The sequence below is a fragment of the Narcine bancroftii genome, unplaced genomic scaffold, assembly GCF_036971445.1.
Source record: "Narcine bancroftii isolate sNarBan1 unplaced genomic scaffold, sNarBan1.hap1 Scaffold_189, whole genome shotgun sequence".
NCBI classification, from domain to species: Eukaryota; Metazoa; Chordata; class Chondrichthyes; order Torpediniformes; family Narcinidae; genus Narcine; species Narcine bancroftii.
In genome coordinates, this window is record NW_027211924.1 from 125,137 (window position 1) to 197,225 (window position 72,089).

The 72,089-nt window shown below is 43.8% G+C and overlaps 1 protein-coding gene and 1 long non-coding RNA gene across 9 annotated transcripts; both read right to left on the minus strand.

The window, feature by feature from the left end:
- Positions 1 to 14,228: 14,228 nt before the first annotated feature.
- On the minus strand, positions 14,229 to 26,527 carry LOC138750600 (zinc finger protein 229-like). Of its 5 annotated transcripts, none has more exons than XM_069912715.1 (3): positions 26,414 to 26,527; positions 24,881 to 24,952; positions 14,229 to 16,776 (listed from the first exon to the last, which is right to left on the minus strand). In XM_069912715.1, the coding sequence occupies exon 3, from the start codon at positions 16,264 to 16,266 to the stop codon at positions 15,256 to 15,258; it is 1,011 nt and encodes a 336-aa protein (XP_069768816.1). In that variant the 5' UTR covers positions 16,267 to 16,776; positions 24,881 to 24,952; positions 26,414 to 26,527; the 3' UTR covers positions 14,229 to 15,255. The 5 variants fall into 5 exon arrangements, with proteins under 5 accessions (XP_069768816.1, XP_069768815.1, XP_069768814.1 ...); XM_069912714.1 differs by having other exon boundaries at positions 26,408 to 26,527; XM_069912713.1 differs by having other exon boundaries at positions 26,309 to 26,527.
- A 496-nt stretch (positions 26,528 to 27,023) lies between these two features.
- On the minus strand, positions 27,024 to 58,613 carry LOC138750601 (uncharacterized). Of its 4 annotated transcripts, none has more exons than XR_011349404.1 (6): positions 57,738 to 58,613; positions 43,906 to 47,320; positions 36,359 to 36,404; positions 35,440 to 35,544; positions 33,814 to 33,947; positions 27,024 to 28,901 (listed from the first exon to the last, which is right to left on the minus strand). It is a non-coding gene; the product is annotated as an uncharacterized lncRNA (long non-coding RNA). The 4 variants fall into 4 exon arrangements; XR_011349403.1 differs by having other exon boundaries at positions 33,814 to 33,970; XR_011349401.1 differs by lacking the exon at positions 35,440 to 35,544 and having other exon boundaries at positions 33,814 to 33,970.
- Positions 58,614 to 72,089: the final 13,476 nt, after the last annotated feature.

Here is a 72,089-nt window from a genome sequence, read left to right on the forward strand (position 1 = left end):
TCACTTTCCCTCAATCTTTCAGCAGCCACTATCTCACATTTCCTCCATCTTTCAATTTCCTCTAAGTCACATTCCCTGCATTTTCAGTTTCTCTAACTCACATTTCCTCCATCTTTCAATTTCGTCTAACTCACGTTACCTCCATTTTTCATCTACCTCTAACTCACTTTCCCTCAATCTTTCAGCAGCCACTATCTCACATTTCCTCCATCTTTCAGTTTCCTCTAACACATTTTGTCCTTTTAAGCTTCCTCTAACTCACATTCCCTCCATCTTTCAGTTTCCTCTAATTCATATTGTCTCCATTTTTCAGTTTATCTTTTTTTTGTGCAAGGAATAGGTGCTTGAATAAGCAATTTTTGTGTAATATAAGCCATGGTCCTGTTGCTGAAGTTTCAGACTCTCTGAGGGGTGGCAAGATCTCTCAGCAAGCTGCTACCGGCGCCCCGACAACCTACTACAAATGTGCGGTCGTTGTCTCGCTTCGGCAATTGGGACCAGTCCAGGCGTTGGTAAGTTTAATTGGGAAGGGCTTGCATATTGTAGTTTGAAATCAGCTTTATATTTAGTAATAAAGATTTGTATAAACTGAAGTGCTCTTAGCGTGTGTCTCTGTTTTCTTTCAGTAGCTCAAACACTGTGGACCAATCTAAAACGAACAAAGTGAGAGGTACAGGTTTACCAGGACAAGTGAATAAAGGTAATAAATCACCTGGAGCAGATAATATTCCCTCGGACCTTGAGGGAGATGAGTGTAGAAATTGTGGGGGCCTTGCAGAAATATTTAAAATATCTGGAGCCACTGATGAGGTGAGGAAGGTTTGGATGGTAGTTCATGTTGTCCCCTTGTTTAAAAAGACTCCAAAAATAAACCAGGTAACTATAGACCGGTGAGCCTGACATCAATAGTAGGTAAACTATTGGAAGGAATTCTGAGAGACAGAATATATAGGTATTTGGACGGTCATGGGCTGATTCAGGATAGTCAGTATGGCTTTGTGAATGGTAGGTTGTGGTACCATGGGAGTCAGCTCAAAAGATTATGACACAAGTTATCCATGGAGACATTGTAAACTGGATTTGTAAACTGGACATTTTAAATTGGCTGTGTGGGAGAAAATAGAGTAGTTGTGGATGTTTGCTTCTCAGACTGGAGGCCTGTGACTAGTGGTGTGCCTTAGGGACCCATGTTGGGACCATTGTCATTTGTTGTTTATATCAATGATTTGAAAGATGATGTGGTAAATTGGATCAGCAAGTTTGCTGATGACACAAAGATTGGAGCGGTTGTGGACAGTGAGGAAGATTTTCAAAGCTTGCAGAGGGATCTAGAACAACTGGGAGAATGGGCCAAAAAATGGAAGATGGAGTTTAATGCAGTTTAAGTGTGAGGTGTTGCATTTTGGAAGGGCAAACCATGGTAGAACATACACAGTAAATGATAGGGCACTGAGGAGTGTGGAGGAGCAGAGAGATCAGGGAATAGAGATACATTGTTCCCTGAGGTGGTGTCACAGGTGGACATGGATGTAAAGAAATCTTTTGGCATCTTAGACTTTATAAATCAAAGTATTGAGTATAGGAGTTGGGATGTTATGCTGAAGTTGTTTCAGGCATTGGTGAGGCCAAATTTGGAATATTGTGTGCAGTTCTGGCTACCTAACTACTGGAAGGATATCTATAAGATTGATAGAATTTACTAATTCCAGCCAGAAGGGGCTTACTTTATCACAAGACCATGTTGAATGTAAAAAAAAATCCCACCCTGCCTCATCTAAAACACTGATATGATTTTAATTTATTTATTTTTTGTCGCACGAGGTACAAATGATGCAATTATACTGTACCAGTCTATATCTTAGATTTATTGTGCTCATCATACAGTCTTGATGTAAATCAGCCCAATTCTTCCCACCTATTACCATATTTAAGTTTGACCGCCATCTTTGTCTAGATTTCTGAATCCCGGTTTAAGGGCCAAAATAATTTCTTTGTATTTCCCTTTCTTATTCAAGTTTCTATATCACTACACTTTGGTAAGTACATTGTTGAACCCTTAAATATGCTCTGATGTGAAAATAGCAAAATAGTGTATTATTCAGAATATATTTATTCTTAAGTTGTTCAAATGACATCAACTGCCCTTACTCATAAGTCTTCAATGTATCTGATCCCTTTATGAGACAAAATTTCATAAATTTGATTATCTAATGTGTTATAGATAGAGAATTTAGGTTAAAATGGCTTAAGTTAAAATGTGATGATTAATCATAAAAAGGGAAGCCAGAACGGACAGGGAGCTTACTAGCAGCCAAGGACAAAAAGTTCAGCTGGATATGTTTTTTAAACATATCTTTTCATGGTCATAGTGAGAGACATGCAGGAGACAAAAGATTGATAAGAAGGGTGAGAAACAGAATTTAGTGTATGTAGAGTTCGCAGCGTACGTAACGAACGTGATAATTAAAAATGCAGTTGTACTTAGAATGCTTTTGCAATACTAACCAATTAAAACAGTATTAATAAGAAGGGGAAGGGCAAACAACAAGGGTATAAAAATCAATGCACTGTATGTATCGGGGCTTAACTGGTGAGAAGCCAGTTGAGTCCAACTCTGCAGACTTGTAAATAAAGCTTGTCGTGTCATCAGTTTTAAAGAGACTCATGTGTGAGAAGTTTTATTTCTGACAAATGGGGGCTCGTCCGGGATCTACACTCCAGCCGTGAGGGGAGGCGAGAAGAGGGACATCGGAGGTGGTGCACCCCGCTGAGTTCAGCGGCTCCTAGTCCCTTGCTCGTCGCTTCGGGCGGCTTGAGCGAGTGGTATCCGGACAAGGTGACACGACAAGACAGAGAGGAGAAGGGTGACGGTTCAATCCCCGAGAAGACACCGGTAAGTGACGACTTACGATTGTGGTGTGGGGATTGGGTAACAGGTGTAACGGGATACACCTGTTTGGATAAAAAAAAACCTAACGTAATAGATCAGGTATAGAGCTTTTGTCGTGGCGTGAGGACCCTGTCGTGGGACTCTAGGATAGACCCCAGGGAAACCTCGGCGGTAACCGAAGGAGGGACAGCACCTCCGACGAAGTGCCGAGAAGAGAGGGGTCGACCCCAGGGAAACCTCAGCGGTAACCGAAGGAGGGACAGTACCTCCGACGAGGCGTCTGAGAAGAAGGGAGTAGGGTCCAGAACGAGAGGGTCCTCAGCAACGATAAACGGATCTAGGTGGAAAAATGGGAGGATCAAAATCTAAGGGCTCGTCTGATAATTCAGGACAATTCCTGGGAGTTCCCCTTGACAGCCCTTTGGGGAGAATGTTTGAAAATTGGGATAGTAAAAGATATCGAGACAAAAACAAGAAAAAGATGGTTCAATATTGTCTCCTTTGGTCAAAACAACCTATTAAAGGTTCCTCGGTCTGGTGGCCGAAATTTGGATCTGATGAGGATTGGGTTAGACAAGCATTAAACATATATGTAAATTCGAGACCAAAGGTGAATCAAGAAGAGTCAGCGTATGCATTTTGTTGGGTTCCCTGGCCAGGATCCTTAACAAAATGTTTTAAATTGAGGGTAGCGGGAGAAAAGAAGTGGGAACCTCTGGACAACCTTCCCCCTCCTTATATGCCCCCGGTGCCTACTGCGCCCGAGGAAAGCTCATTACCGGAGGGGAAAGGTGATGAATCTGATTGCCCCGAAAGGGGCCGGGAAAAAAAGAATGAATTAAGGGAGTCGGACCCTAAACTTCCACTGGTAAACTGACCCTGGACAAGATCCCAGACTGGTCCAGGACCATCAAAGTTTTCAATAAGCCTAAATCCCCTGAGGGAAGTTCCTATGGGAGGACATATGTGAATGTTCCCCTAACTAGTACAGAGGTGCGGGGATTTAAGAAAGAAATGAAAAAGTTATTGGAAGATCCTATAGGACTGGCCGAACAGCTCGACCAATTCCTGGGACCAAACACATATACGTGGGAAGAGATGCAGGCAATAATGGGAACATTATTCTCACCCCAGGAGAGGCAGATGATTCGACGGGCTGCCCTCCTCATGTGGGAATATGAACAACCTGGGGACCCCAGACCCCATGAACAAAAATATCCCTTAAATGAACCCAGGTGGGACAAACGAACACCCGAGGGATTGGCAAGTATGAGACAATATAGAGAGTGGACAATTAAAGGGATACGGGAGGCTGTGCCAAAGGGTCACAATTTCACCAAGGCATTTGGGAACCACCAGGGGAAAGACGAGTTCCCTACTGATTTCTTGGAGAGGGTGAGAAAGAATGTCCAACAGTATGCGGGCGTGGACCCTAGTACACCAATGGGTGAACAGCTTATTCGAATTGAATTTGTTTCCAAATCATGGCAGGACATTAGAAAGAAACTAGAAAAGGAGGAGGACTGGAGCGAAAAACCCCTAAGCGACCTGTTAAAAAAGGCGCAAAAAGTATATGTGCAGAGAGAAGAAGAAGATCAAAAGAGGGCGACAAAGGTTATGGTACAGACTATCCGACAGATGAATGCCGAATCCAGAGGGGAAAGAAAACAAAACCTTCCTCTAAACAATCCAAGATATCCAAGAGAGGGAAGACCCCGGAGGTTCGTTAAGTGCTATTACTGCAATGAGGAAGGACACTTTAAGAGGGAATGCCCCCGATACAAGAGGGAATTGCGTGCCCTCGAACTTATGGAAGAAGATTAGGGGGGTCAGGGGTTCCAAATGTTGGGGACCAAGTATAAGAGGGAACCCCTGGTAAAACTAAAAATTGGTCCCAAGGGAGAAGAGGTGGTGTTTATGATGGACACAGGAGCGGAACGAAGTAGTGTAATAACTGTGCCAATCGGGACTGAACCTGTAAAAAGTAATTTGAAAATTTCTGGGATAGAAGGTGCTCCCAGAATGGTATCAATAATTCCCCAAGTAACAGTGAAACTGGAAGAAAGAGAAGGGGTACAAGACCTCTTGTTGTTACCATCGGCTGGATTTAACCTCCTAGGAAGGGACTTACAGGCTCTCCTAGGTTTGGGTGCTCTCCCTGTGGACGGAGAAGTGCGAGTCCACCTCTGTGCTCTAAAGGAAGAGGATGAACGGCAGATTGACGAGAGAGTCTGGTATAAGGAGGGAAATCGAGGAGGTCTGGACATCCCACCTTTACATGTCACATTAATACCAGGTCATCAGCCGGTAAGGAAACGTCAGTATCCTATTTCTTTGGAAGGGAGAAAAGGGCTACAGCCGGTAATTGAGACTCTAATACGAGACGGACTATTAGAAGAATGCATGTCACCTTATAACACCCCTATATTCCCAGTGAAAAAGTCAGATGGATCCTATCGCCTAGTTCAGGATCTAAGAAGTTTGAATGCTATTGTTCAGACCCGCCACCCAGTGGTGCCTAATCCCTATACTATTATGAGTCGGATTCCCCCAGACCATGAGTGGTTTAGTGTTATCGACTTGAAGGATGCCTTCTGGACGTGTCCATTAGAAGAGGAAAGTAGAGATATGTTCGCGTTTGAATGGGAAAATCCATGGACAGGTAGACGGAGACAGCTTCGGTGGACTGTATTGCCCCAAGGGTTCACTGAATCTCCGATCCTGTTTGGACAAATGCTAGAACAAATCCTGGCGGACTATCCACAATCTGATGATTCCCAACTAATGCAGTATGTGGACGATTTACTATTATCAGCACCCAAGGAACAAGAAATGAGGGGAGATACAATTAGACTCTTGAATTATCTGGGGAAAAAGGGTCTACGGGTGTCCAGGAACAAGTTACAGTTCGTTGAGAGAACTGTGGTATATCTGGGACACCAAATAAGTAAAGGACAGAAACGGATTACCCCTGAACGGATTGCGGGAATCACTAGAATGCCGTTACCCCGTAATAAGAAGGAAATAAGACAATTCCTGGGGACTCTTAGGTTACTGTAGGTTATGGATAGAGGACTACTCAGCGTTGGTGAAGTTTATGTATAAAAAGCTGACAAATGAAAATGAATATCCATTGAAATGGACCCAGGAGGAGGAGGGATGGTTTGAGGACTTGAAGCATCGCCTGACACGAGCCCCGGTACTCACTCTGCCCTCTTTAAAACAGCCCTTCCAGCTATTTGTCACTCATAACCAAGGAACAGCTGTGGGAGTTTTAACACAGGAGAAAGGCGGTCAGCGATACCCAGTGGCTTTCCTTTCCAAAATGATGGACCCAGTGTCTCGCGGATGGCCGACGTGTATCCAGGGAGTAGCGGCTGCTGCTCTGTTGGTAGAGGAAGCACGTAAACTTACTTTTGGAGGAAAGATGACTGTGTACACCTCCCATTCTGTGAGTGTTTTATTAACACAAACTGCCCATCGATGGCTGACTGATTCTCGCATATTAAAGTATGAAACCATTTTAATGGTCGGAGAAGATCTACAGTTTGCAAAGATTAATAGCTGCAACCCAGCTCAGTTTTTATACGGCAGTGAAACAGAGAGAGAGGTGGATCACGACTGTGTCGAGTTGACGGATCTTCAGACCAAGACCCGAGAAGACCTTTGCGATACTCCTCTGGGAGAAGGATATGAATTCTACATTGACGGCTCCGCCAGATGTGTTGACGGAATGAGAAGAAGTGGGTATGCTATAATAGAAGGAAATACTTGGAAAGTAGTAGAATCCACGAGACTACCCGGAAGCTGGTCAGCACAGTCCTGTGAACTATATGCCTTGCAGAGAGCCCTCAGAATACTGGCAGAGAAAACTGGAACGATTTACACTGATTCCAAATACGCATACGGGGTAGTGCATACCTTTGGTAAGATCTGGAAGGAGCGTGGTCTAATTACATCAAGAGGAAAGGAATTGGCACACGAACAGATGATTACTCTGACTTTAGAAGCCTTGACATTACCCCAGGAAATAGCAGTGGTCTACATACCAGGCCATCAGAGGGGAGATACCCCGACAGCAATTGGAAACAGACTGGCTGATGAAGAAGCCAAAAGGGCAGCCATGCAACAAGAAGTCCGTTTGCTGACCTTAATCCCAATAAGACAAGGCATAAAGAAGGCTCCCATTTTCACTGCTAAGGAAGAAAAGGACATGGCTCAGCTGGGCGCAAGCCAGCTGCCTGATGGAACATGGAAGACACCAGATGGAAGAATGGTTCTAAATAAAGAAATAACTCGCAATATTTTAAAACACCTGCATCATCAGAGCCACTGGGGCACCCAAGCCTTATGTGACACAGTGCTTCGAGAATATGTGTGTAAGGGAATCTACACCTTGGCCCAACAGGAGGTGCAGAACTGTCACCTATGCACAAAAATTAATAAGAAGATAATGAGGACAGGGACCATGGGAGGTCAACCATTAGCCATACGCCCTTTTCAAAGTATCCAGATCGACTTCACAGAGTTACCTCAAGTCCAAAGATGGAAGTATCTGTTGGTGGTAATAGGTCACTTTACCCGATGGGTGGAAGCCTTCCCAACAGTAAATGCTACAGCCTCTACAGTAGCTCGCCTCCTCCTAGAGCAGATAATCCCCAGATATGGTATAATGGATTCTATAGACTCAGACAGGGGTCCACATTTTTGTTCAAAAATCCAGCAATTGATTTGTAATGCATTGCAGGTCTCTTGGAAATTGCATACCCCTTGGCATCCACAAAGCTCAGGGAGGATTGAACGTATGAATGGAATCCTAAAAATGCAATTGACAAAATTAATGGTGGAAACTAAAATGCCTTGGATAAAGTGTCTGCCCCTGGCTTTATTGAGAATTCGTACTCCCCCACGAAAAGATGTAGGGTTGTCCCCTTATGAAATGATGTTTGGGCTTCCCTTCTGGAGTACAGTTGAGGGGTGTCCCACCTTGGGGGAAGGGGATATATTTGTTAGGAACTATTTACAGGCACTGTCACGCTCTCTTACAGATTTACGAAAGAGAGGACTATTGGCACAAACACCGCCTCTAGACTTTTCTTTACACAAAGTGGAACCAGGAGACTGGATTCTCATCAAGACCTGGAAAACTGAAAAACTCCAGCCCCAGTGGGAAGGTCCATACCAAGTTCTCTTAACTACAGAGGCTGCAGCACGAACAAGAGAGAAGGGGTGGACGCATGCATCCAGATTTAAGGGACCTGTAGAGGCGCCTCAGGACCCTGATACGAACTCAGATTGGACTTGTGTTCCTGGAGAAAAACCTCTTACCTTGCGATTTCGCAGAAAGACTTGATTCACAATGTTATTGTTATGTTCTTTGATTTTTCTTAGTTTGCCTATGTCTTTATCAGGAGTGAAATGTAAGAAATGCAGAGACACAGTGGTCCTGTTTCAGGACCGCACTTGGGGAAGTAAGGAGGGTAATTTTATTTCCCATACCTCAGTTCCTGAGAAATGCTGGGCAGAAAATACCACCCAACATCCATATACCCCTTGTGTGGAAAGAGGAGGAAATACTATGGGTCATTATATACAGATTCCTAATACCACTCCTTTCCCTCTTGACAGTTGGTAGGGTGACTCAGGCCCACCATGCCCTGATGGACTCTGGTTTTGCATACACCAGCGTACTGTTCCAATGAGAAGTTGTGGGTCATCGGAGGTATTTTATTCCTCCTGCTTGTTTTGCCCTGTTTTATTCCCTGTCTACGCAGCCTAGTGATTTCCATGGTCCAACAGGCTATGCAACCAGGGGAACTGGGAGACCCCGTTAGAATTTTACTTCAGCACGAAATTATTTTATCATGAGACGTTTCTCTTCCCCGAGTTAAAATCCCCATTCATATATATATATATAATACACACATTTTAAAGAGAGAAAGGGGTGGATTGTTATAGATAGAGAATTTAGGTTAAAATGGCTTAAGTTAAAATGTGATGATTAATCATAAAAAGGGAAGCCAGAACGGACAGGGAGCTTACTAGCAGCCAAGGACAAAAAGTTCAGCTGGATATGTTTTTTAAACATATCTTTTCATGGTCATAGTGAGAGACATGCAGGAGACAAAAGATTGATAAGAAGGGTGAGAAACAGAATTTAGTGTATGTAGAGTTCGCAGCGTACGTAACGAACGTGATAATTAAAAATGCAGTTGTACTTAGAATGCTTTTGCAATACTAACCAATTAAAACAGTATTAATAAGAAGGGGAAGGGCAAACAACAAGGGTATAAAAATCAATGCACTGTATGTATCGGGGCTTAACTGGTGAGAAGCCAGTTGAGTCCAACTCTGCAGACTTGTAAATAAAGCTTGTCGTGTCATCAGTTTTAAAGAGACTCGTGTGAGAAGTTTTATTTCTGACATAATGTACAAGGAATGAGTCTGTCATGAATCAAAGGAGCTTTAGGAGAGAAATTACTCTTTGTTCCAATTTCTGTATTTGTATTCTGCCGAATTTTAATCAAATGTTTCAATCAAGGAGTTTCTCTATGGTTTTATGATAAAGTAAGATCCTTCTGGCTGGAATTAGAGCATTTTTCAGAACAACTTACAGGAATCCAATTTACACAAAATCCAGAATTACTTTCATTAGGTAACTTTATAGGGATAAGTTGAAATTAACTGAATACCTGATAGGATTTGTTATAATTGCATTAGCAGTGGTCAGAAAATGTTTTGCAGCTGCTTGGAAATCTGACTCACACCTGAGGTTTGAATGATAGAGTAGGGATATGTGTTCCCCTTGAGAAAATTGCATAGAATTTAAGGGGAAAAAAAAAAGATTTTTTACAAATTTGGCGCCTCTATCTACAAAAAGTAGCATTAAACTTCATTTTTTAGATTTCTAAATGTTCTTCTTAGCCTTCAAGACCTGTGTGGAACCCTATTAACAATGAAATAGATATGAATTTTAGACCAGATGGGATTTAACATGTTCAGCAGTCCATTCTCAGTGTAACTATTCTCTCTTTTTCCCCCCTATCTTAACACTTAATTCTATACATTTTTAAAAAATCTTTAGGGGACTGTAGGGGGTGGGGGTGTTGGGAGATTATCATGTATTTGATATTAAATACATTATTACATATGTATTTTGAAATATATTTGAATTCATGTATGGTTAAAAACTTTTTAGTGATATTCAAAAAGGAAGATTGAAAGAGTGCAGAGATTTCCTAGGATGTTACCAGGCCTTCAGGAGCTGAGAACGAGGGGAGATTGGATCGAGGTTTACAAGATTATGAGAGATATAGACAGAGTGGATGAGAGTCGGCCTTTTAAATTGTGGAAAATAAATACGAGGTCATAGTTAACCTGAAAGGAGAAAGGTTTAGGGGGAACATTAAGGGAAAATTCTTCACTCAGAGAGTGGTTGGGGGGGAGGGGGGTGTGGAATGAGCTGCCATCTGATGTGGTGAATGCAGGCTCAATTATGTGCTTAAAGAATAAATTGGATAGATGCATGAATAGGAGAGGCCTGAACAGTTATGGAATTGGAGCAGGTCAATGGAACTTGCGGAATAATGGTCAGCTGACTATAGGGGCCAAATGGCCTGTCGTCTGTACTGTAGCATCCTATGGTTGTACGTTACGCTCAAATCATACTTTTTCATCCACAGTATCCCACATTCTTAATCAAGCAAATTAAATTAATTTGTAGTAACATTTTATTATAAAAAATATCTATCCCACTACCAAAACTGAAGCTGATTGGTAAAGATTTTTAAAAATGCTGTTACAGTAATAAATTACCTTATTAGCCAACACTTATGCATTAACTCCATATCAAAGTTTTTGATATTCAAAAAAGGTCCCTGCAGTGTTTGAAAATTTAAATTCAAATGGGATATTGAGCATCAAATCTTCTCTAAATTTAAATAACATGACGCCACGTAACCATTGAGCATGAGTAGGTGGAGCAACATCTTTCCATCTAACAAACACTGCCCGCCTAGCCATTAGAAATAAAAGCTAATACATGCAATTAAGATGCCATTAGAGTTGTGCCACTCTCTGCAAAGATACCAAACAAGGCAGTTAAAGGATTGGGATTAAAATTTATTTTAAAAAGTACAGGAAAAGTTTAAAATACTTCCAGTATTTCCCAAGACTCGGACATGTCCAAATATAAATTTGTGAAGCATCTCCATTATTGCATCTGTCACAATGAGGAGATACATCTGGATAAAAGCAAGATAGTTTGACTTTGGACATGTGGGCCTTGTGGTTACTTTAAATTGTAGGAGGGAGTGGCGAGCACATAAAGATTACATTCCAAGTTTTTTCAGAGATTGAAACTGTAGGTCCTGTTCTCAGGCTTCTTTCATTTTATCTAAAGGAGCCTCTCTTATTCCCAACATGTCTCAATATTAGATATTGAGCCATTATAAAAGGTTGAAAATTAAAAATTACATCTATTAAATCCTTATCAAAGCTCTGACAGGATATAGATATGTTTTGGGGAGATAAATTGGGACAGGTTTGTTAGTTTAGGTCATATAGAAACACTTCAAAACAGATCTTATTTAAAATATTGGAGCTCTGCTCATGCTAGACATGTTGGGGCCAACAGCCTTTGCAATAGCTATGGAGAGCACCCTATGGAGACTTTACTAATGGTTTGTTGTTTACAAAAAGGCAACAGAGGAAAGAACTTGTTGGAGCCGCATTCTGACTGGAGTGAAACTTGTTATTCTAAGAGGGTCATAGGTTTTCCAAGCAGAGAGAGTCAAACAGGCTTTCCTCTCAAAGAGAGAGAGAGAGATCAGTTTTGCAGTGATACAGTCAACAGCAGCAACTGGGACTGGAACAGGACAAGCTAGCAAACTTATGGAAAACGCAATTTGGAAGACGGGTTGGGAGAGCTTAGTTCAGACTGGTCAAAGCCCTTGTGGTTCATGCAAAAGGAGAGGACTGGCTGCCTAATGTTTCACTTGAAATAAGAGAAACAAAAAGGATCTCTGTGGTGACCTAAAAAAAAGAGGTTATCATCTTGAGAGCCCTGAGGGGGCAAGTTTCTTTGGCAAAACACTGACGTGGCTGATGGAAGAGGAATCAGTTGTGTGTACAGCGTACAACAAATCTCTCTCTGAAAATCGACAAGAATCTTCCTGAGTGGTAACCATTTACCTTTCAAGCACCAAAGCCTGGTGAACTTTATAAATGTTAAATACTGTGCACAGTATAAGAATTGCCTGCAACCAGTGAACTTGAAGGAATGAGATGTGAGATTGGACTGTGAACCAAAGAACTTTTCTGGACTTACACACACATTACATACATGTGCACTTAGAATTAGAAAAGGGTTGTTAGGTTTATTAAGTCAATAGTGATAAGTTAAAGTGTGATTCTGTTTTCCTATTTAAAGATAATTAAAAGCAACTTTTGTTTAAGTAACCATTTGTCTTGATGAATATCTATTGCTGCTGGGTTTTGGTGTCCTCTGAGCTCGTAACAGCTCTTAGGAAACATATATAATTGAGATCACAAAAAAGTCTAAAAAAGAGTATTTGGTAAGCTGTATTTAACTGACAGTTGTTCAAAATAAGCAAGACTCCCTTCGATAAGTAGATCTTTAAACCATTTAATGCCTAATCTATACCATTCTTTAAAAGCTACATCAATCATGGAAGGTTTAAAGAAATCATTAGAAAAAAAGGACTGGAAAGAGAAAATCTCAGTAAACCAAAATGTTTTCTCAGCTGTATCCATATGCTCAAAGTAAGTTTAACCCCAGATTGTCAGTTAATTTATTTAAAGATATGGGAAGTGAGGATCTGAAAAGAGAGATAATAGAACATTTTGTAACAGAATTGGATTCCAAAGAGACCCGTATTGGACAGTTTTCATGGTTAATATGACCAAACCCAATAATAGAACCTACATTTTTGCTTCATGCTGATGATCTATTGCTTTTTCTTTCTAATCTTGAGACCTCATTCCCTTCTGTGATTTCTTCACTTTCTCATCTAGAGGCTCTGATCTCTCAGTGGTTAGTGCACTGGTCTTGTCAACCAGGAGTTGGGAGTTTGATCCTTGCTGGGGCCTCATTTCTATGAGGGGCGCTGGACAAAGTGGTGACTCTCTGTCTTCCATATGTAGACAAAGTTAAAGAATTTCATATATGTTGCATTCTTCATTTAGTACAATGTGCCCATAATGGAACGTTTATCTTTTCAGTCAATTTTCAGGTTAGAAGATTAACTTACATCAAAGTGAATTCTTTCCTTTGAATAATTTTCCACCAATAAATACTAACCTTCCTTTTAACATTGTAAGAAATCAATTTACTTATTTCAGTTTAACAATTACTAAGAATGATAAGCACTTATTTGAAGAAATTTTTCTTACTTTAATAAAATGTGAGGGGGCATTATCAAACTGGTTGCCCCTTTCTTTATCATTGCTTGGTCGAATCTATTAAAAATGAATATCTTACCTAAATTTTTATATTTTTTTCAGGCTTTGCCTAAGTCTTTTTTTGATTCCCTTGACTCAATCTTATCTTGTCAATGGAAGAATAAACACCCTCTCCTAAATAAAGTCCACCTTCAAAAACTGAAAAAGAATGGTTTTAGCACGTGAGGTCTAACCAGAGGTTTTTTTTAAGAAGCAGCAACATTACCTTCCAATTCTTGAAATCAATCCCTTGACTAATGAAAACCAACGTACCATAATCTTCTGAACTGTGCAGCAACCTTGAGAGATGTACAAATTTGGAACCATGAGTGCAGCAAGGACAGTTAACTCTTGACACGAAGGTGTCATATCTATATTCTGCCTTCAGTTTGACCTTCCAAAATTCCCTCACATTGATCTGGATTGAACTCCATCTGTCACTTTTCCACCCAACTCTGCATCCTGTCGATAAGCCGTTGTAAGCTACAACGATGTTCTACACCATGGTCGGCCAACCTTTTAATTTTAAATTTAGACATATAGCACGGTAACAGGCCATTATAGCCCATGAATACATACTGAAGGTGTAGGTTAATTGGGTGGCAGATTTGTGGACCAAAATGGCCTGTTTCTGTACTGGATGTCTAATTATAAAATTAAAGGTTGGCCACCCCTGTTCTTCAATATCCACAATACCTCCAACCTTCATGTCAAGAGTTAAATTCCATTCGCAGTTTTGGCCCATCTTCTCAACTGACCTGCATCCTGCTGTAAATTGAGATATCCCCTTCTCTTTTGTGACAGCTTTTAACTCTTCACCTTAATTAGACCTAATGCTCTGGCCTCCACTATCCTATGAAGCAGGAAATTCCAGAGGTTATAATTTTTAAAATACATATATTTTAATTTTAGAAATACAGCACGATAACAGGCCCTTTAGGCCCATGAGTCTTGTCCTACCCAACAGGGCTGGATTAAGCTAGTGCGGGTCCTGTAGCACTATCCTGTAGTGATAAGTTAAGGGGAATTTAATTTTAAAAATATTAAGACACATAAACCTCAAACCAGATATTAATTTGTCCTACACCCCCCCCCCCCCCGAGTGGAGGAAAGATTAAGAGGCAGAAAGGGCACTTACCTGCGTGTGCAGCCATGTGCATGTGCAAGTGTTGACTTGTGCATGCACAGTGAGGAGGAAGTGTGATGGAAGTGCACAAAATGCCGGCTGGCACATGAGGTGAGAGGGAAGGGAGATGGCAGTGCATGTAGTTCTGGCTGGCCCATGCACAGTGAGGGGGAAGGGTGGTGGCAGCATATGCAGCTGCAGCTGGCATGCACAGTGAGAGGGAAGGGAGAAGGCATCGGACGTAGTTCCGGCTGGCACATACTCGATGAGGGGGATGGACAGTGGCAGCGCTCATGGCTCCAGGGGGGCATGTGTGGTGAAGGGGAAGTGCGATGGCAGCGGATGAAGTTCTGGCTATTGAATCCGTGGTGAGGGAGGTGACGACAGTTCAAGTGGATCTGCCTGGCACATGCATGGTAAGGGGCAAGGGAGAAGGAAGCGCACGTGGCTCTGGCTGGGGGATGTATGGACAAAGGAAAGTGTGACGGCAGCACACGTAGTTCTGGCTGGCACATGCCCAATGATGGGGGACCCAATGCATTGGCTACTTTTGCTAGTCGGTTAATCCAGCACTGTCGCCCAAATACACACAATAAACCTACAATCCATATATGTTATTGGAGAGTGGGAGGAAACCGGAGCACCCAGAGGAAACCCAAACATGTCACAAGGAGAACGTACAAACTCCTTACAAATAGCAGTGGATTCAAACCCACGTTGCTAAATTTAATTTAAAAAAAAACTGTAAACACACTTAAATGCTGAACATATAACAGATTTAACCATTGCTCCCACGGTGAACCCGCTGATGGGCCATCATATTGGATGACTGAGTGAATCCTTTCCCACACACTGCACAGATGAAGGGTTTCTCGCCAGTGTGAACACGCCGGTGGATAAATAAGTCTGAAGATCGATTAAACCTCGAGCCACACTCAGGGCAGGTGAAGGGCCTCTCGCCGGTGTGGATCCTCTGGTGGGACTTCAGACTAGAGGAATGGGTGAAGCCCTTGCCACATTCAGTGCAGGTGAAGGGCCTCTCCCTGGTGTGAATCCGCTGGTGGGTCTTCAGGTTAGAGGAATCATTGAATCCCTTGCCACACTCGGGGCAGGTGAAGGGCTTTTCCCCAGTGTGGATCCGCTGATGGGTCTTCAGTTTAGTGGACTGGGTGAAACCCTTGCCACACACGGGACAGGTGAAGGGCCTCTCCCCAGTGTGGATCCGCTGGTGGGACTTCAGGTGAGAGCACTGGGTGAAGCCCTTGCCGCACTTGAGACAGGTGAAGGACCACTCGCCAGTGTGAACCTGCCGGTGGGTCAGCCATTCCGACGATCGACTGAACCCCTTGCCGCACTCAGGGCAGGTGAAGGGTCTCTCCCTGGTGTGGATCTGCTGATGGGACTTTAGGTGAGAGAACTGGATAAAGCCCTTGCTGCACTCAGGGCAAGTGAAAGGCCTCTCCCCAGTGTGGATCCGCCAGTGGGTCTTCAATTTAGAGGAATTGGTGAAACCCTTGCTGCACTCAGGGCAAGTGAAATACTTCTCACCAGTGTGAACCTGTCGGTGGGTGTTCAGGGTAGAGGAGTGAGTGAACCCCTTGCCACATTCAGGGCAGGTGAAAGGCCTCTCCCTGATGTGGATCCGCTGGTGGGTAAGCAATTTTGATGGTCGACTGAACCCCTTGCCGCACTCAGGGCAGGTGCAGGTCCATTCAGCATGAACAAGAGGATGGGTCAGCAAGACCAACGATCGACTTAACCCTTTATCCCACTCGGGGCAGGAAATCATCTGTTCCCCGGTGTGGGACCGCTGATGGGCACCCCTTTACTCACAGCAGATGAGTGACCAGGCTTTGGTTAGGATGTGCTCTCGATGCACCATCAGGAGTAAGAACACATTGTTTGCTGCAGGTTCACACAACTACATCCAGGTAAAGTCCAGCTAATCCTGAAGCACGAATTTCAGTCTGGGACAGAAAATTGTTTTCAAGCATCAACAGGGATTGATCACTTTTAACAGGCAAATATTTGCTCACTCCTTCAGTGATGTGGTAATAAATTCACTCCTGTTTCATTCATCAAAGCCTCTCAGAGGATGTGCTTTGTTTCCCTTGGTGACTCTCTCTGTGCAACTGGCCAAAATTCCTTACATTCAGTGGTCCTTTATACTCTTATTCGGGGGTGTGAGGCTTGTAATCTCTTCTCAGAAATAAAACACGCAAGCATCGCCTCTTCGCTGACGTGACTGGTGCTAATGTTGCCTTTGATTCCCATCCACAACTCTTCTGCTTTTATCACCCTGCAAAACAAGTGTACCCACGTCATTATTCAGAGAAAGGTGGCAAGGTTGAACAGGTCACTTTGGTCTCTGTGGCCAGCTATTGGCTGTATTCCCACCTCAGTCAGAAAGTTTGGATTTCATAGGCTTTAATTGACCCAAGAAGTTCATTGAATCAGAAAGGATTCCAACCTGAAATGTTGGCCTTGGATGCGACCTGACCCACTAATTCTCTGTGGCTTCCCATTGTTCACTCAAAATTCCAGCATCTGTAGTTTTTGTGTTTCTCAAGAGCTTTATTTACTGAGAATTAAATTTAGTTCATTGTCTGTTTTTAATCTCAGTCCCAACAATGTCTGGAAAGCCAATCAGCTCCAAATCCATCCGCATACATTTCTCAATTCGCTAGGCTGACTGACAGGGAGAGTGTGACTGGTGAGTGGAACCAATGGAGTTAAATGAGGAAGTATACAGATGCTGAGGTTGAGTGCTACACACAAACCTGCTGGAGAAACTCAGCAGGTCACGCAACATCAATTGGAAATAAAAGGGAACTTATTCCTTGAAGGGCTCAGGCCCGAAACGACAGAAATAATCTTTACCTCCTATGAACACTGAAAGACCGGCTAAGTTCCTCCAGCAGTTCTGTGTGTTTTTATTACCAACATTTCTGGCCTGGGACTCAGGTATAAGCAAAAACAGGCAGATATCAGAATAAAAAGGTTGGGGTGGGGAAGGTGCCAAACCGAGGCCACCCTCTCCAATCAGACAGGATTCCCACTCCTATCAGAGAGTTACTCTTTCCCCCATCACCTCAGCAGTTTTTCTCTTCTCCCTCCCACCTGTGTCTACTTGTGACCCCGTCCACCATTTCTGCCACCTACTAAATGATACCACCACTAGACACAAACTGTATTCTTCTCTCTGCCTTCCTCAGGGACTGCATCTTCCGTGACTCCCTTGTCCACTCCTCCCTCCCCACCTAGCACTGTGCTTGGTACCTAGCACTGTGACTGCAGGAGATGCTCCACTTGCCCCACACCCCCATTCAGTCCTTCCAAGTGAAGCAACATTTCACTTGTGAATCTGCAGGGGTCATCTACTGCATCCGGAGCTCCCACTATGGTCTCCTCTACATTGGAGATTCTGGATGCAAACTTTGTTGAGCACCTCAGCTTTGTCTGGCACAATGGCACCTCAGCTTTGTCTGGCACAATGGCATGAATCACCCAGTGGCCACCCATTTCAATTCCCACTCCCATTCCCTTGCTGTCAATGGTCTCATGCAATGCCAGACTGAGAACACCCACAAATTGGAGGATCAATACCTCATCTTCCATCTGGGCACTCTCCAACCAAATGGCATTAAAATCAACTTCTCCATCGACTTTTTCATTAACCCCCCCCCCCACTTCGCCCCATTGCCTTCCCCCAGCTGTCTCTCATTCTCCCCTTTTCCGTCTCCTTCCACAAAGCCAAAACCAATGATCACCTCTCCTCTTATCATATCCAGTTAAGACCTTTTGTTGACGGATTCCACTCCCTGCCATTCTTCAGCCTTTATTCTGACACCTTCCTGCTCTTTGCATATTCCTTGAAGAGGGAATAAGATGATGAGGGACATTGATCTTGTGAATCGTCATAGGCTTTTTCCCAGGGTTGAAATGGTTGCCACGAGAGGACACGGGTTAAAGGTGCTGGGGAGTGGGTACAGAAAAGTGGTCCGGGTATGTTCTTTTAAGCAGGGAATGGTGGGTGTGTGCAATGGGCTGCCGGTAATGGTGGTGGAGGCAGATAGGGTCTTTTAAAAGATTTTTTGCTAGGTATATGGAGCTTAGTAAAATAGTGGACTATGTGTATCATTTCTAGATAAGGACTTGTTTGACACAACTTTGTGGGCCGAAGGGCCTGTATTGTGCTGTTGGTTTTCTATGTTTCTAAGGGCCTGAAACGTCGCTAATATATCTGTACTTCCTTTGGATACTGTGAAACTGGCTGAGTTCCTCCGGTATTTCTGTGTTTTACCCTCTTATGACCTGCTAACCTCAGCTCCTACACCTCTCCCCCCAACCATTTTATTCAAGGATCTGCCTGCTTTTCCTCATCCCTTGATGAAGAGCCCAGGCCCAAAATGGTGCTCACCCTTTTACTTCGAATGCATTTGTGCAGTGCAAAGGGAACTAATATCTGTTATGGGAACATGTTACATCATTATGTGGTTCACGGGATTACGTAAGCGATGTGCTAAGTTCGCGGTTCAGTTTTGTGTGTGCACTATTTAGTTTGAGGATAAAGTACGTGAACTGTTCCATGAAGAATTGTCTAAATTTATGTGGACACTTCAGACTGTCAATAAGGATAAACAGTCCAACCTCCAGTCAACGGAAGCTACAGGGTTTCAGCTAAAAAAAAATCAGGATGAATGAATTTCATCAGAATTAATGTCAAAAGTCAATGTGAGGAAAGCAAGTTGGGGAGGGTTTAAATTAGTTTGGCAGGGGTGGGAATCAGAATGTGAGTGCAGAGATTAGGGTTGAAGGGAACCAGGGTGTTAAGGGTCGAGAAAGAGGAAAATAGAAAAAGTAAAAAATAATGCATAGCAAAGATGAAATAAAGCTCAGGCAGGTGAAAGACTGGATAATTTTCCACAAAATCAGTAACAGATAACAGTTTAAGAGTTCTGTACTTAAATGTAGATGACCTTATTGTACAGCTACAGATTAAAAGAGATGACATTGTGGCTGTCACCAAGACATGGTTTAATGATGGATGTGATTGGGAGCTGAATGTCCAAAGGTACACAGTGTATAGGAAAGTTAGGCAGGTAGATAGAGGGGGTGGTGTGGTCCTGATGGTAAGAAATGATATTAAATCACTAGAAAGAATGTACATAGCATCAGAAGTGGTAGAATCCTTATGGGCTGAGTTAACAAATGGCGAGGGTAAACAGTAGCCGGAAAGTGGACTATGAGTTACAGCTAGAAATAGACAAAGTGTGTCAGAAGGAAAATGACAAAATAATTATGAGGAATTTTAACATGAAAGGGGATTGGGAAAGTCAGGAAGGTACTGGATCTCAGGACAGAGAATTTATAGAATGCCGATGGGTTGGCTTTTTGGAACAGCTTGTTGATAAGCCCACCAGGGGATCAGCAGTTTTGAATTGAGTGATGTGTAATGAACTTGAGGTGATTAGGAATTAAAGGTAATGGAACCCTTAGGAAGTAGTGATCATAACATGATGGAGTTCAGTTTCAAATATGAAAAGGAAAAACTGATATCAGGTGTGTCCATATTTCAGTGGAACAAAGGAAATTACAGTGGTATGAGATGGTGCAGGGGGCAAGGGATAAGATATCTGGATCACTGGGATCTCTTCTGGGGAAGGTCGGACCTGTACAAAAGGGACGGACTCCACTTGAACTGGAGGGGGACCAATGTGCTGGCAAGCAGATTTGCTTGAGCTGTGGGGGGAAGGTTTAAACTGGTTTGGCAGGGGGGTGGGGAACAGAGTGTGAGAGCAGAGTCAAGGGAGCATGGCCATCTAGGTAAGAATAAAAACGATAACAAAGGTAGGATGGAGATTAGGGTAGAAGGTAGAAAAGAGAATGTATGTGAGGGTCATTCTCTGAATTGCATATATTTTAATGCAAGAAGCATAGTGAACAAGGTAGACGAGCTTAGAGCATGGACAGATACTTGGGGTTACGATATTGTGGCAATTAGTGAGACCTGGCTACAAGAGGGGCAGGACTGGCAACTTAACATTCCAGGATACATTTGTTTTAGATGTGATAGATCAGGGGGAAAAAAGAGGGAGGAGTTGCTCTGCTTGTTAAGGAGGACATTACTGCCGTGAGGTGGCAAGATGGTCTGGAGGGATCGTCCAGTGAGGCTGTTTGGGTGGAATTGAGGGGTGAAGAAGACATGAAGGTGCTAATAGGGGTGTATTACAGACCACCAAATGGGTCAAGAAAACTAGAGGAACAAATGTGTAGAGAGATAACGTATATGTGTGAGAATCATAAGGTAGTGATCATGGGAGATTTTAACTTCCCTCACATTGATTGGGATACCCATACAGTTAGAGGGCTGGATGGACTAGAGTTTGTTAAATGTGTTCAAGATTGTTTTCTGAATCAATTAGTAGAAGAACCGACTCGGGACAGTGTAATACTGGATCTCCTGTTAAGGAATGAGCTAGGTCAGGTATTAGACATTAATGTTGGAGATCCAATTGGGTCTAGTGATCATAATTAGTTTTAAGGTAGTTTTAGGGAGGAGCAAGGAGGGGCCTAAAGTTGAGGTTCGGGATTGGAGAAGAGCAAATTTCGAAGGAATAAGAAGGGATTTGGGGAGTATTGAGTGGGACAGGGTATTTTCAGATGAGGGTGTAAATGAGAAATGGAGGATATTCAAAAAAGAAATTTTGAGGGTACAGAGTAGTTATGTCCCAGTGAGGATCAAAGGAAAGGCTGGAAGTCATAGGGAGGCTTGGTTTTTGAGGAATATTGGAAATTTAGTTAGGAGAAAAAGGGAGGTGTACAAGTGGTATAAAGAACAGAGAGCTGACAATTTGAAGGAGGACTACAAGGAGTGTAGAAGGAATTAGAAAGGCCAAAAAAAGGCATGAAGAGGCTTTGGCAGACAGAGTAAAAATAAATCCAAAGGGTGTCTATAAGTACATTAAAAGTAAAAGATTAGTGAGGGATAAAATTGGACCCCTTGTAGATAGTGAGGGTAGGCTGAGTGAGAAGTCAGAGGAAATGGGGGAAATTTTGAATGATTTCTTTGCCTCGGTATTCACTAGGGAAAAAAATATTGAACCAGTTGAGGTAAAGAAAAATAGTAGGGAGGTAATGAAGCATATAAGGATAACCGAGGACGTAGTGATGGCTGTGTTGAAAAAGATAATGGTGGATAAATCTCCGGGACCCGACAAAATATTCCCAAGGACACTCAGGGAGGCTAGTGGACAGATAGTGGATATTTAGGATGTCACTGGCCACGGGGGTAGTGCCAAAGGATTGGAGGATGGCGCATGTGGTTCCGTTGTTTAAGGAAGGGTCTAAATGTAAACCTGGGAATTATAGGCCCGTGAGTCTGACGTCTGTGGTGGGCAAGTCGATGGAAAGTGTTCTGAGGGATGGTATTTACAATTATTTGGAGGTACAGGGATTGCTAGGGAGTAATCAGCATGGTTTTGTCAGGGGTAGATCATGCTTGACAAATTTGATTCAGTTTTTCGAGGGGGTTACAAAAAAGGTTGATGAAGGGAAAGCTGTGGATGTTGTCTATTTAGACTTTAGTAAGCTTTTGACAAAATTCCCCACAGGTTAGGAAAAAAGGTGGAGGCATTAGGTATAAATGAGGAGGTAATGAAATGGATTCAGCAATGGTTGGATGGGAGGTGTCAGAAAGTAGTGGTAGAAAATTGTTTGTCTAATTGGAGGCCAGTGACTGGTGGAGTTCCTCAGGGATCGGTCCTCGGTCCACTATTGTTTGTTATATATATTAACGATCTGGAAATAGGGGTGGAGAATTGGATAAGCAAGTTTGGGGATGACACAAAGATTGGTGGTGTTGTGGACAGTGAGTAAGATTACCATAGATTAAAAGGTGATTTAGGAAGGCTGGAGGTGTGGGCTGAGAAATGGCTGATGGATTTTAATACAGATAAGTGTGAGGTGTTACATTTTGGAAAGGCAAATCTAAATAGGTCATATGCATTAAATGGTAGGCTATTGAGATGTGCAGAGCAACAAAGGGATTTAGGAGTTGTGGTAAATAGTACCCTCAAGGCTGATACTCAGGTAGATGGTGTGGTGAAGAAGGCATTTGGAATGTTGGCCTTCATAAATCGGAGTATTGAATTCAAGAGTAGGGAGGTGTAATGGAGGATTAAAACCATGTACCCAGATGCTTTTTGCTTATGTGGAACTGACGACACTGGGTCCACACGCAGGTCACCTTACTTTCAGAACTAGCAGATGTAATTAAACTCAGCCATGGGGACTTATCTGAAGATACACTTTGAAATGGAATTCCACTGTGAGGCTCAGGGAAAGCAGTTGTCAAATGCAACACTCTGAAATTGACGAATTGGTCACAACCTGTCTTGCTCGAGAAGTTTTAATAAGTCTTTGTATCTACGAGATAAACCAGGAAATTATAACATCCTGGTTCCATAATAATTAATCTTCTAAATTGTAGAATGTAATGTTCACTTTTGATTTTGACTGACAAATATTAGAAGGAGTAGGCGCATGATTAATTGTTTTTGGGGTATATAAGCCTGTGGTCCTGCTGCTGAAGTTTAGACTCTCCGAGGGGTGGGAACACCCCTTGTCAAGAAGGAAGAACAGCCAGAGTCCGAGCAACGTCCCGGTCGGGGGAGGTGGAGAAGCTGCTACCAGCGCCCTGACAACCTACTACAAGTGTGCAGTCGTTGCCTCGCTTCGGCAGTTGGGACCAGTCCAAGCGTTGATAAGTATAGTTGGGAAGGGCTTGCATATTGTAGTGTGAAATCAGCTTTTGAATTAGTAATAAACATTTGTATAAACTGAACTGCTCTCGGTGTGTGTGTCTATTTTCTTTCGGTAGCTCAAACACTGTGACCAATCTAAAATGAACAAAATGAGAGGTATAAGTTTACCCAAGACAATTGGCGCTGCGAGCAGGATTGGTCTCAAGATGTTTCGCCGAAAGAAAGAGGTGAGCCCTGAGCAGTTCTTGATTCCTGGATGGACTTCCAAAGACGATGGGTTTGGCATGTTGGCCAATACCCTGTCTTTGTTGGGACCACCCATTAGTTGGGATGAGAAGTTAGACTCATCAAGTGCACCTCTGGGAGAGCGGGTTGCCACTCTCCTTCGAGAAAGTAAATTTCCTGATAAAAAGGGAACGCTGACGAATGGTTTTTGGTTGCTGGCCACAGCATTACGCCACTCCGTTCAGCGTGAAGCAGAATTAATTCAAAGAGAAGTAGAATCTCAGTGCAAAAGAAAGCAATTAGAGGAGGAGCTAGAAGTCCTGCGACAATGCTGTTCCATGATGAGCGAAATTGTTCGCACCAGTCAGGACAGAGCCAAAGAATGGGAAGATAAGCATGTCCAAATGATTTGCCATAATATTAAACTCCGGCAGCAGCTCTGTGCAGATAAGGAAAGGCATGGAGTAGAACCCGATCCATATCGTATTCATGCCATGATAAGGAATGGTGACGATCCTGATGTAATTGAGGATTGGGATGGGAATATCTGGAATGACAATGGTAATAATGCAGATACTCCTCAGCATGTGTCTAACATACTACCCTCTCCATCTGCTGTTCACGCCCGCCCTATAAGGCAGCAGATTTCCCAAACAGACAGAAGGGGAGATGATGTAAGGGTAGAGATGGAAGGGATAGATACCCCGGTTTCCCATGTGGACCCAGGGGAAAATACCCAAACCCCTGCTTATGCTCTATGGCCTACTCCCTCTGTTGGATGGCCTCCACCTCCTCCCCTAGAGCATCTCCTGCGGTCACAGGGGTAGGTACCAAGGGGATGATTGATGGAGAAGGAGTGGACAAGTAAGTCATGGAGAGAGCTGTCCCTGCGAAAAGAGGAGAGGGGCATGTGTCTGTTGGTGGAATCACGTAATAGGTAGCAGAAATGTTCAATGAAGAGGCTGGAGGGGTGGTAGGTGAAAACTTGAGGAATCATGTCCTTATTGTGTGTGGGAACAGAGGGGGTCAGGACAGATGAGTGGGTCATGGAGGATCTGTGGGTGAGTGCTGAGAGGAAGCCATCTCTGATGATCTAGCATGTCAGTCCTCATCCTGGGTGCAGATGTGACACAGAAATTGAGAGAATGGAATGGAATCCTTACAATGGACAGAATGGGAAGAGGTGTCGTCGAGGTAGCTGTGGGAGTTAGAGGGCTTATAGAAGATGTCTGTTGAGTTTATCTCCCGAGATAGAGACAGAGAGATTGAGGAAAGGAGAGTGTTGCTAGAGATGAATCGGAGGTCGGGTAGAAGTTGGCAGAAAAGTGGATGAAGTCAACAAGCTCATCATGGGTGCATGAGGCAGCACCAAAGTAGTCATCGATGTAGTGCGTAAGAGTCGAGGGGCCTTACCTGTGTTAGCTTGTACCATGAATTGTTCAACGTAGCCAACAAAAAAGGCAGGCATAGCTGGGACCCTGTAATCTGGAGAAAGTATGATGAGTCAAAGGAGAAATTATAGAGTGAGGACAGTTCTGCCAGAAGGATGAAGGTGATTGTGGAGCAGGACTGGTTGTTTCTATTGACCAGAAAGGAACAAAGGACTTTGAGGCTTCATTATGGGGAATGGAGGTGTATAGGGATTGAATATCTATGGTAAACTCAAGGCCACTGACTTCAGGGAACTTTAAGCTGTTGAAGTGATGGAGGGCATGCGGTGTCCAGATGTTGGTGAGGAGGAACTGGACTGAGGGGGGACAAAAGAGTCAAGCAAAGACCAATTCGGTGAGGCAGGAATATGCGGACATGATGGGTCTGCAAGACAATTGGGTTTGTGTATCTTGGGTAGGAGGTAGAAATGAGCAGTGTGGGGTTGGGAAACAATAAGGTTGAAGCCAGGGAGGTGACCAGAAGCAATGAGTTCAGAGATGGTGCGTTATACAGTGGGTTGATGAGTTTTGGTGGGGTCCTGTTGGAAGGGTATGTAGGAGTTGGTGTTTGAGAGTTGTCATCGGGCTTCAGCCAGATATTGGTCAGTGCACCAGACACAATAGCACCACCCTCGTGTTCAGGTTTGATGGTGGAGGTTCAGAGTGGTGCGGAGTGAGTGGAGGTCCAGGCGTTCTGAGGGGGTGCTGTCACGGCAGCAGTTGGAAATAAAAACGTCTAGAGCAGCCAGAAGAATGGGAACGAGGTATCCATAAGATGGAGGATGGTTTAAAGAGGGAGAAGGGGTCTGTAAGCATGGAGCAAACAGAAGAGGAAGGAGAAAGGGGCAGGAGCACAGGTAGGAGGTGACAGGGAGATCCGGGTGAAGAGGAAGAGGAAAGGGATGGGAGAGGGCAGCTGTCTAATAAGAGGAAAGGGAAGGGGTGGGGAGCAGGAGGAAAGGAGGCAGAGGGAGGGAGGAAAGGAGGCAGAGGGGAGGGGGATAGAGAGGGAGGATGTAAGGAAGGAGGTGGTGGAGTGGGAGAGAGAGGGTTGGACTGTTCCCTTTGTCTCGAAGGAACCTCTCCTTTTCGCTCAATTAAATTACACTTCACAGACACCTCTTTCTGGACCTTGATACCTCTCCCCTTCTCTTTCTCCCCCTTCTACCACACGCGTCAGAAGACATCCAACCGGGGGCATTAAGATAACTGGGGTGGGGGGGGGGTTTAAAAGGGGGTCCCATCTCTGCCGTGGATCCTCCCCCTTGCCCTGTGTGACAGCCTGTCCGCCTCCTGTTCCCCCTCCCTCCCTCCCGCTCTCCCCTTCCCCCACCCCCGGCCCGCCTGTCGGGGGATGAGGCCCCGGTAGGACCTCGGTGCCGCTCCACCTCCTCCCCAAGGCCACACTCACCCCCCCCCCGGCAGTATCGGCTCCAACAAGGGCCGTGCCCGCGCGCCGAACACTCGAGACATCCACAAGCCGCTCCACTCGCCCAGGCCCAGCCCGTGCCTTCACCGTGGACCATCCGGTTGCTGAGGGAACGGCGCTCAGGGACTCTCGCGGGGCCTGTGACGTCTGGCCGCACACGCCTGAGCCAGGGCGCGCCGTCACGTGATGGAGTGTCCACTCGCTGAAGGTGGAGCGGAGGAACGTAGATCAGAGTAGCGGCTGCGCCTGGGAAGTCACTCGCAGCCGTGTCTCTGCCAACTATCGGCTTCTGGTGATTTCCCACCCCCGCGCCAGGTTGAGACAAGTGTAGGTGACTTGTTCTCAGTCGCCATCTGGTGCCGTGTCGGGCTGGGCCATGGCGAAGCGCCGCGTATCCTCGCATTGGAATCGGGAGCTTTTACAAGCATTTCGCCCGAGGCCGTCGGACACGGGGGGCCCGGTGAATTCGGCTCCAGTCCCGCCCAACGGGGAAGATTATGTTCATTGAGACATTATAAAATATGACCTCCATACTTTTACAAAAAAAAAATATATTTATCTCTCAAATTATACGTTATATTTTCTAAAGGAATAAAGGATTTTTTCAGAATGCCATCTTTGCATTCCTAGAACTAAATCAGATTTCCCAGTTGTGAGAAACAGAAGTACCTTCACAGAATTTGCTCCAGACAAAAACTGAAAACAAAGAACATTTATTATACAACAATGCAAAGTTCGGTGCTTCCTTACCCTGGGAATACACACATACACTGGGGCTCACCCAACTTTTGATTTCAGTATAGAAATACCCTCCCCCTTACATTCTTCTGCCTCCTGGATGAGTTTGGCATTAGGCAATCCTGTCTGCCTACGTGCTGTTTCTGTGAACTTGGAGGACCAGGGGGTATCCTGTTGGTGTCCCATCATGTCATTGTCCTTATTCACAAACCTGCCTTTGTTCCAATTCAAACCTTCCGGACTCTCAGGGCTACAACCTTCTTATATGCAGAACTTGATAATTCTGTCTAAGGCTAGAAGACCCTCATCTTATCCAAACTAACTTTACCTCCTACATTCTATTATCTATTTATCCTTATCTTATTCATACTGCCGAACTTGCTGATTCCGTCTAAAAAGCTAGAAGACCCTTATCTTATTCAACTAACTCTACTTCCTACATTCTAATATCTATTCGTATCCTATTCATACTGGCTTTATTCATTACACATATATCTATACTAGTTTCCTCATCTTCATATTTTTATATCAGTTTTACTCATCTCTCACAATCCTCACTTTTCTTTTAGTTACGCTTCGTGACTTCTCAACTGGAATGTATTACTTGTAAACTTGGTCTTTTTCCCAGCTGGTCAGTAAACAAACTGCAGTCATCAGACAGAATTAGGGAAACATACATCCTTTGGGTTATAATTTTCTGACGAGGGGTCCGTTGAATTAAATACTGCACACAAGTCTTTAGGCAGGAAAGCACCATAATGGCCAGAATAGCGAGTCCAGCTGCTATAAGGGCTGTGGGTATCAGACTCCAGTTACCAATAAAAAGTCTAGTCCATCCCACCAAGGTCGCCAAGTCTGAACCTGGGTATGGGAAGATTTTCGAACTCCTGAAGAAATGTCTAACCGCCTGACCGTTGTGAGCATTGTCATTAACCAGTCTGCCTTTAGCAGCCAACGAGTAATCGAGAGCCAGGCGGTTTTGTAGAACTGTGGCTCATATCTGTCGTCTTTCTTCAGCCCATAAATTCAGGGCCATCACTGTCTGTTCGGTGATGATCTCCAAGGCTGGAGTCTGATTAAACAATTTAAATGCCAAGCAGCTGTGGTGTTCTGGAGCAGCTTACGTTGTTTACAACTGGAACTCCCCTTACAGTGGTGGTTCTTAACATTCCGAATGTCTGTGTGACCCAAAGTATGATTTACAGGAGACCAAGTTGGGGAGGGGTGTTTCTTGTCACTTAACCTGTCAGTTGCAGCTTGTCTGCGAACATTAGCTGAACCTGTGAGTTGCAGCCTGTCTGTGAACATTAGCATATGTATTCACTCTATCTCTGCAACATGCACAATCCTGACTAACATTCTGTCTGTCATTGTCCCACCATCTTCTTTGTGCTATCCCTTTAAAACTCCTCTTTTTAATACCTGTAGAGGCCAAAATGCAAATCAAATCTACTCCTCTAGAGCCATTCTGTTCCCCTGGTCCATGTTGGGATCCTATATTAACCCATACCCCACTATGACTATACTTTATATCTGTGCCCTGTCTATATTGTAAAGGTAAATAATTGTCACCTCTGCTGCCCCTGTTCCAGGAGGACTTAATACATTATGAGCAATATGGTGATTTCCCAAAAATTGGGAACCAACAAGTAAACAAAACAGCAAATGGTAAAAACATTACAGCACTTTTTCCCGGCGTAGTGTAACTTTCAGATCAGAAGGATGAAGGACTGCACGCCATGTGGAGGGTAGATTATCAATGTCATTTAGTCTGTGGTTCAGCAGCTCGTTTAATTCGTTGGATGTGGCTCCATCCCTTTCGTTTGCACGGCAGTGTCTGTAATCAAAAGTACACAATAGGGGCCATCCCAGACAGGTTTTAGTTGGTGATCTTGCCATGCTTTTACATATACCCAATCACCAGGTTTAATAGAATGAATAGGATACTCCAGGGGTGGGCAGTAACGGCTGCATGTCTATTTTCTCCGTGAGCGCAGCCTGTTTGCCAGCTGCATCTGGCTGTCTGTTCCCCTGTGCTTCAGGACTGTCACCACTTTGATGGCTTCGTACATTAATTACAGCTATTTCCTCAGGTAATGTAAGAGCATCTAGAGATTGGACAATTAAGTTTTCATGGATCAACTTTTGTCCTTTTCCAGTTATCATTCCCCACTCTTTCCAGATCTTCCCAAAGGTGTGCACTACACCAAAAGCGTACTTTGAGTCTGTGTAGATCATGCCCACCTTGTTCTCTAGACCCTGGAGAGCTCTACAGAGGGCATACAATTCACAAGATTGTGCTGACCAATGACCGGGAAGGCGACTGGCTTCAATCACCACTCCTTCTTTCCCATCCACTACACTATACCCGCTATAGCGAGTGCCATCAATGCAACGGGAAGATCCATCAATAAACCACCTTTCACCCTCCTGTAAAGGCTGTTGGAATCTAGGGGCTAAAATATCACGGAATAGAGGACTATATAACAATTTTTATATTTACTTCATGGTTAAGGGAAAAGTATAAGGTAATTAAGTGGCAATCACAGCATGGAGCAAAGTTGGCTGAGTACAGTAGGGGCAGAATTGTCTGCTCCCAAGAAACAAGGGAGAGGAAATGGATGAAACGATTTAGGAGGAATGCACAACTGAAGGAGGTGTTGAGTAGCGCAGGAGACACAGGACAGACCAGAACAAAGAATATCCTGTAAGAAACAAAGGGAATGGAAAGCCAGTCTAGGAAGAAGATTAAGGCATGAGGAGGTGTTAAGGAGAACAGAAGACATTGGCCAGACAGGAACAGAACGATGATTGGAAATATCTGGGGCAGAAAAACAATAGGATGGTCTGATCTGGAAGATTTAAGATAAGAGGTCTACACCCGAGATAAACTGTAGAATAAGGAAATTGCTGGTGATATACTTTATGTAAAAATCTAGCAAAGGAAGCCAACTTTTGTTCTGTATGGTAAATTGTAGCTATATAAACTGAGCAGACTGGACAATAGGGGTCAGTCTTGGGGAATAGCTCACTGTGCAGGTGACCTATGAACTAACGACTGACCCAGAGCTCTGTTAAGTTTTATTCTTGTGCTGTATAATAAACTGATTGTTGAACCGAATACCTTCTCCTATCACTTCATTCAACGAGCACGCTGGACTCAGACGACACATAAACTAAATTGAGGGTAAGGTAAAGCCAGAGTCCGACAATTTGGTGACCCCGACGTGATGAAGATGGAGAAGTGATGGAAGAGAAAAAGACGACACAACAGTCGATTGTGGTGTGGTGATAACAACAAGGGGAAACTCAACAAAAGAAGGTAAACAGACGCCTGTTTAAACGAAGTTCTGCTATTGGCAACGATAAAATTGTCACTACTCTGCAAAAGACCTAGTAGAAGCCAAGGAATAAAGCTTCAGGGGTTAGAGACCCCTGTAGGGAACGGGGGTTAGAGTCCCTTGTAAGGAACAGGGGTTAGAGTCCCCTGTAGGTAACGGGGGTTAGAGTCCCCTGTAAGGAACGGGGGTTAGAGTCCCCTGTAGAAAATGGGGTTAGAGGCCCCTAGTAGAGATCTCGAGATATTAGTGTAGACACTTGGCCAAATAGAATAGGGTAAATTGTGTTATAGTTATTTGGTTTAGTAGTGTATAATAAGTATTTGTTTAAGGATCGTGTATCATAGTAGTGTATAATAAGTATTTGTTTAAGGATTGTATATCTTGGGTAATAGTTATTGGTTAAGTATTGTGTACAGTGTGCCGCGGGTGTTTATAATAACGTGTGAAGGGTCGAAGTAGATTGCAGGGTGGCATAATCCTACCAGGGGAGAGACCCATTGAAGTACGAAGTCGGAAGGGTTAAAAATAGGAATGCAAGATGGAAGGAGTAAGTGGGGATGTATGGCAAAAGTTCGGGGAAGACAGATGGGTTCCCCCATCTGTAAACCGACAGTGGGAAAGAACAAGGAATCAATTACTGGGAGGATTACTGAAGGGAGAGGAGGTACAAGCTATGAAACGGTACGAACGGATATGGAAAGAGCTGCAGAGTCAGGGGAAGGTACCGCTAGGGTTTTAAAAGATCCGGCTTGTAATGTACTTGGGAGAAGCCGAGAGGGAAGCAGCAAAGGAGGTACAGGAACATGAGGCAAAGGGACAAGGATCTATCTGGAATAGAAGAAGGCTTAAACAGCAGAAGGAAGCGAAGGAACAGAGAAGGGCAGATTTACATAATATGACATTGGCTTGCATGGATGTTGAAGCGAACCTTCAGCATGCTACTAAAAAGGCATCCCCTATCACAAAGGAGAAAACAGGGGAGGAGATGACGGGGGGGGTTAAGCCGTAAGCCCCGCTATATCCAAAGTTACAAGAGACATTGCCACCACCTTATCCGATTCCCCAGATGCCAACAATGCAGATAAGTGAGGGAATAGTGAATGTCACTGAGTTAGCAGGTCCAGAACTCAATGAGGCGAAGGAGAGACTTAAGAGCGTTGTGCAGGAGAGAGAGGAGGAAACAAAGGAATTGATTAACGAAATACAGAATGATATATTTGCAGTAAGGGAAACTAGTAGGTGCCTGGGAAAAACGGATGAGAGAGAGCAGGGACAAGAAGAGGAGAATAGGAGGGGAAGTGACCCAGTGAGTGTCAGATGGGAGCGGGAGAGAGGGCAGGACGAGGAAAATGAGATAGCTAGTGTGAGTGTGGAGAGTGAGGATGAGGAACAGCCAGTCACGATCAGGGGAAGAATGGTCACACACAGAAGACAGGGTCAGGAAAACCCTCGCTCCCCTTTGGGATACGCGTTGCAAGACAGGGAGGAAGTACGGCTTCCAGAAAGGTATAGACAGATGCCGTTAATTTATAAGGGTCCGCAAATTGGGGAAAGGTATCAACCCTTCTCATTCACCGACATGAATTGTATTTTGGACAAAATGCCACCTCCGACTGAGGGAGGTGGAGCGTGGATGGGAAAGTTCTGCCAATATACGATGGGACATAAGATAGCCATAGGGGATTGGAGAGCATTATTAGGGAAACAGCTTGGGCTGTGGGAGATACAGCAGGTAGAAATGGTCGCAGGAATCACTAGGTGCCCTGATTCCGAGCCATTTGCCAAACATGCTACGGCAATAGGAGGGGCAATGTGGGATAAGTTTCCCGTTCCCCCTGGGGTCATACAGTCCCTGACCTTTTCCGTTAAGGAGGATGAGGAGATCTCGACTTTTTTGAGTCAGAGTAAGGAAAGTTGGACGGATAAAGCAGGAGTACACCCAGCCACAGATCCCTTGCAGACTACACTCTTTAGGGCTGCAGTAACGAGCGGACTGCCAGCTGCAGTTAGGGAGGCGTTAGAGAATAACCCTGATATTCCTGGCTGCTCAAGTGAGCAATGGGAAAAACATTTGACCCATCACATGAAACGTTACAGGGCTAAGCAAAAGGAGGACAAACAAACTACGGAGTCGGCACAAGTGCAACTCCTTAAGCTTCAATTGGAAGAGGCTAGGAAAAAGGCAAACGAGGCAAAAAAGATTTCCTCAAAGGGTGCGAACCAGATGATTCAGCAGCCACCACAGCCACCACAAGGGAATAATACGAATTGGCCCCTGGCCCCAAATTGGGCACTGGGTCCCACCTATGGGGGCAGAATTGGAGGCCCAATGGGGGGATTCCGAAAAAGAGGGAGAGGTCGGGGTGTTCCACGAATGCTGCCAGCCATATGTTTCAGATGTGGTCAACCAGGACACTGGAAGAGAGATTGCCCCCTAGTTTGGGGTCCTCAGGACACTGGGGGAAGGGGATATGGTCCACCACAATATGAGCCTTGGGTCCAGCCCCAGAGATTGTCAGTGCCACCCCCGAGACATCAGGCATCCCATGCGGCTCTCGCTCCAAAGGGACAATTCCCATCGCTGACGGAGGAGGAGCCATATTACCAGCAGTGACGGGGCCCGAGCACCCAAGAGCAGGTTAGGTTGGCAGACCCCTTCCTGCAGATTAAAGTAATGGACATGAAAGTATCCTTTTTAGTGGATACAGGAGCCAGATTTTCAACACTCATTGGCGCTGAGTTTCAAGCTAAAACATCACCCTCTAGCGTCCAGCTGATAGGGTTCTCGGGTACACCAGAAAATCTGCCGTTTTCTACACCGCTAGTCACTTCTGTGGTGGGACAGACTTTTACACATCAATACATTTTGTCACCCAGGTGCCCTACTAATCTTTTGGGCAGAGACCTGCTGGTCAGGTGCGGAGCATCGATCCTTTGCGGACCCAGCGGAATAGAGGTCACCTTTCCAAATGGATATTCTATGAACTGTTCATTAACTACACTTCATTCCGGTTCTCAGATGTTGTTGGCAGCCGCTGGAGGATCCGCGTCTGAGGGACTATGGGCTGACATTTACTGGGGGCTGCTGGAACCAGAGGACCCACAGATGGGAGGGCTGCTAAAGCTTTATAATCAATGGAAGCAGTGGATCCAGACGTTACACCCGTATACCCCTCCCTCGGACCCCTCCATGTGACCCTCTTTTACGATAGGGATGGGGATGAAATTTATCAGCATGCCTTTTATGAAGAGGTAGAGGGCATACAATGGGAGATTAATTCGGACTACATAGTGGTAGGAAAGGAGGGAGTGGCAGCTACGGTAGCACTGACATCTGAACAGCTGGAGTGGTATGTGATGCCAGGTGAGGCAGTTCCCCATGTCACCCTTGCAATTGGCACTACTCACCAGGCAAAAGATTTGGGACCGATGTGTCGTAACTCGATGTCCTTAAGGAATTGGTCCGATACCCAAATACCGACAGTGCAGTTCTCCTCATCTGGTCAGGCGTACAGGATTTTGTTATAGGGGATCGAGTCCTCCTTGAGCATAGACAGGTTGAACGCTTTAATGGTAGAGAGAAGATGGATTACCCCGACTCGGCCCCTATGCTAGATTCTCTCCCTGAGAACCTGTGGTCAGTGGGATCAGCAGATGTGGGTTTTTGTCAGCAGGCTGACCCCATAACCTTCGAATTGTCAGATTATACTCCAATTTGGCAGACACAGTATCCCCACAAACCTGAAGCTGAGGTGGGTCTGGCAAAGGCCATTGAGGGCTTAATGGATTCAGGGGTGTTGGAGCATTCGTGCTCAAGTTGGAATACACCCATCTTACCTGTTCTGAAACAGGAGACGGGCAAATATCGGATGGCCCATGATTTAAGACGCATCAATGGTATTGTGCGAACACCCACATTTCCAGTACCGAACCCATATACTGCCATGACTGCTTTAACCCCTGACCACAAGTGGTTCTCTTGCATAGATTTAGCGAATGCTTTCTTTTGTTTGCCGCTGGCAGAACAATTAAGAGATGTGTTTTCTTTCACGTATAGAGGTAGAAAGTTACGTTATACTAGACTTCCGCAGGGCTTTATCTTATCTCCAGGGATTTTCAATCAGGTTTTGAAGGAACAGCTGGGGAGTTTAGTACTGCCAGCTGGGGTAGTTCTGATCCAGTACGTAGATGACATCCTATTGGCAGCACCTGATCATGCTTCCTGTTTAGAGGCCACACGTCTCCTGCTGATGCAGCTGTTCAAGACAGGATTTAAAGTCTCTCGCTTAAAGTTTCAATGCTGCAGACAGGTGGTCTCCTTTTTAGGTAGAATGGTCTCAGCGAAAGGTACAGGGATTTCCACTGCACATCGAACAGCGATACTACATCATCCAAAACCAAAGACAGTTAAGGAAATGCTTTCATTTTTGGGCTTGACAGGTTATAGTAGGCAGTTTATCCCATCGTATGGCGAGTTGACACATCCACTGCGAACTTTAGTGAATGAGCAGGGGATGAGGAATCTGGGAGCTACACTTGATTGGACTGCACAGGCTGAGATGAGTTTTATTCTACTTAAGCAAGCTCTTACAACAGCTATAGATTTGGCGATTCCAAATTATAAACAACCTTTCTTTTTGGATGTTTCTGAAAAAGCACACACAATTAATGGTGTTCTTTTTCAGAAAAAAGGGGGTGGAAGATGTGTGCTCATGTATGTGAGTATCACACTGGATCCGACGGAAGACAGACACCCACCATGTACGAGACATGCAGCAGGGGTAGCAAAGATTCTACAAAAGGTGGCACACATAGTGATGGGACATGGCCTGACGGTATTAACAACACATACTATTGTAGCATTTGTGAGCTCGACAGCATTTACAATGACTTCGCTAAGGCAGACGAGACTAGAAAAGATCCTGAATGCTCCAAATGTTACGTTTACCCATGAAGGCATTAACATGGCAGACAATATGGGAGAGGGAGAACCACACTGTTGTGTAAAGGATATTAAAATAAGACCTGACTTACAGGCTACACCCTTGAGAGAACCAGATGAGACCTTATTTACAGATGGTTGTTGTTACAGACATCCCTCAGATGGATTGAAAGCCGCCTATGCGGTGGTACGAAAAACTACAGGAGGATTTGAAGAAATCATTACAGGGGCAGTGAGAGGAAAGGAATCAGCACAACTCGCAGAACTACAGGGAATGATAGCAGCATTAGAATGGGCAGAAGGAAAGGAGGTCAATATATATACAGATTCGGCATATGTGTTAGGGACAATACAGATTGAGCTTAGTCAATGGATTAGAAATGGGTTTTTAACAGCAGCAAGGACCCCAATTAAACACGAGAAGGATGTTAGGAAACTGGCTGAGGCCCTCCTGAAACGAAGGGCAGTAGCAGTTATTAAATGTAAGGGCCATGATAAAACAGATACGATGGTAGCTCGGGGAAATCAGGAAGCGGACATGGCCGCAAAAAGGGCAGCAGGATACGGCCCTCAGTTTATTATGACACAGGCAGACAGAACAGCACCGTGTGAGGTAGAAGTAATAATTCAGGAACAAGCGAAGGCATCACCTCAGGAAAGGAAAGGATGATTTGGGAGGAAAGGGGGGCAACCGAGGATCAAGGACTGTGGAGATTGACAGACGGTAGGCCAGTTTTACCATCTGGACTCATGAAACCCCTCCTAGAGGAGGCGCATGGGTTAACACACTGTGGAAAGAAGCAGATGATAAGGTATTTGATACATTGGTGGCACCCCTTCCTGCCGGCGATGGTGGAGAACCATATCAGAGAGTGTGAGGTATGTATAACTTTCAATGTCAAGGCGACTGTGAAGCCGCATGAAGGGCAGTTTCCGATGCCTAAGTTACCAGGGCAAGAAATTGTAATTGATTACACGGACATGATTGAGAGGGCAAGTGGTTATCGATACCTCTTAGTAGCAGTAGATGTGTTCACAGGGTGGCCGGAAGCAATCCCTGCCAAAATAGAAGATGCAAAGACGGTAAGTAAGTTCCTGATCAACCAGTATATTCCGAGACACGGATTCCCTAGAAAAATTAGGTCAGATAATGGAAGTCATTTTAAGAATAAAGATCTACAGGAGGTAGAAGCGATGTTGGGGTTGAAACATGCCTTTGGAACGGTGTGCCATCCACAATCCCAAGGGAAAGTGGAGAGGATGAACCAAACAATAAAAGGTAAGATCGGGAAAGTACAGGCACGGACTAAACTAAATTGGGTGGATGCGTTGCCCCTGGCGTTAATGTCAGTAAGGAGTTCGGTAAGTTCTATGACAGGATTTACTCCATATGAACTACAAACGGGGCACCAGTTTCCAGGACCTTGAGCAGGAATTCAGACCACGAAGAATGAGGTAAGTTCAATGAGATGTAAGGTTTATTATGATAAACTAACGGCTCTGGTGTCAGATTTTTCACAACAGGTCACAAGTCTCAACAGAAAAGGGGAAACACCGATACCATCAGTCGCGGAGTGGGTTCTGCTAAAGGTGATCAAGAGAAAGTGGTTGGAGCCCAGGTGGACAGGATCCTACAGAGTGGTGGAGAGAACGTCCCACGCGGTTCGACTACAGGGAAAAGGAGAGATGTGGTATCATTGGAGTCAGTGTGCAGCAACGGACCCACCGACACGGACACTGGAACAGATTCAAACGGAGATGACTGGGACTCTGTGAAGAAACCACGGACTAAGAATATTTAACGTGTCCCTTTTTAAAGAGACTATTGGACTACGGTGACTGTATATCAGTGTTTGACGTTATAATCAATAGATTAACGTCAAAACAAAAGGGATGAATACTATGTGGGGACTATGGGTGCTGGTGTTCCAAGCCCTTGAAGGATCTGGGGAGGAAAACCACTGTACGAAGTGTTTGCATTCAGCCTGGGGGTCGCATAACGAAAAAGAACAGTACTTTGCGGATTGGACTGACTTTCCTGAACACTGTGTGGGACTCACACGGGACGTAAGTGTGTTCATAATGGACAAGTGTATGATGTTAAGTTCAACAGGGGATCGTTTCCGTTCACACCAAATCGAGACCGCTGTCCACAAGGAATAACATGGTTTTGTGCCCGGGAGGGAGACCGAGATAAGGAGAAAGGGGGCTCAATACCAATTCAGAGGATACAGTGGGAACCCATTTGGCAAAATGGAAAACAACCATATGTATGGGTCAGCAAAAAGGGGGATATCTATGTCAATGCTAAACGCCAGGCAGCAACTCACAGAGTAGGTGACAATAGATGGGTAGACCTTAGCCAAACTACGGCAGAACTATTGGGGGTAAAAAACTGTTGGGTATGTGGGGGACCCACAAGAGATGGGTCATGGTCATGGAGCGGGGAGCCCCTGGAGGTGTGGGAGTTGATGGGTCACGGATCGGCAGATGAGACGCACCCCCGCCAGACATGGCACTTAGCAAATCACCCATTGGGGAGGAATGTATTAGGAAGGAGCAAGGCAATCAGTATAAAGGGGATTCGAGGTGCACAAGGGTTAAAATCTTGGGGAAGTTCCCTCAATGGCATCCTCAGCGACCACGGTGGTTCCTGGCCCCACAGAATGGAGCAGATTGCAGACCTATAACGGATAACTCCCGTGGTAAAGTAGTATGGAATTGCACGGGGGAATAATCCATATAAGGGGGTTCCCTCACTCAGACAATTGTGGGCTCATTCCTCTCCACACGGATTTGCTCCAGAGGGACTATATTGGATTTGTGAGAATATGGCATACACTTTTTTGGAGCCAGACTGGAGGGGAACGTGTTGTATAGATATCATTCAACCACAATTTGTGCTTTTACCCCAGAACGACTCCCATCAGTTAGCTGAGCGTGTATATCAGGGGCTCCGTCAGAAGAGGGATTAAAGATCGGTGAGTGGGGAGAGGACTGGCCTCCAGAGCGCATTATTTCTTATTACGGACCTGCCACCTGGGCCCAGGATGGGTCCTGGGGGTATCGAACCCCAATTTACATGTTAAACCGTCTGATTTGTTTACAAGCTATTTTGGAAATGATCACCAATAACACAGCCACGGGTCTTTATCTGTTGGCAGAAGAGCAGCAACAGATTAGGGCTACGGTGTTTCAAAACCGCTTAGCATTAGACTATTTGTTAGCCACGGAGGGGGGAGTGTGTGGGAAATTGAATCTCACTAATTGCTGTTTAAAAATCGATGACAATGAGCAAGCAGTAAAGGATATTTCTTCAGGCATTCGCAAATTAGCTCATGTCCCGGTTCAGACCTGGCGACCCTTGGGCAGCGCATGGCTAGGAAATTTGTTTTCAGGAAGCTGGGGATGGATACAGACTGCAGTGCTAGTTGCTGGAGTGGTGGTGTTGGCTTTGATCCTGATCCCGTGCATCCTTCCCTGCCTCCAGTGCCTGGTTCAACGAGTGTTTTCATAGAGAGCCATCCCCAGATCCCAAGGCATGTATTTGTCCCTACTGCCCTCCCAAGAGTATACTGAAACCAAGGGGTCGGAGATGCCGGTCCTTGCAATAACTCCTGAGATCTCGGTCTAATAAGGTAGCAGATGGTTGGTCTCATTTTCATGAGACCAAAAGGGGGACTGTTGGAATCTAGGGGCTAAAATATCACGGAATAGAAGACTATATAACAATTTTTATATTTACTTCATGGTTAACGGAAAAGTATAAGGTAATTAAGTGGCAATCACAGCATGGAGCAAAGTTGGCTGAGTACAGTAGGAGCAGAATTGCAAGAAACAAGGGAGAGGAAATGGATGAAACGATTTAGGAGGAATGCTCAAAATGAAGGAGGTGTTGAGTAGCGCAGGAGACACAGGGCAGACAAGAACAAAGAATATCCTGTAAGAAACAAAGGGAATGGAAAGCCAGTCTAGGAAGAAGATTAAGGCATGAGGAGGTGTTAAGGGAACAGAAGACATTGGCCAGACAGGAACAGAACGATGCTTGGAAATATCTGGGGTAGGAATTGATTTCTGGTCAAAACAATAGGATGGTCTGATCTGGAAGATTTAAGATAAGAGGTCTTTCTTTGGCTTGGCTTTGCGGACGAAGATTTATGGAGGGGGTAAAAAGTCCACGTCAGCTGCAGGCTCGTTTGTGGCTGACAAGTCCGATGCGGGACAGGCAGACACGATTGCAGCGGTTGCAAGGGAAAATTGGTTGGTTGGGGTTGGGTGTTGGGTTTTTCCTCCTTTGCCTTTTGTTCGTGAGGTGGGCTCTGCGGTCTTCTTCAAAGGAGGTTGCTGCCCGCCAAACTGTGAGGCGCCAAGATGCACGGTTTGAGGCGTTATCAGCCCACTGGCGGTGGTCAATGTGGCAGGCACCAAGAGATTTCTTTAGGCAGTCCTTGTACCTTTTCTACACCCGAGATAAACTGTAGAATAAGGAAATTGCTGGTGATATACTTTATGTAAAAATCTAGCAAAGGAAGCCAACTTTTGTTCTGTATGGTAAATTGTAGCTATATAAACTGAGCAGACTGGACAATAGGGGTCAGTCTTGGGGAATAGCTCACTGTGCAGGTGACCTATGAACTAACGACTAACCCAGAGCTCTGTTAAGTTTTATTCTTGTGCTGTATAATAAACTGATTGTTGAACCAAATACCTTCTCCTATCACTTCATTCAACGAGCACGCTGGACTCAGACAACACATAAATTAAATTGAGGGTAAGGTAAAGCCAGAGTCCGACATGGCTCATCGCTTAAATCCGCTCTAATTTTGGTCTGTAAATCTATTACCTCTAAACATACATGCTCTAACTCATTTATGGTATTGTCAGAATTTGGAGAAACCAAGAAAGCTGCTGGATTGTGTTCTTTATTCGTAATCAGGGTCAAATCATCCCTATCCATTAGGATCGCTTCATATTTTAAAATTCTAGAGTCTGTGAGCCACCTTCCAGCACGTTGTAAGAGAGTATTGCGGACTGTGTGAGGGGTGTGAACTATCATCGGGGCACCAAACGTAATCTTTCGTCTTTCCTCAACTAAAATAGCAGTGGCTGGGATGGCTTGCACACACTCTGGCCAACCACGACAAACAGGGTCTAAAACTTTTGACAGAAAAGCAACTGGCTGTCTACAGCCTGCCCTCTCTTGTGTTAGTACTCCGGTGGCTACACCTCCTTTCGCATTGGTATATAGGTCAAATGGCTTACTTAGGTTGGGTAAAGCCAACACTGGGGCACTAATAAGGCGCTGCTTCACCAAGTTAAAATCTTTAATCTCTTCCTCTGTCCAGACAACAGCTTCGCCCCCTAGAATTGTGAGTTCTGACCAGACTAGAATAATTTTCAATCCAGATTCTACAGTATCCCACAAAACCAAGGAATTTCCTAAGTTCTTGGGAGGTGGGATCTGTAGAATACCACGTATCCTCTCTGGACTTATTTTCCTAGTTCCCTGACTTACCAGATGACCTAAATATTTAACTTCTGATTGAACAATTGTAATTTGGATTCGCTCACCTTGAGACCCTTATTCTCCAGAAAATTCAAAAGTTCAACAGTATACTGTTTAACTAATTCATACGTTTTTCCCGTAATTAACAAGTCATCAACATATTGTATCAACTGACAATTCTCTCTCCGAGGAGCCTCATCTAATATTTGTTCTAAGACCTGGCCGAATAAATTTGGTGATTCAGTAAAGCCCTGGGGAAGGACCGTCCACCGGTATTGATTCTTGTGTCCAGTAAAAGGATTTTCCCATTCAAAGGCAAACATGTCTCTGCTCTCTGTTGCTAACGGACAGGTCCAGAAAGCATCTTTGAGGTCAATCACACTAAACCATTTTCTATGGGGATCGATTTTACCTATTATTGTATAGGGATTAGGTACAATCCGGTGACGGGTGAGAATAATTTTGTTCAGCTCCCTCAAGTCCTGCACTAATCGATAGGTACCGTCTGGTTTTTGGACAGGTAAAATTGGGGTATTAAAAGTTGACATACAAGGTTCGAGTTTACCATCTTTCACCAATTGGTCAATTACTGGCTGCAGCCCCTTTCGGCCAGCCATCGGAATTGGATACTGCTTTCGTCTAATTACTTACTCGGGATCTTTTAGAGTAACTTGCAGGGGAGGAATATCTAACACTCCTCTATTGCCTCTTTCTGCCCATACTCCAGGATTTACTAGTTCTCGATCTTCCTCGCTTAATACATACAATTGAACCCCGATACCCGATTCCTGTGGTCTGGTGCCAATAGCCAATTGGTCCTGTAAATCTCGTCCTAACAAACAAACTCCAGCTTGTGGAACTAGTAAAATATCCTCTGTTATTATCTTTTCTCCCTTTTATATTCTTACATCCCTTAATACAGGGACGGTCCCCTCTATCTTAACACCCTCGGGTGGTTGTAAAATACTAGACCGGGCTGCCCCAGAATCTACCATCTTGTCACTGTGGGGGTCCTATGCTTAAATTACCAATGGTTCTCCGTGCAGCCCCACGGTGTGTATTGACTGAGAACTGTGACCCCCCCTTTCATAATCTGTTTCCATCTGTCTGACTCTGGCTTTACCCTACCCTTAATTTATTCTGTGTCGTCTTGAGTCCAGCGTGTTCATTAAATGAAGTGATAGGAGAATCAGTTTATTACACAGCATAAGAATAAAGCTTAAGAGCTCTGGATAAGTCGTTAGTTCATAGGTCACCTGCACAGTGAGCTATTCTCCAAGACTGACCTCTACTGTCCAGTCTCTACAGTTTATATAGCTCAACCTAATACAGAACAAAAGTTGGCTTCCTTTGCTAGATTTCATTATCATACAGAACAAAAGTTGGCTTTCTTTGCTAGATTTCTTGCATAAGATTTATCACAAGTAATTTCTTGCTCTGCAGTTATCTGGGGTGTAGAACTCCCATCTTAATCCTCAAGGTCAGAATATCCTGTTGTTTTGATCAGAAATCAATTCATACCTCAGATATTTCTAATTATTTCTTTGTTCTCATCTGGCCATATTCTTCTACTCAGCACCTTCTGTCTTAGCTTCTTACTTTCCATTCTCTTTGTTTCTGACAGTCTCTGTCAGATTCTTTTTGTTTGTGCTAATCAACACCTCCTTTTGCCTTAACCTTCCACTAAATTGTTTCATACATATCCTCTTTTGTATTTTGGGAGCAGGCAATTCTAAACCTACTGTAATCAGCCAACTTTGCTACATACTGTGGCTACCCCTTACTTACATTACTCTTTCACTTCACCGTGAGGTAAATATTAAATTGTTACATAATACTGGATTCATATATACAAACTGAATAGTACATAAGCATATATTCTACATATTTTCTATGATTAATTAACCCCTATATTCCAACACATCAGTGCGTAAGGTCGCGTCTCCCTGGCTAGCATTGGGCATTCTCTCTTAAAATGTCCCTCCTTTTACAATAATAGCAAACTAATGCTCCTGTTTCCCAATTCCTACCGGGATTACCACGAGGTCCCAGGAACAGTCGTCGTCCCCGGAATTCCCCTCTACCCTTGTCCCTGCTCTGATCTCTACTCTCCCACTCCCAGAGCTCCTCCCAATGTCCAGGAACTGGCACACAGCCCCTACCCTTTCCTTGCTGTCCCTCCACGACTTCCTTGACTGCCTGCATCAAAATCTTAGCCTTTCCTTTCTGTTTATTGGGCATTCTCTCTTAAAATTACGCACCTCCATACTAGTCAGGGGCACATTTACAAAACCGAGACCCCCTCCCATGGGAACTTCCCGTAAAGGTCTCATCCAGTTAATTTCTGACATCCTCTCCTTTATAATGTCTAGATTCCTGCTCTCCAGGAAATGAATCAAAGGGTTCTGCCCTTCCCTCCCGGAGGGTCTCACGCTGTTTTGAATCAAAGTCTCTTCCCTCTCTCGTCAATTGAGGTGGTAATCTAGTACTTTGTGAACAGGTCATCATACCACCCCTACTTTCTTCTCCTTTCTTTAGCTGTGGGGGAGGAGGGGAAGGTGCAGAAGGGTAGAGCATAGGAGAGAGGGGAAAGATAGGAGCCGGCATAGGAGGAGCATAAGGTGGAGGAAGGGAATGTAACACATCCCATCCTTGTGTTTCAGGGACAAAAGATTGCTCATCCTTCTTGTCCTTACATTCCTTTTCATTCAAAACCAGTTGATCAACCGATCCACTGAGCCAGCAGGCTACTTATTCCCTGCTTTGGTTTTGATAGAGCCAGATGTTCAATGCCTGACACATCAAGTCATCCTTGGATCCGAGCTTTGGCCAATATACCAAACTCCCTTTTATCGGACTTTTAACCCATTCCAGACAGCAATACTTGACCATGGTCTGTTTGTCTTTCCCATGGGTTTTCCACGCATCCCAATCAGATAGCATTAATCCTAATGGCCTTTGCTTAGTTATCTGATTGTCCTGTCCTTCCTTAGGACTATTTCCCTTGCTACTCACATCTCCCATACTAACAGGTAAGTAAAATTCCTCTTACCGGGATCCAGTAGCTATTCCTAACACGCTTCCTTAACGTCCTCCCGTCATTTGTTCTCAATGCCTCTTCTCGGATATCACTCGCTTCATCCACTGACCAGTCAGCCGCCATCCGTGAGTCCAGCTGAATCAGCTGGGGTGCACCTACCCCCGTCGTCACGCACTCTGTCAGTGGAGGGAGTGGGATCCCGGACGAGCCCCAATTTGTGAGAAACAGAAGTACCTTCACAGAATTTGCTCGAGACAAAAATTGAGAACAAAGAACATTTATTATACAACAATGCAAAGTTGGGTTCTTCCCCTTACCCTGGGAATACACATATACACTGGGGCTCACCCAACTTTTATACAGTTGATTTCAGTATAGAAATACCCTCTCCCTTGCATTCTTCTGCCTCCTGGATGTGTTTGGCATTAGGCAATCCCGTCTGCCTACGTGCTGTTTCTGTGAACTTGGAGGACCAGGGGGTATCCTGTTGGTGTCCCATCATGTCATTGTCCTTATTCACAAACTTGCCTTTGTTCTAATTCACACCTTCCCGACTCTCAGGGCTCCAACCTTCTTTCTGCAGAACTTGCTCATTCTGTCTAAGGCTAGAAGACCCTCATCTTATCCAAACTAACTTTACTTCCTACATTCTATTATCTATCCTTGTCTTATTCATACTGGCGAACTTGCTGATTCCGTCTAAAAGGCTAGAAGACCCTTATCTTATTCAGACTAACTCTACTTCCTTCATTCTAATATCTATTCTTATCCTATTCATACTGGCTTTATTCATTACACATATATCTATACTAGTTTCCTCATCATATTTTTATATCAGTTTTACTCATCTCTCACATGAGTGATAGCCAAAGATTGTTTAGAAGCTGCCAAAGCTAAAGGGAGATACATAGTCAGTGTTACAAGTCCAGAGGACCCCAAAATCCAGCCGCACCAAGACAAAGGATTACCTAAACAAAAGCTGCTTTGAATTATCTTTGAACATGAAAATAGAATCAAACTTTAACTTATCTCTATTGACCAACTTAACCCCCTTCTAATTCTAAGCGCACGTGTGTGTGCAAACTCAGCAAAGTTCTTTGGTTTATAGTCCAATCTCATTGGTTGCAGGCAATTCTTGTGCTGTGTACAGAAGTTAACATTAATAAAGTTCACCAGGCTTTGGTGCTTAATGAGTAAATGGTTACCACTCAGAAGGGTTCTTGTGGTTTTCAGAGAGAGAGCTTTTCTTGTTCCAGGACATCCACAGAGTTCCTTTCTGTTTCTCCTATTCCAAGGGAAACACCGGACAGTCAGTCCTCTCCTTTCACCCGGCCATCTTCCAAAGCTTTCCAGCTTGTCCCTCTGGAACCAATGTCTGTGTCTCTCTTTCACTCCCTCCTCCCTGAGAGCAAGGCTCACTTTTTTTCTGCTCTCTGCCTGCAAAAATCACATGATCTTCCAGACAATTTGTTTTCCAGACAAAGCTGCTACTGCATCTTGTTACATTTGTTGCCTTTTCAAACAGTCCATCATGAGTCTGAGCCTCTTGCAAAGCTCCTGCAAACATTCTGTTTAAAAGTTTGTGTGTGACCTGCTCTAACAAACCTTTCCTAATTTACTCTGTCACACCTTCACCCTTTAAATAAATTTTAACTTGAGTTAAAATTCAGTTATAATTAAACTGTCTTTAAAAATTGCTAAAGAGTTAACAATACACAATATATAACGTGTTATAATACAGTAACCCAATTTTGACACTATTTTTATTCATGATCAATTTTAACATCTTGACAATCTGCTATCACATTATTTATAACTCTGATATGATTAATTTGCAGATTATGTTTTGTAATATTAAACTTCAGTTTAACAATCTTCTGTTTTTATTCTTCATTTTATTCAAAAACACCAGAGGATTGTGGACAGTGAATATCACAATCGGTTCATGAGCGGTACCAAGAAATATGTCAAAATTCTGCAGAACAAATCTGATAGACAACAGTTCTTTTTCAATAGTGTGAGAAACAGAAGTACCTTCCATATCTTCCGGAAGGCCCACAATTTTTACATTATTTCTCCGGCTTTGATTTTCCAATGTATCAGTTTTTAAAATAATTCTCTCTTCTGAATTCCCAAGTCCACAAACGAATCTTCCACTTTTTCTATTTTTTCTTTATTATGTTGAACTTGCTCTTTACATTCAGAAAAAGCTGTCTCAAATTTTTTTAAATTCTCCTGTACCACATCTACTGAATTAAGGCATTTATTAACATCTCTCTTAAGCGTAGATTGCATTTGAGTCATTTGATGAGACATAGTATCCATATAACAAGCAATCCGTTCCAACACAGTAAAAAGAGTTCAGTCCAGATTCCAGTGCCACATCTTGAGACCCACCTTCTTCAAGCTCCTCCTCCAGTTGTTCCTCTTGCGCCTTTGTTGTCAAGAATTTCCCCGTGTGGCTGAGGGTTTGGACACCCGACGAAGGTGCCCCGATGTGCCCCCGCAGCCCACACACGTTCGAACAGATTCTGGACCCTGGAAGCCCACACATGCCCGGCAAAGCGAGGGGCCACGCAGGGGCAGTCTTCCGCGCCTTTCTGCATGCCCCTGACTCCCCCAATGGCAGCACAGGCCCAAGGATTCCTTGTTCGATCTGATTGACCGCATGCCCAACTTTGCGAACGCGCGGGTTATCGGTCAATTTCTTCAACAAGCTGACGCCATCTTCTGGAGCAGCTTACATCGTTTACAACTGGAACTCCCCTGACAGTGGTGGTGCTTAACATTCCGAATGTCTGTGTGACCCAAAGGATGATTTACAGGAGACCAAGTTGGGGAGGGGTGTTTCTTGTCACTTAACCTGTGAGTTGCAGCCTGTCTGTGAACATTAGCATTTGTATTCACTCTGTCTCTGCCACATGTACAATCCTGACTAACATTCTGTCTGTCATTGTCCCACCATCTTATTTGTGCTATCTCTTTAAAACTCCCCTTTTTAGTACCTGTAGAGGCCGAAATACAAACCAAATCAACTCCCCTAGGGCCGTTCTGTTCCCCTGGTCCATGTTGGGATCCTATATTAACCCATACCCCACTATGACTATACTCTATACCTGTGCCCTGTCTACATTTTAAATTTAAATAATTGTCACCTCTGCTGCCCCTGTTCCAGGAGGACTTAATACATCGTGAGCAATTTGGTGATTTCCCAAAAATTGGGAACCAACAAGTAAACATAACAACAAATCGTAAAAACAGCATTACAGCACTTTTTCCCGCAGTAGTGTAACTTTTAGATCAGAAGGATGAGGGACTGCATGCCAGGTGGAGGGTAGATTATCAATGTCGTTAGTCCATGGTTCAGCAGCTCGTTTAATTCGTTGGATGTGGCTCCATCCCTTTTCTTTCGTTCGCACGGCAGTGTCTGTAATCAAAAGTACACAATAAGGGTTATCCTAGACAGGTTTTAGTTGGTGATCTTGCCATCTTTTACATATACCCAATCACCAGGTTTAATAGAATGAATAGGATACTCCAGGGGTGGGGTTTGAGCTAATAAACCCTTTTATCGTAAGTCATACAGAGAAATAGAAAGTCCCTGTAAATATTTAGATATGTACTGGTCATTAGCCTCAGGGATAGGGGTATCAGTGTGGAATCCCATGTAAAGAAAACGAAACATAATTTCATATGGTGAGTGTGAGGGATACTGGAATGTTAGGAGTCCAGAGATACTGGAAGCAAGTGCCAATTAAGAATGAAGTATTATGGGTTAACTTAAGGATAAGGGATACTGGAATGTGAGGAGTCAAGCAAGTGCTCATTAAGGATGAAGTATTATGGGTTAAATCAGGGTTGTGAAGGATACTGGAATGTTAGGAGTCCAGAGATACTGGAAGCAAGTGCCAATTAAGAATAAAGTATTATGGGTTAACTTAAGGTGAAGGGATACTGGAATGTTAGGAGTCAAGCAAGTGCCAATTAAGAATAAAGTATTATGGGTTAACTTAAGGTGAAGGGATACTGGAATGTGAGGAGTCAAGCAAGTGCTCATTAGAGATGAAGTATTATGGGTTAAATCAGGGTGAAGGGATGCTGGAATGAGAGGAAGGGTTGTAAAAGTGTAATAAACTAAGGATCTTCAAAACAGGATAACAAGTAGATAGCTTTAGCAAGTCTTAGGGATTGATTAATGAGTGAAGAACAAAGACATGATACTTCTCTGGCTAACAAGTTTGCAGGAAGACACATAAACTGATAAGAAGTTAGAAACCACGTGGGCAGAATTACCTAATGCTAAACCAATCCAGGAGGCAGAAGAATGTTGGGGGGAAGGTATCTCTGTACTGAAATGAAATGTATAAAAGTTGGGTGAGCCCCAGTGTATGTGTGTATTCCCAGGGTAAGGGGAAGCACCCAACTTTGCATTGTTGTAATAGTATAATAAAAGTTCTTTGTTCTCAATTTTTGTCTCAAGCAAATTCTGTGAAGGTACTTCTGTTTCTCACAAATGGGGGCTCGTCCGGGATCCCACTCCCTCCACTGACAGAGTGCCCGACGACGGGGGTAGGTGCACCCCGGCTGATTCAGCTGGACTCACGGACGGCGGGTGACTTGTCAGTGGACGAAGCGAGTGATATCCGAGAAGAGGCATTGAGAACAAACGACGGGAGGATGTTAAGGAAGCGCGCTAGGAATAGCTACTGGATCCCGGTAAGATAAATTTTACTTACCTGTTAGTATGGGAGGTGTGAGTAGCAAGGGAAATAGTCCTAAGGAAGGACGGGACAATCAGATAAATAAGCAAAGTCCGTTAGGATTAATGCTATCTGATTGGGGTGCGGGGAAAACCCGTGGGAAAGACAAACAGACCATGGTCAGGTATTGCTGTCTGGAATGGGTTAAAAAAACCCGATAAAAGGGAATTTGGTATATTGGCCAAAGCTCGGATCGAGGATGACTGGATGTGTCAGGCACTGAACATCTGGCTCTATCAAAATCAAAGAGATAATATTGAGAGCAGAGAATATGCAGCCTGCTGGCTCAGGGGATCGTTTGATCAACTGGTTTTGAATGAAAAGGAATGCAAGAAAGATAAGGAACCTTTTGTCCCTGAAACACAAGGATGGGATGTGTTACATTCCCTTCCTCCACCTTATGCTCCTGCTATGCCGGCTCCTATCTTCCCCCCCCCCCTCCCCCCCCTCCTATGCTCTACCCTTCTGCACCTTCCCCTCCTCTCCCACAGCTAAAGAAAGGAGAAAAAAGTAGGGGTGGTATGATGACCCTTCACAAAGTACTCGATTACCACCTCTATTGACAAGAGAGAGAGGCGACTTTAATTGAGAGCAGTGTGAGACCCTCAGGGAAGAAAGGGCAGAACCCTTTGATTCATTTCCCAGAGAGCAGGAACCTAGACATTATAAAGGAGAGGATAAGCCAGAAACTAATTGGATGAGATCTTTACGGGAAGTTCCCATGGGAGGGGGGTCTCGGTTTTGTAAATGTGCCCCTGACTAGTCCGGAGGTGCATTATTTTAAGAGAGAATGCCCAATGCAAGCCAGGGAGACGCGACCTTACGGACTGATGTGTTGGATGGAATATAGGGGTTAATTAATCATAGAAAATATGTAGAATATATGCTTATGTACTATTCAGTTTGTATACATGAATTCAGTACTATGTAACAATTTAATATTTACCTCATGGTGAAGGGAAAGAGTAATGTAAGTAAGGGGTAGCCACAGTATGTAGCAAAGTTGGCTGATTACAGTAGGTTTAGAATTGCCTGCTCCCAAGATACAAAAGAGAGAATATGTATGAAACAATTTAGTAGGAAGGTTAAGGCAAAAGGAGGTGTTGATTAGCATAAACAAAAAGAATCCTGACAGAGACCGTCAGAAACAAAGAGAATGAAATCAGTAAGAAGCTAAGACAGAAGGGGGTGTTTAGTAGAACAGAAGAATATGGCCAGATGAGAACAAAGAAATAATTAGAAATATCTGGGGTATGAACTGATTTCTGATCAAAACAACAGGATATTCTGACCTTGAGGATTAAAAAAAGATGGGAGCTCTACACCCCAGATAACTGCAGAGCAGGAAATTACTTGTGATAAATCTTATGCAAGAAATCTAGCAAAGGAAGCCAACTTTTGTTCTGTATAAGGTTGATCTATATAAACTGTAGAGACCGGTCAGTGGAGTTCAGTCTTGGGGAATAGCTCACTGTGCAGGTGACCTATGAACTAATGACTGAACCAGAGCTCTGTTAAACTTTATTCTTATGCTGTGAAATAAACTGATTCTCCTATCACTTAATTTAACGAACATGCTGCACTCAGACTACACATAGACTAAATTAAGGGTAAGGTAAAGCCAGAGTCAGACAGATGGAAGCAGATTATGAATAGGGGGGGTCACGGTTCTCAGTCAATACACACCGTGGGGCTGCACGGAGAACCATTGGTAAATTTAAGCATAGAACTCCACAGTGACAAGATGACCTTTTTTTTAGTAGATTCTGGGGCAGCCCGGTCTAGTATTTTACAACCACCCGAGGGTGTTAAGATAGAGGGGACAGTGATGATTTCGGGAGTAGGAGGAAGAGACTTTACAGTCCCTGTATTAAGAGATGTAAGAATGCAAATGGGAGAAAAGATAATAACAGAGGATATTTTACTAGTTCCCCAAGCTGGGGTTTGCTTGATTGGACGTGATTTACAGGACCAATTGGCTATCGGTACCAGACCACAGGGATCAGGTATCGGGGTTCAATTTTATGTGCTGATAGAGGAGGATCAGAAAATAATAAATCCTAGAGTATGGGTGAAAAAAAAAGGAAATAGAGGAGGGTTAGATGTTCCTTCCCTGCAAATTACTTTAAAAGATTCTGAACAAGTAATTAGACGAAAACAGTATCCAATTCTTATGGCTGGCTGAAAGGGGCTGCAGCCAGTAATTGACCAGTTGGTGAAAGATGGTATACTCGAACCTTGTCTATTTTAGATGAGGAAGGACAAAATATTATGTTTGGTGCCCCGATGATAGTTCACACCCCTCACACAGTCCGCAATATTCTCTTACAACATGCTGGAAGGTGACTCACAGACTCTAGAATTTTAAAATATGAAGCGATCCTAATGGATAGGGATGATTTGACCCTGATTACGAATAAAGAACACAATCCAGCTGCTTTCTTGGTTTCTCCAAATTCTGACAATACCATAAATTAGTTAGAGCATGTATGTTTAGAGGTAATAGATTTACAGACCAAAATTAGAGATGATTTAAGTGATGAGCCTTTACAGGAGGGTGAAAGTGGTTTATTGTTGGATCTTCTCGTGGCATTGATGGCACTCGCTATAGCGGGTATAGTGTAGTGGATGGGAAAGGAGTGGTGATTGAAGCCGGTCACCTTCCCGGTCATTGGTTAGCACAATCTTGTAAATTGTATGCCCTCTGTAGAGCTCTCCAGGGTCTAGAGAACAAGGTGGGCACGATCTACACAGACTCAGAGTATGCTTTTGGTGTAGTGCACACCTTTGGGGAGATCTGGAAAGAGCGGGGAATGATAACTGGAAAAGGACAAAAGTTGATCCATGAAAACTTAATTGTCCAATCTCTAGATGCTCTTACATTACCTGAGGAAATAGCTGTAGTTCATGTACGGAGCCATCAAAGTGGTGACAGTCCTGAAGCACAGGGGAACAGACAGGCAGATGCAGCTGCCAAACAGGCTGCGCTCACGGAGATAATAGACATGCAGCTGTTACTGCCCACCCCTGGAGTATCCTATTCATTCTATTAAACTTGGTGATTGGGTATATGTAAAAGCATGGCAAGATCACCAACTAAAACCTGTCTGGGATGGCCCCTATTGTGTACTTTTGATTACAGACACTGCAGTGTGAACGAAAGAAAAGGGGTGAACTCAAATACAACGAATTAAACAAGCTGCTGATCCATGGACTAAAGACATTGATAATCTACCCTCCACCGGGCGTGCTGTCCTTCATCCTTCTGATCTGAAAGTTACACTACACTGGGAAAAAGTGCTGTAATGTTGTTTTTACCATTTACTGTATTGTTTACTTGTTGGTTCCCCGTTTTTGGGACATCCCTAAATTACTCACGATGTATTAAGTCCTCCTGGAATAGGGGCAGCAGAGGTGACAATTATTTACCTTTAGAATGTAGACAGGGCATAGATATAAAGTATAGTCATAGTGGGGTATGGGTTAATAATATAGGATCCCAACATGGACCAGGGGAACACAACGGCTCTAGAGGAGTAGATTTGATTTGTATTTTGGCCTCTACAGGTATTAAAGAGAGGAGTTTTAAAGGGATAGCACAAAGGAGATGGTGGGACAAAGACAGACAGAATGGTAGTCAGGATTGTACATGTGGCAGAGATAGAGTTAATACAGATGCTAATGTTCACAGACAGGCTGCAACTCACAGGCTCAGTGATACTTATGTTAATGTTCGCAGACAAGCTGCAACTCACAGGTTAAGTGACAAGAAACACCCCTCCCCAACTTGGTCTCCTGTAAAGCATCCTTTGGGTCACACAGACATTTGGAATGTTAAAAAAAACCACCACTGTAAGGGGAGTTCCAGCTGTAAACGAAGTAAGCTGCTCCAGAATACTAAAGCTGCTTGGCATTTAAATCGTTTAATCAGACTCCAGGCAGCCTTGGAGATCATCACCGAACAGATAGCAATGGCCCTGAATTTAGGGGCTGAAGAAAAACGACAGATACGAGCCACAGTTCAACAAAACCGCCTGGCTCTTGATTACTCGTTGGCTGCTGAAGGCAGCATTTGTGAAAGACTGGTTAAGGACAATGCTCACAACGGTCAGGCGGTTAAAGACACTTCTTCAGGAGTTCGAAAATCTTCCCATGCCTAGGTTCAGACGGGGCAACCTTGGTCCGGTGAGGGATGAACTAGACTTTTTATTGGTAACTGGAGTCTGATATCCATAGCCCTTATAGCAGCTGGACTCACTATTCTGGCCATTATGGTGCTCCCCTGCCTAAAGACTTGTGTGCAGTGTTTAATCCAACGGGCCCTTCGGCAGGTCACTACAACCCAAATGATGTATGCTTCCCAAACTCCGTCTGATGATGCTGAGGCCGCAGTTCGTTTACTCACACGCTGGAAAAAAGACCAAGCTTAACAGAACACTACCGAATGGGGATTTACTAAGCGTAGCTAAAGAAAAAGGGTGGATTGTGAGGGATACTGGAATGTTAGGAGTCCAGAGATACTGGAAGCAAGTGCAAATTAAGAATAAAGTATTATGGGTTAACTTAAGGTGAAGGGATACTGGAATGTTAGGAGTCAAGCAAGTGCCAATTAAGAATAAAGTATTATGGGTTAACTTAAGGTGAAGGGATACTGGAATGTGAGGAGTCAAGCAAGTGCTCATTAGAGATGAAGTATTATGGGTTAAATCAGGGTGAAGGGATGCTGGAATGAGAGGAAGGGTTGTAAAAGTGTAATAAACTAAGGATCTTCAAAACAGGATAACAAGTAGATAGCTTTAGCAAGTCTTAGGGATTGATTAATGAGTGAAGAACAAAGACATGATACTTCTCTGGCTAACAAGTTTGCAGGAAGACACATAAACTGATAAGAAGTTAGAAACCACGTGGGCAGAATTACCTAATGCTAAACCAATCCAGGAGGCAGAAGAATGTTGGGGGGAAGGTATCTCTGTACTGAAATGAAATGTATAAAAGTTGGGTGAGCCCCAGTGTATGTGTGTATTCCCAGGGTAAGGGGAAGCACCCAACTTTGCATTGTTGTAATAGTATAATAAAAGTTCTTTGTTCTCAATTTTTGTCTCGAGCAAATTCTGTGAAGGTACTTCTGTTTCTCACAGGGTGAAGGGATGCTGAAATGGGAGGAAGGGTTATAAAAGTATAATAAAATAAGGATCTTCAAAACAGGATAGCAAGTAGATAGCTTTAGCAAGTCTTAGGGATTGATTAATGAGTGAAGAACAAAGACATGATACTTCTCTGGCTAACAAGTTTGCAGGAAGACACATAAACTGATAAGAAGTTAGAATCCACGTGGGCAGAATTACCTAATGCTAAACCAATCCAGGAGGCAGAAGAATGTTAGGGGGAAGGTATCTCTGTACTGAAATGAAATGTACAAAAGTTGGGTCAGCCCCAGTATCTGTGTGTATTCCCAGGGTAAGGGGAAGCACCCAACTTTGCATTGTTGTAATAGTATAATAAAAGTTCTTTGTTCTCAATTTTTGTCTCGAGCAAATTCTGTGAAGGTACTTCTGTTTCTCACAAATGGGGGCTCGTCCGGGATCCCACTCCCTCCACTGACAGAGTGCCCGACGACGGGGGTAGGTGCACCCCGGCTGATTCAGCTGGACTCACGGACGGCGGGTGACTTGTCAGTGGACGAAGCGAGTGATATCCGAGAAGAGGCATTGAGAACAAACGACGGGAGGATGTTAAGGAAGCGCGCTAGGAATAGCTACTGGATCCCGGTAAGATAAATTTTACTTACCTGTTAGTATGGGAGGTGTGAGTAGCTAGGGAAATAGTCCTAAGGAAGGACGGGACAATCAGATAAATAAGCAAAGTCCGTTAGGATTAATGCTATCTGATTGGGGTGCGGGGAAAACCCGTGGGAAAGACAAACAGACCATGGTCAGGTATTGCTGTCTGGAATGGGTTAAAAAAACCCGATAAAAGGGAATTTGGTATATTGGCCAAAGCTCGGATCGAGGATGACTGGATGTGTCAGGCACTGAACATCTGGCTCTATCAAAATCAAAGAGATAATATTGAGAGCAGAGAATATGCAGCCTGCTGGCTCAGGGGATCGTTTGATCAACTGGTTTTGAATGAAAAGGAATGCAAGAAAGATAAGGAACCTTTTGTCCCTGAAACACAAGGATGGGATGTGTTACATTCCCTTCCTCCACCTTATGCTCCTGCTATGCCGGCTCCTATCTTCCCCCCCCCCTCCCCCCCTCCTATGCTCTACCCTTCTGCACCTTCCCCTCCTCTCCCACAGCTAAAGAAAGGAGAAAAAAGTAGGGGTGGTATGATGACCCTTCACAAAGTACTCGATTACCACCTCTATTGACAAGAGAGAGAGGCGACTTTAATTGAGAGCAGTGTGAGACCCTCAGGGAAGAAAGGGCAGAACCCTTTGATTCATTTCCCAGAGAGCAGGAACCTAGACATTATAAAGGAGAGGATAAGCCAGAAACTAATTGGATGAGATCTTTACGGGAAGTTCCCATGGGAGGGGGGTCTCGGTTTTGTAAATGTGCCCCTGACTAGTCTGGTATTTTAAGAGAGAATGCCCAATGCAAGCCAGGGAGACGCGACCTTTCGCACTGATGTGTTGGAATATAGGGGTTAATTAATCATAGAAAATATGTAGAATCTATGCTTATGTACTATTTAGTTTGTATACATGAATTCAGTACTATGTAACAATTTAATATTTACCTCATGGTGAAGGGAAAGAGTAATGTAAGTAAGGGGCAGCCACAGTATGTAGCAAAGTTGGCTGATTACAGTAGGTTTAGAATTGCCTGCTCCCAAGATACAAAAGAGAGAATATGTATGAAACAATTTAGTAGGAAGGTTAAGGCAAAAGGAGGTGTTGATTAGCATAAACAAAAAGAATCCTGACAGAGACTGTCAGAAACAAAGAGAATGGAATCAGTAAGAAGCTAAGACAGAAGGAGGTGTTTAGTAGAACAGAAGAATATGGCAAGATGAGAACAAAGAAATAATTAGAAATATCTGGGGTATGAATTGATTTCTGATCAAAATGTTAGAAATTAAAGTACCTTTAAAGAAATTGCTCGAGACAAAAATTGAGAACAAAGAACATTTATTACTACAACAATGCAAAGTTGGGTGCTTCCCCTTACCCTGGGAATACACACAGACACTGGGGCTCACCCAACTTTTATACAGTTGATTTCAGTGTAGGAATACCCTCCCCCTTACATTCTTCTGCCTCTTGCTGGAGAGGTTTGGCATTAGGCAATCCTGCCTGCCTACGTGCAATTTCAGTACACTTGGAGGACCGGGGGGGGGGGGGGGGGGGGGTATCCTGTCGGTGTCCCTTCATGTCATTGTCCTTATTCACACCTTCCTGATTCTCGGGGCATATCAACTCTTGATATGCAGAGTTGCCTCATTCTATCTAGGGTTGGCTAATTTCCTATGTATAAATCTGTGTATGGTTAGCTAATTAGAAATGTATGACTTGGTACTTCTGTCCAGGGCTAGGAGACCCTTATCTGATCCAGACTACCTCAACTTCCTACATTCTATTGTACCTTACCATTCCTTATCTTAGTCCTATGGTCTTGTCACAAAGACTAGAAGATTCTTATGTTAATCGTGCTGACTCTGCTTTCCTGCATCCTAAGCCCCAAGCTTATCCTGTTTGAACTGGTTACAGCCATTTTACTGATGAACTTTAGTTTCTTCCATGTTCATAATTTTAGATCAATTTTCCCATCTCTCACAATCCTCACTTTTCTTTTAGATCAGTAATTCTGATCTTTCACCATGATCAGTGTTACTGATCTTTGGCTACTAGTGTCAGTGTGACTGATCCCCCCCCCTTCCTCACTTTTCTTTTAGATCAGTAATACTGATCTTTCAAGTGTAAGGTGTAGTTTTACCCAGCTGGTCAAAAACCGAATTGTAATATCTGTGTAAAGTTTTTAGGTAGGGGAGCACCATGAAGGTCAGAGTAGCGAGTCCAGCTGCTTATTAGGGTTGTGAGTATCAGGCTCCAGTTCTCAGTAAAGAGTCTAGTCCATCCCACATCAGTCCGAAGTTGCCACGTCTGAACATGGGCATGGGCAGATTCACGTTGAAACATTGAAGCAGTGTCTTTTAACCACCCGACTTTTGTAAGCATTGTCCTGACGAAGTCTGTGAGAGACGCTGCCTTCAGCAGCAACAAGTAGCAGTCTGTGAGAAACGCTGCCTTCAGCAGTGAACGAGTAGTCAGGCGGTTCCGTTGAATTGTGGTTAGTATATGATGTCCTCTTCAGCCCCTAGGGCCACCGATCTCCGAAGGCTGTTTGGAGCCTGATATTAAAGTGTCAAGCAGCTCACGTTGTTGGAAACTGGTGCTCCCCCTTCACGGGGTGATGAAAAGTGACCAAGCTGGGGGAGGGTTGTTTCTTGTGATTTAACTGTGTGTTGCAGCTTGTCTGCTAACATTAGCATATGTATCATTGAACTTGTGAGTTGCAGCCTGTCTGTGTACATTAGCATATGTATTAACTCTCTCTCTCTCTCTCTGCTACATGTACAATCCTGACTACCATTCTGTCTGTCTTTGTCCCACCATGTCTTTTGTGCTATCGCCTCAAAACTCTTGTCTTTAATACCTGTGTAGGCTAAGAGACAAATTAAATGTACTCCACTAAAGCTGTTCAGTTCCCCTGGTCCGTATTGGAATCCCTTGTTAACCCATATTCCACTATGACTATACATTAAATCTATGCCCTGTCTACATTCTAAAGGAGCACAATTGTAACCTCTGCTGCCCCTATTCCAGGGGGACTTAAAACATAGCGAGTACTGAAGTGACATATCCATTTAACGAACAATATTCCAAAAAATGAATAAACAACAATAAATGTAAAACCCATTGAAAACAGCAATAAAATACAACAATAACTGAATAAACAACAATAAATAAACCATTAAAATACGACAATAAATGTAAAACCCATTAAAATACGGCAATAAAGAATACAACAATAACTGAATAAACCATTAAAATACGACAAAAATGTAACATTACGGCACTTTGTCACGGCGCAGTGTAAGTTTCAGGTCTGATGGATGAGGGACTGCACGCCAGGTTGGGGTTTGAATCTGTGTGTCGTGATGTTGTGGTTCAGAAGCTGGTTTAATTCTTTGAATGTGAGTCCAGCCTTTCTCTCTTGTTCTTACTGCGGTGTCTGTAATTAAAAGTACACAGAAGGGACCATCCCAGGCAGGTTTTAGTTGATCCTCTTGCCATGCTTTTACATATAACCAATCACTAGATTTTAATAAAATGAATAACAATCTGACTTTCCTTTGTGTTAGTGTAAAAATTGTAAAATGAAACACAAACCATATTTGCATGGGTTTTGAATATGTTAGACCTTATTAAAATGCAGTTGGAGCTGCTTGTCTGTATGGGGCACAACCCTCCAATTTGTTAGAGTGAGTACATAACAGACATTGCAGCACAAGAGCCCCTGAAAGAGAACTTGAAACATATTCAACCTTTAGTTCTGCCTTAAGTAAAATGCCTTGTGCCACAGCTCACAGGAGCTGGCCTTATTTAAAACAGTCTGTAAAACAGGCACCAAAAAAAGTTAAAATATGTTCTTTTGAAGATTGCACACACAATCATTTAAGTACAGGCTAGTTTCTATTATATTCCACTTAAAAGTTCTGCTGCATGAATCCTGGAGCTTGTGGAGTCATTATTAAATCAAGAAATATTGGTGCCATGCCAATCTCATTCTAACATGCCAATTTCCCCAGTCCTTAAGTCAAGATGTACTGAATAGCATCTGGTACAAGATCTGTGAGTTTTTTTTTTTTTTTTTTGTTTTTTTTTAATTTTTCACACCATAAATCACATTAGCCATGATATACACTATTTCTTTTTCACACATATACAGTGACTTTTTCTCCCCCCCCTTTCCTCCCAAACCACCCCCTCTCATCCATTTTAGGTATACAATCTAGGTTGCATTAAGCCAGTCAGACAATGTTGTCATTCAACAAAATTACACCAGAAATTCTACTGAGTCCATTCTTTTCTTTCCTTCTCCTTCCATCAACTTAGGTAATGTTTGTCCCCGGTAGGTTTTCGCTATTGTATTTAATGTAAGGCTCCTATACTTGTTCGAATATTTCAATATTATTTCTTAACCAATATGTTATTTTTTCTAATGGAATACATTTATTCATTTAAATTTGGTAGTTTCTTCCTTTTAATTTGGTTATGTATTTCATTAATATTTAAAGACATATAGTTCAGCGTAGCCCTTTTATATTTTGTTTATCTTCTCTTTCCGTTTTTCCATCATTACCTTTCCTCCTTTTCCATTTCTGTTTTCTTATTTTCAACTCTTTATAAGACAACATTCCTACAACATCTAACATTTTCCTTATTCTCCTATTTCTATCTTATTTATCCCCAATCTCCCCTTCACCTCCTGAGTTGTCCTTTATCCCTTGTCGGACAACCACATCTCCCCTCTCCATTTGGATTTGCGAATCCACTCGCAAGCGTCAACTGATTTTGCAGTGACCGCTATTTCCCCCCACCCCGCCTCCCCCAGAAAAGATTTCACTTTTCATATGTCACAAAGGTCCCTCTTTTAATTCCCTCCTTATTCTCTCTATTCCATTACCTTCCCTTATTAATTCTTGTCTATACTATCTATATTTTCCTCTAAGTACAGATACATTCATGTATGCTCATTGTCTCTATTCACTCTTATACCTCTTTACCTGATGTAATGGAGGATTAAAACCATGTACCCAGATGCTTTTTGCTTATGTGGAACTGACGACACTGGGTCCACACGCAGGTCACCTTACTTTCAGAACTAGCAGATGTAATTAAACTCAGCCATGGGGACTTATCTGAAGATACACTTTGAAATGGAATTCCACTGTGAGGCCCAGGGAAAGCAGTTGTCAAATGCAACACTCTGAAATTGACGAATTGGTCACAACCTGTCTTGCTCGAGAAGTTTTAATAAGTCTTTGTATCTACGAGATAAACCAGGAAATTATAACATCCTGGTTCCATAATAATTAATCTTCTAAATTGTAGAATGTAATGTTCAGTTTTGATTTTGACTGACAAATATTAGAAGGAGTAGGCGCATGATTAATTGTTTTTGGGGTATATAAGCCTGTGGTCCTGCTGCTGAAGTTTAGATTCTCCGAGGGGTGGGAACACCCCTTGTCAAGAAGGAAGAACAGCCAGAGTCCAAGCAACGTCCCGGTCGGGGGAGGTGGAGAAGCTGCTACCAGCGCCCTGACAACCTACTACAAGTGTGCAGTCGTTGCCTCGCTTCGGCAGTTGGGACCAGTCCAAGCGTTGATAAGTATAGTTGGGAAGGGCTTGCATATTGTAGTGTGGAAATCAGCTTTTGAATTAGTAATAAACATTTGTATAAACTGAACTGCTCTCGGTGTGTGTGTCTATTTTCTTTCGGTAGCTCAAACACTGTGACCAATCTAAAATGAACAAAATGAGAGGTATAAGTTTACCCAAGACAATTGGCGCTGCGAGCAGGGTTGGTCTCAAGATGTTTCGCCGAAAGAAAGAGGTGAGCCTGAGCAGTTCTTGATTCCTGGATGGACTTCCAAAGATGATGGGTTTGGCATGTTGGCCAATACCCTGTCTTTGTTGGGACCACCCATTAGTTGGGATGAGAAGTTAGACTCATCAAGTGCACCTCTGGGAGAGCGGGTTGCCACTCTCCTTCGAGAAAGTAAATTTCCTGATAAAAAGGGAACGCTGACGAAATGGTTTTTGGTTGCTGGCCACAGCATTACGCCACTCCGTTCAGCGTGAAGCAGAATTAATTCAAAGAGAAGTAGAATCTCAGTGCAAAAGAAAGCAATTAGAGGAGGAGCTAGAAGTCCTTCAACAATGCTGTTCCATGATGAGCGAGATTGTTCGCACCAGTCAGGACAGAGCCAAAGAATGGGAAGATAAGCATGTCCAAATGATTTGCCGTAATATTAAACTCCGGCAGCAGCTCTGTGCAGATAAGGAAAGGCATGGAGTAGAACCCGATCCATATCGTTTTCATGCCATGATAAGGAATGATAACGATCCTGATGTAATTGAGGATTGGGATGGGAATATCTGGAATGACAATGGGTAATAATGCAGATACTCCTCAGCATGTGTCTAACATACTTCCCTCTCCATCTGCTGTTCACGCCCTCGCCCTATAAGTGCAGCAGATTTCCCAAACAGACAGAAGGGGGGATGATGTAAGGGTAGAGATGGAAGGGATAGATACCCCGGTTTCCAATGTGGACCCAGGGGAAAATACCCAAAACCCCTGCTTATGCTCTATGGCCTACTCCCTCTTGTTGGATGGCCTCCACCTCCTCCCTCTAGACTGGGTGGAGGACCCTGTGAGTCAAAGTGGGAACAGGGGTCGGAAGGAGTCAATGATCCGTGATTTCTCTGTAAAAGAGCTGGCTGCCATTGGAGATCGATTTAGGCAAAAAGCAGGGGAACATCATCCCCAGCTGCTGAGTCCTCCTGGCCCAGCTGTGCTTTCTGCTCCCACTGCTGCTTCTATCGAGCTGGCTTCTCCTGCTCAGTTACTCATGATGAGGTAAAACAATGGGTTAAACAGGCTCTTAAAGATAAACAATAGCATGTGGTCCTGGAAGCCCCCGAACCCTTCTGAAGCCTCAAGGTGTGGGCAGGATTCCTGTGTCTACTCCATCGAGACACGGCGCACAACACGGGGATCCGCGGCACATACATACCGTTAGCAATCACCTGGGGTGGGGGTAATGATCGCCAATACTTGGCTTTTGGTCGACACCGGTGCAGAGCACTCGGTGATTCCTGGTAATCCCGACCTCTGGGACTGGACCGGCCTTTCAAATAGAGGGGTTGGGAGGAGCGGTCACCCTGGCAAAGGAAATAAAAGTCTGTGCCATGGTGGGTGATAGCCCTTCCCCTGTCTGGTTACATGCCCTGGTGGCTGCTACTGACGAGTGTATCCTGGGTATTAATATGTTGGCCGGTATGGCCCTTTAATACTAGCCAAGGGGAATTTGAATTTGGAATTCGAACTATTACAAAAAAACTAGTAGTGGGTCAGGTTAAGTGGGATCCTGTGATGGTGCCAGCCCCCATGAAACCAGTGTGCATTCCACAATATCGTCTCCCTGGGGGGCAGGAAGAGATTACTGCCACCATCGATGCTCTGCAAGAAGAAGGGGTAGTGAGGCCCGCAACGTCGCCCTTTAATAGCCCTGTTTGGCCGGTCCAGAAGCCAGATGGCTCCTGGAGAATGACAGTTGATTATCGTTTTTTGAACAAACATGCCCCACCACTTTGCTTCAGCTAGTTCCGGACATTGTCACACCTTATTGAAAACATTGCTACTGGGAACTCAGGAACATGGTATGCTGTCATTGATCTCACTAACGCCTTCTTCAGTATTCTTATAGCTGAGGACTCACAGGATCAGTTCGCCTTTACCTGGAAGGGGCGCCAGTATACCTTCACCCACCTTCCAGTATCGCCTTCCCTCTCAATTTCACCATTATATTGATGATGTGGCCTCCTGGAGCCCTCTGGCAGAAACAAGAGGGTCACCGAGTCCCACTGGGATTCTGGTCACATAACATGCCCGAGGCTGCCGCTCGTTATTCTGCTTTTGAACAACAGTTACTAGCCTGTTACTGGGCCCCTGCTAGAGACTGAAAGAATGACAGGTGATGCAGATGTTCAATTGCGACCTGCACTTTCCTATAATGAATTGGGTCCTGGCTAATGATGCTAATCTAAAGATCAGGCGGGCTCAGCAGTCTTCTATTGTTAAATGGAAGTGGTATATTCAGAGTCATGCGACCAGAGGGCCTGAAGGGGTGGGCCGCGTACACGAAACAGGTGGCTTACCATCCCAGGTCAGGAACTCACTTATCGGAGAGGAGGGGATGGTGGCTCCAGTCAGTATGATGAGATTGAAGGCAGTCACTTTACCACTAGATCCCCATGATCACCCTCTTCGCCTGTTTTACTGATTCCTGGGCTTTGGCTAATGGACTTGTGGTATGGATGCCTGATTTGCAAAAGAACAACTGATGATACATGACCGCCCCAGTATGGGGCAAAGAGTTGTGGCAGCTGTTGTGGGATGCTTCCACACCATCGTGAGATAACCGTTTATCACGTTGATGCCCATACCAATATGGCGACTAACATGGCTCAACATAATGCAGTAGCAGATCAGCTTGCCACTATCAGCTGTGCTGATACCGTCCCCCTGGCTCGATGGGCACATGAACAGAGTGGTCATTTGTGGGGAGAAGGGATCAGCTTATGTGGTCCCGTACACATGCTTTATCCGTCCATCAGGATGATGTCCGCATGGTCGTACGTACATGCCCAGAATGTCAGCTTGTGAAGTTCCATACCGTTCCACCTGGTCCGCATGGCCAAATAAAATGGGTGTGCTCACTCAGCTGCGGTCTGGCAAATTGATTACATAGGCCCCATGCTAGACTGTATGGTTAAATATTACGTCCTATAGTAATGGTTGACACCTTTTCGGGCCTGGTTTTACTTTTCCCACCAAGACAAGCTGACCAAGCTAGCACTATCCAAGGACTAAACCATTTGATTTATCGTTATGATGTTCCAGAGGAGATTCACTCTGATAATGGCTCGCACTTCTCCGGGAAAGCAATCTGTGATTGGGCAAATGACAACGGTATTTTATGGGTCCACCATATTCCTTATTACCCGCAGGCTGCCGGGTTAGTTGAACGAATGAACGCGCTTACTGAAGGAACAAATTCGTTTGTTAACATCACTGGGGACCCAGAAGGGATGGTGCCATGTGCTGCAGCAGGCAGTCGACAATTTGAATCATCGCCCTTTAAAAGGAGGTACACCTTTCCACCGACTTCTTCACGCTCCTGAATTACAGCCTATTCCAGAGGAAAAACAGTCATTGCCCCCCATCCCCGAACTAGAGAATGTTGGACAAAAGGTATGGGTGGCAAAAGGGGAAATAGTGACACCTGCCCAGGGTAACACTCGGTGGGTAGCTATTGAGGGACAGGATGATTTAGTCTGTTTAAACACTGAACGCTTATGGTATCGTGAGTGACATGTGTCAGGCTTCTTTGTTCCAGGTTCTCCATTTTACACTCCTGGTGGTCTGGCTTAACAGCTGCTTTGATGCCAGCAATTGGATTTGTAATGTCGAGGACGTTCCAAGGGAGTTCCCCATGGGAAACACGGTCCGATGCATTACACCAAGGAAGTCCTCAGTCACCAGCCTCAAGTGCAGCTTATATAAATATGTTATTGTTCAGCATGTTTCAAAATCTGTTCGTGAGCTCCAGTATCTGGGTATTGTGGCCAACAAGGATAATTTGAGCCTTGGTTGGAATCCTTTCTCATGGCTAACTGCTACATTTGGGGGGGGTGGGCCACACTATCCTCCGTTGGTGGCTCGCGTCATTGCTTATCTTTGTAATTGTTGTTTTGATTTCTCTTTTTTCGCTCCCTCTGTACTCAAATACTGGTTAGGCCTCGCAAATGACAGATTGTGACCAAGGGGTGGGATGTAATGGAGGATTAAAACCATGTACCCAGATGCTTTTTGCTTATGTGGAACTGACGACACTGGGTCCACACGCAGGTCACCTTACTTTCAGAACTAGCAGATGTAATTAAACTCAGCCATGGGGACTTATCTGAAGATACACTTTGAAATGGAATTCCTCCACTGTGAGGCCCAGGGAAAGCAGTTGTCAAATGCAACACTCTGAAATTGACGAATTGGTCACAACCTGTCTTGCTCGAGAAGTTTTAATAAGTCTTTGTATCTACGAGATAAACCAGGAAATTATAACATCCTGGTTCCATAATAATTAATCTTCTAAATTGTAGAATGTAATGTTCAGTTTTGATTTTGACTGACAAATATTAGAAGGAGTAGGCGCATGATTAATTGTTTTTGGGGTATATAAGCCTGTGGTCCTGCTGCTGAAGTTTAGATTCTCCGAGGGGTGGGAACACCCCTTGTCAAGAAGGAAGAACAGCCAGAGTCCAAGCAACGTCCCGGTCGGGGGAGGTGGAGAAGCTGCTACCAGCGCCCTGACAACCTACTACAAGTGTGCAGTCGTTGCCTCGCTTCGGCAGTTCGGACCAGTCCAAGCGTTGATAAGTATAGTTGGGAAGGGCTTGCATATTGTAGTGTGAAATCAGCTTTTGAATTAGTAATAAACATTTGTATAAACTGAACTGCTCTCGGTGTGTGTGTCTATTTTCTTTCGGTAGCTCAAACACTGTGACCAATCTAAAATGAACAAAATGAGAGGTATAAGTTTACCCAAGACACCTGCATACATATCAATCGTGATCATTTTTACTCTCATTCCCCGTCTTCATCCCTCAGTCTATTTTTGTCTTTACCCACATACATATCAGTCGTGATCATTTTAACTCTCATTACCCGTCTTCATCCCTCAGTCTATTTTTGTAATTGTTCTGCAAATTTTCGTGCTTCTTCTGGATCCGAGAATAGTCTGTTTTGTTGTCCTGGAATAAATATTTTCAATACCGCTGGATGCTTTAGTATAAATTTATACCCTTTCTTCCATAAAATCGCCTTTGCTGTATTGAACTCTTTTCTCTTCTTTAGGAGTTCAAAACTTATATCTGGATAAATGAAGATTTTTTGCCCTTTATACTCCAGTGGTTTGTTTGCCCTCTCTTACTTTTTCCATTGTCTTCTCCAGTACCTTTTCTCTTGTAGTATATCTTAGGAATTTTACTACAATAATCTTGGTTTTTGTTGTGGTTGTGGTTTAGAGGCCAATACTCTATGTGCCCTTTCTATTTCCATTTCATGCTGTAGTTCTGGACATCCTAGGGTCTTAGGGATCCACTCTTTTATAAACTCCCTCATATTCTTGCCTTCTTCATCTTCCTTAAGGCCCACTATCTTTATGTTATTTCTTCTGTTATGGTTTTCCATTGTATCTATTTTTTGAGCTAGTAGTTCTTGTGTCTCTTTAGTTTTTTTATTAGATTTCTCCAATTTCTTTTTTAAACCTCCATTTCTGCTGCTACTGCCCGCTCTTCCATCTTGTCCATTTTTTTTCCCATTTCTGTTAAGGTCATCTCCATTTTAATTATTTTCTCTTCTGTGTTGTTTATTCTTTTTCTTAAATCCTTAAATTCCTGTGTTTGCCATTCTTTAAATGACTCCATGTATCCTTTAATAAGAGCAAGTATATCCTTTACCTTGCCTATCTTTTCTTCTTCTATTTCACCATACTCTTCCTCTTCTTCTTCCTCTGGGTTGGCCATCTGTTGTTTCTTTGGTGCCCTTTCCTCCTCTTCTTTCTGTTTCTATTGTCTTCTGTGGTCTCTTCTTGCTGCAGGTGTTCTGCAGCTGTCGTTGCCGGCTGTGGAGATCGACTCCCCAGCTGGTCCCCCCTCCCGTCGGTGTGTTTTTTTTCATTCGCATCGCGCATGCGCGAAACTTCGCGCATGCGCGGTTGCGCACTTTTGCTCGGCTCTGCGAGCCATTTTTGTAGTCCATTATTTACCGACCTGAGGGAGCGGGTTTCTCTCTCCGCAGCGGGCCTCTTCGGACAGGTAAGGCCTTCACCTTTTTCCTCCTTTGTCTTCTCTTCCTCTCTTCTTACCGTTGCTTTCGACTTTTCTTTTTTTGTCGCCATCTTCTTTCCACCTTTATACTCACTTTTCTGTAACTTTTATTTCTGTGCCTTTGTGTTTTCTCTTGTTTTTCCCGACTTTTCTGGAGAGGGCTGGAGTTCACCGTCCGGCCACTACTCCATCACGTGACTCCCCAGATCTGTGAGTTCTTAATGATATTATTATTCTTATGCACCCAATTGTTCTGAACTATGCCACCAATTTAAATCATATTCCACCTATTGCAGTACTCACACAGCACCATAGACCAGTTCGCAGGTTTATTTCTCCATTAAGCTGAATCAGTTGCGCAGGGTTTACCTCCGTGATTATTTACAATGTAACTTCCGCACTACCGGATTTAAATATAAACCTGATGAATGGGGGAAAGTTATCATGAATTAAATAACAGCGGCAATACAGAGAAATTGTGCTGAGGCATTAATTTCACTCCAGAGGAAAATGCACCAGAGAAATGAATGATTAAACTTATAGGAATCCCCATAGGAATCCCCAGAGGTATCTTTATTCTCCAGAGGTGGTGATCTTTAAACTCACGGACCTTGACTGGTGAATGTGTAGAAGAAATACCTCTAACTGCAATACAAGAGCCTGAAGCCTCAATTTCAAGTGCCACAGTGCACTTAAAGGGACATGCACACTCCTGCTTCAACTGGCTGAACCAGCCACTTTACACATCAGATCCTTTCTTTATCTTACATACACTTAAAATAAGACGTGTAGAACTCACCCTATTTGCGCAAACATTTCTCCCTGCAAATGTTATAACATCACTATTCTCAGGTAGTCCCTGTGCAAAATCACATTTGAATACAATCTATTTCATAAATTGGAATTAACTGGTAGTTAAATTCGCTAATTCTACAGTATTGAAAAACGATCATTTATGACATTTAAATTTTAGCATGAATTTTAATCAATATTGGTCAGTGACTGAAGTGGGAAGTCGTGATTTATGAAATTATCTCTGGTCTCTACTCTCCCACTCCCTGCACTTCTCCCAACATTCAGGAGCTGGCACACAGTCCCTGCCTTTTCCATGTTACTCATCTACTATTACTTTAACTGCTTGCATCAAAATGTTAGCCTTTGCTTTCTGCTTATCCTCAGATGTCTGGACAAATGCTTTTTGTGTGATCTGTAGAAGCTGGGTTATTCCCTGCTCATGCCAATTTTCTGTCTTTTGTAATTTTCTCCTAATGTCTGGGCTGAGTTGGTAACAAAACCTGTTAGTACCAATTGTTCCCCTGCTGGGGATTCTATGTCGAGACCCCCATATTGTATATATATTTGGTCCCAAAAATTGGTCTAACTGTTCGGCACATCCCTGGGGATCTTCTATCAGGGAGGTCAGTTCTTTCTTAAAGTTACGCACTTCAGTACTGGTCAGGGGCACATTACGAAACCGAGACCCTCTCCCATGGGAACTTCCCGCAGTGGTCTCATCCAATTGGTTTCTGGCTTATTAGGTCTGGGTTCCTGCTCCCTGGGAAATGAATCAAAGGGTTCTGCCCTTTCTTCCTGAAGAGTCTCACGCTGTTCTGAATTAGTTACCTCTCTCTCCTGTCAACAGAGGTGGTAATCGAGTGCTTTGTGAGTAAGTTATCATACACTCCTGCTCTCTTCTCTCTTCTCTAGTGGTGGGGGAGGTGGGGAAGGTGCAGAAGGGTAGGTCATAGGAGGGGAAGGAAAGATAGGAGCCGGCATAGGAGGAACATAAGGTGGAGGGAGGGAATGTAACACATCCCAACCCTGTGATTCAGGGACAAAAGGTTCCTCCTCTCTCTTATCCCTGAATTCTTTCTCATTCAAAACCAGCTGTTCAATGGATCCCTTGAGCCAGCAGGCTGCATATTCCCTGCTCTCAACATTGTCTTTCTGGTTTTGATAGAGCCATAGGTTCAAAGCTTTACACATCCATTCATCCTCGGATCCGAATTTTGGCCAGTACACGGAGCTCCCTTTAACCGGGTATTTAACCCATTCAATACAACAATACCTGACCATCGTCAGTTTGTCTTTACCACGGGTCTTTCCTGTGCCCCACTCAGATAACATCAACCCAAGCGGGCTGTACGTAGCTATCTGGTGGTCACGTCCTGAGTCAGGACTCTCCTCTTTACTGCCCGTTATTCCATGCTTAGAAACAAGTAAAATACTCTTACCGAGTTCTAGTAGTACTACTCTAGCGCGCTTCCTTCCGCCGTTTGTTCTCAATGCCTCTTCTCGGATATCACTCGCTTCTTCCACTGACCAGCCACCCGTCGCCCGTGAGTCCAGCTGAATCAGCCGGGGTGCACCTACTCTCGTCGTCGGGTACTCTGTCAGTGGAGGGAGTGTGATCCCGGACGAGCCCCCATTTGTTAGAAATTAAAGTACCTTTAAAGAAATTGCTCGAGACAAAAATTGAGAACAAAGAACATTTATTACTACAACAATGCAAAGTTGGGTGCTTCCCCTTACCCTGGGAATACACACAGACACTGGGCTCACCCAACTTTTATACAGTTGATTTCAGTGTAGGAATACCCTCCCCCTTACATTCTTCTGCCTCTTGCTGGAGAGGTTTGGCATTAGGCAATCCTGCCTGCCTACGTGCAATTTCAGTACACTTGGAGGACCAGGGGGGGTATCCTGTCGGTGTCCCTTCATGTCATTGTCCTTATTCACACCTTCCTGATTCTCGGGGCATATCAACTCTTGATATGCAGAGTTGCCTCATTCTATCTAGGGTTGGCTAATTTCATATGTATAAATCTGTGTATGGTTAGCTAATTAGAATTGTATGACTTGGTACTTCTGTCCAGGGCTAGGAGACCCTTATCTGATCCAGACTACCTCAACTTCCTACATTCTATTGTACCTTACCATTCCTTATCTTAGTCCTATGGTCTTGTCACAAAGACTAGAAGATTCTTATGTTAATCGTGCTGACTCTGCTTTCCTGCATCCTAAGCCCCAAGCTTATCCTGTTTGAACTGGTTACAGCCATTTTACTGATGAACTTTAGTTTCTTCCATGTTCATAATTTTAGATCAATTTTCCCATCTCTCACAAAAACAACAGGATATTCTGACCTTGAGGATTAAAAAAGATGGGAGCTCTACACCCCTGATAACTGCAGAGCAGGAAATTACTTGTGATAAATCTTATGCAAGAAATCTAGCAAAGGAAGCCAACTTTTGTTCTGTATAAGGTTGATCTATATGAACTGTAGAGACCGGTCAGTGGAGTTCAGTTTTGGGGAATAGCTCACTGTACAGGTGACCTATGAACTACTGACTGAACCAGAGCTCTGTTAAACTTTATTCTTATGCTGTGAAATAAACTGATTCTCCTATCACTTCATTTAACGAACATGCTGGACTCAGACGACACATAGACTAAATTAAGGGTAGGGTAAAGCCAGAGTCAGACAGATGGAAGCAGATTATGAATAGAGGGGGGTCACGGTTCTCAGTCAATACACACCGTGGGGCTGGACGGAGAACCATTGGTAAATTTAAGCATAGAACCCCACAGTGACAAGATGACCTTTTTTTAGTAGATTCTGGGGCAGCCCGGTCTAGTATTTTACAACCACCCGAGGGTGTTAAGATAGAGGGGACAGTGATGATTTCGGGAGTAGGAGGAAGAGACTTTACAGTCCCTGTATTAAGAGATGTAAGAATGCAAATGGGAGAAAAGATATTAACAGAGGATATTTTACTAGTTCCACAAGCTGGGGTTTGCTTGATGGGACGTGATTTACAGGACCAATTGGCTATCGGTACCAGACCACAGGGATCAGGTATCGGGGTTCAATTTTATGTGCTGATAGAGGAGGATCAGAAAATAATAAATCCTAGAGTATGGGTGAAAAAAAAAGGAAATAGAGGATGGTTAGATGTTCCTCCCCTGCAAGTTACTTTAAAAGATCTGAACAAGTAATTAGACGAAAACAGTATCCAATTCCTATGGCTGGCCGAAAGGGGCTGCAGCCAGTAATTGACCAGTTGGTGAAAGATGGTATACTCGAACCTTGTATGTCACCTTTTAATACTCCAATTTTACCTGTCCAAAAACCAGACGGTACCTATCGATTAGTGCAGGACTTGAGGGAGCTGAACAAAATTATTCTCACCCGTCACCCGGTTGTACCTAATCCCTATACAATAATGGGTAAAATCGATCCCCATAGTAAATGGTTTAGTGTGATTGACTTCAAAGATGCTTTCTGGACCTGTCCGTTAGCAACAGAGAGCAGAGACATGTTTGCCTTTGAATGGGAAAATCCTTTTACTGGACGCAAGAATCAATATCGGTGAAAGGTCCTTCCCCAGGGCTTTACAGAATCACCATATTTATTCGGTCAGGTCTTAGAACAAATACTAGATGAGGCTCCTCGGAGAGAGAATTGTCAGTTGATACAATATGTTGAAGATTTGTTAATTACGGGAAAAACATATGAATTAGCTAATCAGTATACTGTTGGACTTTTGAATTTTCTGGAGAATAAGGGTCTCAAGGTGAGCGAATCCAAATTACAATTTTTTCAATCAGAAGTTAAATACTTAGGTCATCTGGTAAGTCAGGGAACTAGGAAAATAAGTCCAGAGAGGATATGTGGTATATTACAGATTCCCCCCCCAGAATGCCCAAGAACTTAGGAAATTCCTTGGTTTAGTGGGATACTGTAGAATCTGGATTGAAAATTATTCTAGTCTGGTCAGATTTCTCTATGATAAACTCACAATTCTAGGGGCGAAGCTGTTGTCTGGACAGAGGAAGAGATTAAAGATTTTAACTTGGTGAAACAGTGCCTTATTAGTGCCCCAGTGTTGGCTTTACCCAACCTAAATAAGCCATTTGACATATATACCAATGCGAAAGGAGGTGTAGCCACCGGAGTACTAACACAAGAGAGGGCAGGCTGTAGACAGCCAGTTGCTTTTCTGTCAAAAGCTTTAGACCCTGTTTGTCGTGGTTGGCCAGAGTGTGTGCAAGCCATCGCAGCCACTGCTATTTTAGATGAGGAAGGACAAAATAATATGTTTGGTGCCCCGATGATAGTTCACACCTCTCACACAGTCCGCAATATTCTCTTACAACATGCTGGAAGGTGACTCACGGACTCTAGAATTTTAAAATATGAAGCGATCCTAATGGATAGGGATGATTTGACCCTGATTACGAATAAAGAACACAATCCAACAGCTTTCTTAGTTTCTCCAAATTCTGATAATATCATAAATTAGTTAGAGCATGTATGTTTAGCGGGAATAGATTTACAGACCAAAATTAGAGATTATTTAAGTGATGAGCCTTTACAGGAGGGTGAAAGGTGGTTTATTGATGGATCTTCTCATTGCATTGATGGCACTCGCTATAGCGGGTATAGTGTAGTGGATGGGAAAGGAGTGGTGATTGAAGCCGGTCACCTTCCCGGTCATTGGTTAGCACAATCTTGTAAATTGTATGCCCTCTGTAGAGCTCTCCAGGGTCTAGAGAACAAGGTGGGCACGATCTACACAGACTCAGAGTATGCTTTTGGTGTAGTGCACACCTTTGGGGAGATCTGGAAAGAGCGGGGAATGATAACTGGAAAAGGACAAAAGTTGATCCATGAAAAATTAATTGTCCAATCTCTAGATGCTCTTACATTACCTGAGGAAATAGCTGTAGTTCATGTACGGAGCCAT

Coding starts and splice junctions, on each gene's coding strand:
- LOC138750600 (XM_069912715.1), bottom strand. CDS start 16,266: ATGATTTCCTGCCCCGAGTGGGATAAAGGGTTAAGTCGATCGTTGGTC.